This window comes from Protopterus annectens, chromosome 10.part0 (genome assembly GCF_019279795.1).
Source record: "Protopterus annectens isolate FY-2018-M chromosome 10.part0, PAN1.0, whole genome shotgun sequence".
In the NCBI taxonomy this organism is placed as follows: Eukaryota; Metazoa; Chordata; order Ceratodontiformes; family Protopteridae; genus Protopterus; species Protopterus annectens.
In genome coordinates this window covers 169,840,129-169,912,217 of record NC_056744.1, presented here as the reverse complement: position 1 = coordinate 169,912,217, position 72,089 = coordinate 169,840,129, and positions in this window count along the sequence as shown.

The following is a 72,089-nucleotide window of genomic DNA, read 5'->3' as shown; positions in this document are numbered from 1 at the left end:
ACAAACTGTAAAACAGAAGGAAGAAATTGTTACAAAAGAGAGTAAAATCCCATGAGTGGAGGAGCTCCCTGGCCAGCCTCAGTAAGAAGCTGAGATCCCTTATAAGATCCTCCAAAGCTAGCTATGAAAACAAAATTGCCACTGATTCTAAGGACAACCATAAAGCATTCTATAGCTATGTCAAGAATCTCAATGGCAACACCCAGATCTGCTCTGAGTTACAGCACAATGACAAGAAAATTACAGAACCAACAGATATTGCTAACATCATGGCAGATAAGTTCAGTGCTAACTTTACCCCCCCACCCCCTAAAGGGGCCATATCTATACAGGAAGAATACAGAGTCCCTGTAATCACAACTACGCAGGTAAAAGCTGCACTCTCTAAAGCCAAAAACACAGCATCCATGGGACCGGACAACATCCCAGGCTGCATTTTACAGAAACTTCAGAATGAACTGGCTCCCCACCTAAGCACCATGTTCAATCATAGCCTCACATCAGGCTTTGTGCCCACTGAATGGAGTACAGAAACAGTTATCCCACTCCACAAAGGGGGAGCCACCACTGATCCCGGGAACTATCGCCCTATTAGTCTGACGAGCCTGGTCTGCAAGGCCATGGAATGTGTCATCATGGAAATCATAAGCAAAGACATTGGTAACCTCCAAACTCTGGATCTCACCTAGTTCGGGTTTGTGAAAGGCAGATCATGCCTCCTGAAACTGATCAACTTTTTTGAGGCAGTCACCAAAACCGTAGATGAGGGTAAGGTGGTTTACACAGCCTATCTTGACCTTGCCAAGGCTTTTGACACCATCACCCATTCCGGAATTATAGCTAAACTCACTTAACTAGGTATAAATCCCTATGTCACAAGATGGGTTGCCAACTGGCTCACTAACAAAACCCACACTGTAAATGTTACAGACTCCAAATCTGACTTCAAACCAGTGACAAGTGGAGTACCACAGGGTTCAGTCCTGGGACCTCTCCTGTTTGGTATCTACTTCTCTGAAGTACAGGCCAACACAGAAGGCCTCATTCTAACAAAGTTCGCAGATGACTGCAAACTAGGAACCATAGTCGAGTCCCCAAATGATGTGGAAATCCTACAGAAGGGCCTCGCTGAGACAGATGCCTGGTGTCAAAGCCATGGCCTCAAGCTCAATGCCAAAAAGTGCATTGTCATCCCCTTTGGTAAAAACTCTGTACCCATGAACTACTACATAGACAGCAGTCTACTTAACACCATGGGACCCAGATGGATAGTCTGTCCTTTGATAGTCACATCGCCACAGTAGACAGGAAGTCTTTTGTGGCACACCTCATCATAAAAGTGTTCTGATCCAGGAAAAAAGAGGTCATTGTTCCCGTCTACTCGACACTCATTAGATCCAGTATAGAGTACAATGCCCCTTTTGGAATGTACCTCACAAGACATCTGCAACAGCTGGTCAGGCCACAGAGGTACCTCACAAAGAGGATTACTGGCCTTAAACAGATGCCCTACACTGACCGTCTCAAAAAACTCCAGCTTTACTCCGTAGCATATCATCTACTCTGAGGTGATCTCTGCCTAACATATAAAGCTATGTCAAACCCAAAGCTGTCGGACAAGCTACACCTAAAGAAATCCCAATCCCTCTGAGCTACATGGTCTAGGGACCTAAACCATGTCACCACAATAAACAGGATATGCTGGAGGGATATATTCCTGTCCCAGGGACTTCCAATACTCTCAAACAGGCTACCCATCTATGTCAAGCAACGTTCTTCATTAGCACTCTTCAAGAAAAATCTTGATGAGTGGATGGGAAATAGAAAATACACCCCAGGGATCACTTCTGTGTCTCTGCTCGACAGTGGCACAGGAAAATAACTTTCTTGGGTGGCACAAGCCAGGGAAACCTGTTGGCTAGGCTTATGTAGGCTCTCGGGCTGATAGCCTAGTACCTACCTATGAACCTATAAATGTTTTGTTTGACAGCTGCATTAATCAGTTATTATGTATTCCAAACACCTAACTGCTATAAGAAGTGGCATAAACAACTGAAATATTACACAAATAAAAATTTCTGTGTATGCAAACATGTGTGGTGTCATGTCCTTTGCATTGTGTGTGGGTAAATGTTTCATGCAATAATTCTCATTTGTAGGAAAGTATCCAACACTGGCCATTTTAAAAGATGGCAAAAGTAGGGATAATGGCTGTTTGATATGCTGTCTCCCCTCTATATATACTCTTCTTATACATATCTATAAGTAGTAATATCTTTATGTGTATGTGTGTGTGTGTGTGTGTGTGTGTGTGTGTGTGTGTGTGTGTGTGTGTGTGTGTGTGTGTGTGTATATATATCAGTGTGTATATGTATATATATATATATATATATATATATATATATATATATATATATATATATACATATGTGTGTGTGTGTGTGTGTGTGTGTATGTATCATTGGAATGTTTAGTGCTTTCACATTGTACTTTCCCTATGGTAGACTGACTGTTCTGCATGATATGTTACAGATATCATCCTGACATCTTACAGCAGAGATGGCTTACTGTTAACTTGTTGTTTTCCAAGTACTGGTTATTGTGTTGCAAGGTATATCTGTTCAGCTGTAGAGGAAGGAGAAATGGCAATAATTACAAGACAGCGCTAATTTGGGCCCCTTCACCCCATTAGCAGTGCATTTGATCAGATGTTTTGCAGTGAGAGGTTCAGAGTGTGGATTTAAAGTGTGAAATAAATACACATTTATATATGTATATGTATGTATGTGTATATATATATATATATATATATATATATATATATATATATATATATATATATATATATATATATATATATATATATATATATATATATATATATATATATATATATATATATATAATTTATATATATATATATATATATATATATATATATATATATATATATATATATATCCCCTTCAAAACATTGAATGGTCATAACATCTAAGCTCAGAACATTGAACATTGAGAACATAACATCTTAAACTCATAATGTCTAAAACTCATAACATCAAATTTCATAACATTGAAACTTTGCATCATAACTTCAAAACCTACAAATCACATGTAAATAACATCCCCTTCCCTTAAAAACAACACCAAAGTAGTAAACACATCCCTGGATTCTCTATCCCTTCCACAGCTTGCAAGATCAGTGCAGGAGCTCTAGCAGGCAATATGTCTGCCATGCGATCCATGAACAGCATGAAGGGGCATGCACGAGCGCTCCTGCACTAATCCTGCACGGACTAAGCACCTGTATGCAAACCCCATTTGCAGGAGATATCTATGCAAATTAGTTGATTTTGCAATCCAGGAAACTTGCAACTGGCCGTGCAGGACTAGTGCAATCTGCAGAAATGCACTCGGTTAGTAACCAAGTACATTTCCGCAAAATCCTGTGACAGCTCCAAATAAAGGCTGCATATCATGTAGTAAGCATGCCAATGGCCAAGTATAAGGCCATTGGCCTTGCAAACAGTGAAACAAGTAAAAAAAACAACTTTGATTTTTTTTAGCCGATGTCAGCTGTTTAAGAATAGGGCAGCGGCGTGCAAACAGGATCGAGGGGAAAATAACAAAATCAACCTAAATTAAGCATTCTAACTAAAATCAGTATTCTGCCATGCAAGTCAATGGCAGGCAGAAGACAACATGGCCAGTGAGTAGTGGTTGCTAAGGGGGGAGGCTCAGTGTGAGACATGTAACTATGCATTAGCAGCAATCCTATGCAAATGACGGGAATGATAGTGAATCCCAGTTTTCCCCAGCATGTGAGTCAGGTCCCAACAGTGTAAGAGTAGGAATAGCATGGTGCAAGCCTAGGAGGAGTTAGGTGACATCATGGGGGGCTGTCAGGCATACTGTAAGTGAATTGGAGCCCTGTGGCTCGGGTTTGCTCTTAGCTTAGCACAGCTAAGCTAGGGGGTGTGTCTGAATCTGCCTAGCACTGTTTATACTGCCTAAGTGGGTGTGCGCACCATGCACTGGGTTTTAAAGGAAGAAGAAGAAAGTTAAACCAGGAAATAACAGCACTGTGCACATTTGAGCACTCTGTTTGTGTGGTGTGCCTCAAGGCTTAAACAGGAAGGCAATGGGAAGAGAAAACAGCAGTAGGAAAGTACTCAAGGAGAGCCAGCATAGCTGGCAGGTGAAATGTATCAGAATCAGCAAATTACACAGGCAGCAGACCAGCCCAGCCCAGAACACTACTATAAACTATGCAAACACCTTCCCCTCTGGTTTTTCCCACACTCTACACCACCGGTATATACAAGCGGGGAAATTTTAACAAACAAACCTACAAAATGAGAAGGGCTGCAGCAGGCAACATAGAACAACATGTGCAAAAGGCCGAGGGTGGTGAGGATGTGAATGCTGCCAATCAACCCACAGTGAGGAGACAGAGAAGAGTGTATAGATGCAGAGTAACCTACCAGGGGCTACATGAGCATGAGATAGTGGAGCACTATAGGGTGGACAGAGACTTCCTACAGCAAATTTTTGAGCTGTGCCGACCACACCTGATGCACTAAGCTGACCAAGGGAAACCCATCCCAGTGGACACCAAGGTATGTGTAGGGCTAGGAATACTAGCCACAGGTACCTCCCAAAGCTCAACTGGGGATATCATGGGGATCTCACAGGCATCAGCATCCAGAGTATTCCACCAGTTCCTGGATACCATGTCAGCACATGCCAGTGGACACATATATTTCCCCAACACCCATAAGGTGTTGACCAGCAATATGCGTCTCTTCCACCAAATAGCAGAATACCCTGAGGTAGTGGGTGCTATAGACTGCACGCACATATGCATGAAAGCACCACCCGGTGATCAGGGTAGGGCCTACATCAACAGCAGGGGCATCCTCTCCATCAACTGCCAGGTTGTCTGTGATGCCCAGGGCATTATAATGAATGTATGTGCTGGCTGCCCTGGAAGCTATCATGCTTCCCACATATGGCATCTGACACAGCTCTACCAGGGATTTGCCGATGGGGACATCCCCTACGGTCACCTAGTGGGGGGTGCTGGTCACACACTGGAGCTGTGGCTGATGACACCCATCAGAAATGCACACATACCTGAACAAGAATGCCATAATGAGGAACACGCACAGACCAGACTTATAATAGATCATGTGTTTGGGATGCTCAGATCACGTTTCTGGTGTCTGGACACATCCGTTGGCTCCTTGCAGTACTCACCAGCCACATGTACCAAATTGTTATGGTGCGTGCTATGCTACACAATATGATCATGCGGAAACAGCTGCAGCAGGAACAGCATGGGGCAGGGTCACACAGCCCCCCACCAATGCCAAGGCCTGTATAGGCACAGAGTGACTCGGAGGAGGAACAACCTCAGCCAGCCCCAGTAAGCAGATGGAGCCATGCCCAGTATGCCGAGGCTGCGGCAAAGAGACAACACATAGCACATACACTGACACAGTAGGGACCCATGGAATGACACCTCTCTCTGACTCGCACATGCAGTAAAAGGGATGCCAAACATGATATTACCTGTGCTCAACCATGTATAGGGAGTGTACTATGTGCATCCGACATAGGCAGCCCTCCAGCACCATTCTGGCACACCCTCAATGTAAGTCAATCAACCTACCAATTGCCAAATGGAGTAGAATGTCTTGTTAGCTGTATCTATGGTATGGTTGTGAGCATGCAACTGAATTGGGTGGATGAATGTTATGGCAGCAGAAAGTAGACACCCATAGTGGCACCATGACATCTGTAACACATACTGAAGTCACCATAGTAGCCAGTACTACACAGGGTGACAAAACCCACTGCAGGAAATGTGCTGGGTGACATGTGTGTCCATATGACTCACACATGCCAGTCAGGGTGGTTCACATACCCAACAACAGTCTCAGCCAGCAGGACAGGTGTAGACAACCCCAAACAGAGCCTGTGCTTTGGCCCCTGAATGATGGCTATGGTTAACCCCCCCCAGGCCTACACAGACAGACAAACTATAGAAGGTCAGGCAGTGGGATGATAGTTCTGAAAGTTAGGAAGTCTGACACTGATATGCAGGGCAACCAAAGTTACAATCTGTAGTACTCTGGTATTCCTCTAGTCAGCATGATCAGTAAGAATACGGAATGAAATGGAGTACCTGACATGCCAGTACAGTCATAGCAAATGTGTACAAGTGTCAGGTGTGCCCCACCATTCTACATAGTAATGTAATAACAGTCAGGTGTGCCCCCCAATCCTGTGTAGAAATGTAGAAATAGGCATGTTTGCCTCCCAATCCTATGTAGTAATGTAATAACAGTCAGGTGTGCCCCCCAATCCTGTGTAGAAATGTAGAAATAGACAGGTGTGCCCCCGCACCCCACATAGGAATGTAATAACAGTCAGGTGTGCCTCCCCAATTCTGTGTAGAAATGTAGAAAGACAGGTGTGCACCCCCATCCTACATAGGAACATAATAACAGTAGGGTGTGCCCCCCAATCCTGGGTAGACATGTAGAAATAGTCAGGTGTGCCCCCATCCTAAGTAGTAATGTAATAACAGTCAGATGTGCCCCCCCCAGTCTTGTGTATAAATGTAGAAATAGACAGGCGTGCCCCCTTCCTATGTAGTAATGTAATAACAGTCAGGTGTGACCCCCAAATCCTGTGTAGCAATGTAGAAATAGTCAGGTGAGCCCCCCATCCTATGCAGAAATGTAGTAACAGTCAATGCCAATGCTCGATGGATCCCCTGCAGAAACAGTATGCTACCTGTCAGTGTAGAACACAAAGTTCAGCACTGCAGTACAAACTACCTGGACTTGATTCACACATTAAATACAGATGGGTATATTGGGCATGCTCATGCACATAAACACATGAAGGCCATGTCTGTAAACACCAGTGGACCAGACATATATGGCAGTCGCAGTTGTTAGTGCAGACACTCGTTAGTATGCACCACTCATGCCTTGCACACACGTTGGTTAGGAATACAGACAGATATGTAAGGACAACACACTATAATTAGCCAAAGGTAGATGTTCATAGATGTGTGGAAGAGGGTGACTGTGACAAAGAGCCATCCAGGCCTGTCCCACCCAGCACACAGCCAAAGGGCCCCAACCACATGAGGTTCAGATGTCACTCACTGCAGATACTAGCCGCCAGTATCTGTCAGCATTACAGACTATGTGGTGCACGTGCTAACTGTGCAAAATGACTGTACAAGGAAGTAGTCATTTAGCAGCTGTATACATGCACCTGTGAAATATGACCCTGTGCGTGCCTGCATGTGGTATGTCAACCTCTAGATGAATGGGTTATGACCCATGCACACACACTGTCCTCCCCATAGCCCTACTATGACAAGCCTGCTGAGGTCATCCACTGTGAAATACAGCTTTGGAAGAAGTGTAGTCTACTAATTTATGTGGCACTTCCCATAACTGCATAGTGTTGTAGTGTGATAAACTAGTTAGGTAGGAGTTCAAATCAAAGACATGGCAACTGTGTGTGTTTATTTGTTTCTGTCTGTGTAGAGAGCAATGCTTTTTAGGGTAGTCACACTTCCCGGGAAGATTGCATCCCAGTAGTCTCCATAGTGCATGCCATAACTATGTACTGCTGTCGTGTAATAAAACAGGTAAATAGGAGTTCTAATCCCAGCCTTGGCAACTGTGTGCTTCTCTCTCTGTGTAGAAAACAATGCTTTTTAGGGTAGTCACACTCTCTACAATTGAAATGCTCTACTTTGGCAAGGCTGCTGATGTCATCTACTTAGAAATACATCTATGGGAAGGCTGTAACCCAGTAATCTCCATAGCACATGCCATAACTGCATACTGCTGTAGTGTGATACATTAGTTAGGTAGGTGTTCTAATCCCAGCCTTGGCAAGTGTATGTGTGTCTGGCTCTGTGTAGAGAGCAGTGCTTTTTAGGGTATTCACACTCCATACAATTCATATGCTCTAATTTGGCAAGGCTGCTGATGTCATCCACCTAAAAATACACCTCTGGTAATGTTGTAGCTCAGTCTTCTCCATAGCACGTCCTGTAACTGTGTACTGCTGTAGTATGATAAGTTAGTTAAATAGGAATTCTAATCAAACCAGGCATGGCAAGTTTGTGTGTGTCTGTCTGATTCCGTCTGTGTAGAGAGCAATGCTTTTTAGGGTAGTCACCCTACATACAATCCCAATGCTATAATTTGGTAAAGCTGCTGATGTCATCCACCTAGAAATACACCTCTGGGAAGGATGCAGCCAAGTAATCTTGGTAGCACATGCCATAACTGTGTATGGCTGTAGTGTGCTATAGAACTCTAGAAGGGTTATATTCCCACCCATAGCTGCTCCGGATGTTATGCATGTGTTTCAATGTTTGTGCCGGGAGCAATGCATTTTTGGCTATTCATACTCAGTGCATTTCAAATGCCCTACTTTGGCAATCCTGCTGATGTCATTCACTGTGTTTCATTGTCTGCGTATGGAGCAGTGCATGTTAGCCTAGCCACACTCACTACAATTGGAATGTCCTACTCTGGCAATCCTGCTGAAGTCATTCACTGTGAAATACACCTTTGGGGATGAAGTTCTCCAATAATCCCTGTGGTGCATCCTATAACAGCTTCATGCTGTAGTGTGATGTAGACCTCTGTTAGGGGTTCTATACCCACACATGTTGGTTGTGGATGTTTTGTCTGTGTTTCAATGTCTGTGTAGGGAGCAGTGCATTTTAGCCTAGCCACACTCACTAAAATTCGAATGCTTTAGTTTGGCAATCCTGCTGATGTCATCCAATGTGAAATACACCTTTGGGGAAGGAGTACTCCAGTAATATCTGTGGCGTATACTATAACTGCCTACTGCTGTAGTGTAATAAAATAGCTAGGTAGGAGTTCTAATTCCAGACATGACGTGAGTCGGTGTTTGTAACTCAAATCCTGTGTGGAGATGGTTGTGAGTGTGTAACAAGTGGGCCCAATGTAGAGTGGATTTTGCAAATTTCTTATATGGTGGCCCTAGTATATATCACAATGTCCACCCTACAGAGATAACAGATGTGAAATAGCTGAGAGGCTGGGGTGCAGATCCATACCCCTACATGTGACATCAAAGCCAGGCAAACAAAGTTAGCAACCCTAGTATTAGACAGAGAACACTCTCAACCCATGCTTCATACACACACACACACACACACACACACACACACACACACACACACACACACACACACACACACACACACACACACACACACACACACTTGCCTAGGCAACAGCCACTTTGTTGGTAGTACACTGCGTATTGCCCACTGATAGTAACTATGGAGTGATTGCAGTGGCCTACAGAGGGCATGGCACCCTGTCCATCTGTCCAATAGGCACATACATGTTTCCCACTGGACGCCTGCAACACCTGCAGTGTCATCAAATGTGACCCACAAAGGACATACCATGCTGGAAAACATGCCCTGTATGGACAGATGCCACTGACACCAGGGAATGCTGTTAGCATGCTATCAATGTAGGTGCAGGGTAAACCTGCTGTCCATTACCAGTTTCCACCACATGAGGCCAGGACTGGCACATCTGATGATAATCTGTGTACATAACAAGGGCCAGACACCACAGGTACAGTTCCACATGTCACTGTACATGCATGTGGGAGGTGTGCACATCACAAACACCATCTATGTCATAGACTAAGGTACAATTACATGGGAAGCAATGCACAGCATTGCCCACAAACAACAGTCACCCAGGTGACTGGATGGTGGATACAATACCCACCTGAGTGGGCAAATCCAGAATCTATACTCCCTAAGCCACAATGCAGACCATTGTCATGTGGCCTGATGCCAAGGTGTACCCATCACCTAGCCTTGTATAGCTGTCTGGCACAGTTGACCACTACACACCCATGAATCAATGCACCCATGCATGTCAGTACTGGCATCGTGTGTGTGTGTGTGTGTGTGTGTGTGTGTGTGTGTGTGTGTGTGTGTTGTATGATGCATATGTTCACATTCACACTCACTACAACCCCCAGTGGCATACTGAAGCATGTTGGCTGCTGTCAGATACCTCCCCATACACTTTGCCCATACAACCTCCTTATGACCCCTGTGGTGCAAGTGATACCTGCACAGTAATGTGTTGTGGCAATTTCACTAGTGATGGGTTGTATTCCTGGCCCTGCCAAGTGTGTCATTGTGTGTGCATCCCTGTGAGAATGTGGCTGTCTTGATGCTGGCACCTGTTCATGCGGGCAGGCATGTGTACTACACCTACTGTATAGCTACCATATCCCTGTTGCAGATGTCACTCACCATCAAATATACGTTCTGAGGGCGTACATGTAACCTATGTGGTGTATTCAATAACTGCACAGAAATAGGATAGAACTATATAGTTGGCAGGGGTTTGATACCCTTTGCTGGTAGGTGTGTGAAGCAAACATGCTTAGGTTTTACATCCCCACTCCTCCCTGACTTGTCTTTGCCTCTGTCTCCCTCCCTCACTCCCTCTCTGGTGGATGTGGAGACCTACACCTGCTTTGCTTAGGCAGCAGCATGCATATTTTAAGTGATGCTCTTGATCAGCTGATGGCCTCTGCATGAATTTCAACCCTCCCATAGCTGACTGCATGTGGAAGAGCTGTGGCATTCCCATAACCAACTGCATGGAAACACACTCCAATATCTAGGAATGTCATGTTGGTGTTGGGCCTTTTCATTCACTGTGAGCAGGAACTAGATCTGTTGTTTGGCAAACAGCATCTCAGATGGATTGGAGATTTACCTCTAACAACATACACTGTGGAAACAGGGCAACACACAGGAGGGGGATGTGCCTCACCGGACTGCAGACTGTAAGTGCTGCTATACTGCATTTGGAGTAATGTTGGTTTAACAGTGTGTGTGTGTGTGTGTGTGTGTGTGTGTGTGTGTGTGTGTGTGTGTGTGTGTGTGTGTGGATATGGCTGTCCTACATGTTTTAATACCTGCCATGTCAGTTCTATGTTTATGAGGAATCCCCATCTGTAGTGTCATCTGCAGACCGAGCAGTGTGTGGTGCCTTTGGTTTCATGTGTTACCCACTGAGCATATATCTGTGAACTGCAGAAGGTAGTGCGAGGATTGCAGTCTATAGATGTTGAAAGCTGTGACAGTTACTGACTTCATAGGACATATGTTGCAACAAACCCTGTTACAACAGTAAATGTATGAGGTTATCACAGCAACTTGTCAATATTGACCCTGTGTATGTGCTTCAAGCCCCAACTCTGTCAACCTTTATACATATGTCATAAATTAAGAGGTGCATATGTGCTGTACACCATAATTAGTGTCATCATATATGATAACAAACCAGTGACATATCAGACTGCTATACATGTTATGCACAGTAGGGGTTATATTTGATGACATAACCTGGGCATTCTGTAGTTGTTTGTACAGTACTGAGGTCTGTGTACTTATGGTGAATGTCAACAGTGTGTGTATTGTTAATATGTACTTTAGCCTTGTGTACAGACTGTGGTAGATGTCATTGTTCTAGGCCCTGTCCTATCTGATGTTACATGTTGCTCCACTGTATGTTACCTTATTGGCTTACATGTTTGTAGGTCCATACACACACATGTCCCATACCACAGACAGGCATCAGACCACACTGTGTAGCGGCCCAGTATATGTAGGGTTAGTCTGTGAGTGGCACATATGAGGATGGTGTTGAACAGATAGTCCATATACTGTAATATTATGCTAGCTTACCATATGTGGCTGTGTTCACATTGGTTTTGGTTATGCGCTTTCACAGAGGTGTATCTTACCCTCTGCTGTGACATGCCTGCAGAGCCTGCTATATATGCAGGTGCATGCGCATTCCCACATAGGAGGTGTAGGCCAGTGTTCAGCCAGTCTGCCTGTAGCCTGCACAGTGCCTTGTCACATGCCTAGCAGCTTAGTGTACTTACCCAGTTTGATGTCATGTCCATATACTTGCCAGATGTACTGCTGCCAAGCCTCCCTTAACAGTCAAACAGAGCAGTGGGATGCTGTACAGATGTATGTCAATATCTAGTGGGGAGTATGTGGCCATGGCACCCCTGTACCAGCAGTTATTATGTGTCAGGACAGACTGAGGAGTTATTAATGCATAACCCATGGGGGCAAATGTATACCAGTCATTATGTGTTATACCCATCTACATGGCTGCTAACATCCATATTGTCAGGCTTGGTCCACATGTTTTGCACTATGGGGTTCTGTGTATACCTCTGTACTATACAGAGTGTGTCAGAATGTCCACATATATTGGCCAATATCTCTGCTGCAGTCCACAGGGGCATTATGTACTAGCAGCGGTACTGTACTATGATGTCCTTAGGATGTCTGCCAGCAGATGTGACCTCACACACACACCATGTCTGTGAAGATAATCCCTATTACAGTAGCAATAATCTACTAATATACTGCTATACAAACCTGACATCTCCTTGTACAACAAAATTGGGACTATAGGGGCTGAGGTAGAGCTACACTCATTGTTCAGGATATATGGTGTAAATATATGTGCATATAATTATCCAGATATCTATATATATATATAATTACATACATTTACTGTTGTAACAGGGTTTGTTGCAACATATGTCCTATGTACATAGATATACATATACACACCCAGATATACACATATACAGATAGTGATACATATGCACATATACGTATGGATATCTTCAGATATATTGACAGTAGTAGGTATATCAGAATAGATATGTATGCACATACAGTTATAGATATCTACATATATTCCAACATAACTAGGCATATCTGTACATATATAGCTATATACATATATAGCTATATACACATATCTATATATATATATATATATATATATATATATATATATATATATATATATATTTACATATGCACATATGTACATACAAAGGGATGTACACATGGCCATGTATATGTAGTACTATACAGATGTGTATACAGACATATACATGAGTATACATGTGTATGTGCATGTAGACATATATAGAACTATGATCTGTATAAAACCATATTCCTGTCATGAGTAAACGTCACAGTTGTGTACACCCTCCCACATGTATCTTATTGTATGTATCTGCTATGTGCACATTATGATAAAACAACATATGTGATGCAACATTCATATTAATAACTAGGACTACACAAGTTAGGAACTACAGGCAAATGTTCAGTACTACTCAATATGTGTATTGACAGCTATATTGCTAAAACAACAGCAGTCTTTCCCAGTGGTCATAGCATAGTGGTTAAGAACTGTGACTTCTGTGTAAAGGGTTTTGGGTTCAAGACTTGCAAGGGCTGTTTATTTTGTAGCTGGGCAGGATAAGTGTTGTCGGACCCCATTAATGGTGGGTGCATGTGGACATATATGTTTTAGTTAATCTACCATTGCTATCTACAGATGTATGGTGATATATACCTATATATATATATATATATATATATATATATATATATATATATATATATATGGTTATATGTGTAAAACTGCCTGTATATACCTACACATATATATATATATATATATATATATATATATATATATATATATATATATATATATATGTTGTATCTGTTTAGATATTAATATATTTACACACACACATACAGCTACATGTTGGAATACATTATCTGTACTGTTGCATGACTGGGCTATATGATATGTTTCTGAAAACATCAGGTTTATGCATATCTGGCATGGCATAATGGTAAATCACTTTGTCTATGGTATGCAGGATCCTGTGTTTGAGCCTTGCAAAGGCTGTTTATTTTGTTGCTGGCCAGAACATGGGTCATTGGATACAGAGGGATTAAGGCACTTTAAAGCAGTTGTAAGTTGGTTTGCGTGGAGCTAAGCACTGCTAACTTCCAGTTACAGTGTCTTAGACTCAGTTAGCTTCTTAATTGCTTAACCTGTGTAGACATTGCTTACCCCCCAAACAGGCTTAAACCTGCTTACTGCTGCTTATAAGTGCTTACTGCCGCTTACCTCGCACTTATTTCTTTAAAAGAAAAGAAAAAGGGGTTGATAGGAAAGTGGTGAAAAATGGGGCACAAATAGGGAAAGACAGTAGGGAAAATAGCCAGGGATGTGCAGGAAGGGTGTAGGGAAGGTGCATAGCTGCCCATTTCTTCTACAGCAACAACTGTGCATATGCACTGCATTTGGACATAGATTTGGACACTCAAACCCCTGGGAGATATGTGAGAACAACAATAATAATAAGTTCTAATGCCAATTAGACTGGATTACATGCATCCAGTGGACACGTGTGAAATGGACAGCTATGTATGGGGCGAGATTTTTTTTGTGGGATCAAATTGCCCTTTTTTTTCAGGTGAGAGTGGGATGTTGGGAAGGGGTAGTAGGTATATTTGGGGAGGGGGTAGTAGGTATATTTGGGGTGGTAGGCTAAGTAGGCTAACAGGCAAGAGAAATAAGATGCATACAGGGGTGGTATATGACACATGTGAGGGTAATCACCTTGAAGGGGAGGGGTGTTGGGATATCTGAAGCCCACAATCCCCCTAGTGGTAACAGTGGGACTGAGGTCCCCACCCATGGGCAGTCACCATTGCACATTCACAGCCTCAAAGGTGGCTGTGCTGGGGGCTGAGTCGCAGAGCCAGGCTGACTCTCTAATTGTGACACGTGGCCCCCAAGCTGGTGTAGAACATCACCAAACTGCTCGTTGATCGCTCTAAGCACCACGGCCTCTACCTGGCGATGGGTGACAGGTGCCTGTCTGTGCCCACTCCTGGGGGGGGTGAGTCCCATCCCCTGAGGTGGTTCCACCCAAGGGTGGTGCAAGAGCAACGAACAGGGAGGTCCCGGGTTGGGCCCCAGACATTCCAGTGCCTGGTACCACGGCCAACTGAGGTGAGACAGGTGGGTCCGCTGGGACTGGCCTTCCCAAGTGTGCAATAGTGTTTAGATTACATCGTCATTTGTGGGTTAGTAATAGTCAACAAATTCCAGGGTTAGGTATAACAGTATGCATAGATATTCCCATTAACCCAGACACCAGATACAGAACAGTTGCATAGCAAACAGGATACATGCATATATGGGACCACAGTAGTAATAAGAACAGCATGCAGGTACATTGATGGCACCATGCTACCAATGTTGGAATTATTCAATATAGCACATGCATGGGAACCATGAAAATATTTATCAAACAAATGGACATTATCAGAGTCATTACATATCAGTTGTGGTGGGTATGTTGATTATTGTTGGAGATATGGTGGTGGGGGGTAAGATGTCAGTTAACAGCTACTATATTCCTGTAGTCCACATTACTTTCCTAGTCAGTGCTGTTATCTGTACCTTACAAGTCTTACTACACTACCCTATAGCCTTAGTTTGGTCAGTGAGATGGCTGTCATCATTATTAAACATGAACCAGATATACCTGCAGTATACACCTCCTACCTGGTATACCTGTGGAGGGAATGTTTGTTAACACTGACTAACTGTTTCTACACATACTCCCAGATTCTGGGTTGTTGTCTTGCACATAGCTATCCAACTCTTTCTGCACTAACTCTAGCCATGTGTTGACCACATGCTGGTGTACCAGGACATATCTAGAATATTGCTCTATTCCTCCTTTAGTGACCTGACGCACACATATACATGCTTTCCTGCACAGTTATATTATGTAGTACAGTGTGGGTGACGGTGACCAGTGATACTTTATAATTCAGAGAAACTGCAACTCTCACAATTCCCTATATGCTGCGTTGGTATGGTGGTAGCATTGTTACCTCACAGCAAGAGGTTCTCCCGTTCGATTCTCGGCTTGGGAGTGCCTTCTGTGTGGAGTCTGCATGTCCTCCACACTGTTGGGTAGCGTTCAAAAGACATGCATGTGTAAATGGGTGTGCCTTCGTTGAAGGTTGAGCATCGAGCTGGCACCTCGGTGTTTCGTAAAAATCTACTGCCAATCATTAGCGGACCGGAGTTCTGCTGTGGCAACCCCTTACCGGGAAAAGCCGAAAGACAAACAACCAGAGTGAACAGTACCAGCAAAGGTTATAATGGTCTGTATTTCTCAGCACAGTGTTCATATCCAACATACCTGTGGGAACAATGTTTGTTAGCACTACCTGACTGTTGCCACATAAAGTTCCGGATTACACATTAGTATTATGCACATACATATCATTCTGTTACTGTACACACTCTGGTCACAGCTTGACAACATGGCAGTGTAGATAGGACATACTTGAAATATTACTCTCCTAACAGTTTCAGGGTTTGCTACAGTGACAGGTGTGTTCTCATGATGTTTGACAATCACTTGTATTCCCTGTTTGCTGGCATATACATCTGGGATCATCCCACAGACTTACCAGGGGGACAGGCAGCAGATATGGGCACATATACTGGACATTCTGGCCTCATCTGTACAGTTGTGGGGTATGAATCTGTATGCAGTCTAATTCCACTCCCAGGATTCAGACCATGGTTGTGTCTGCGACAACTTAAACACTGTCCATCACAGTTGTGTCTGCTACATAGATATTGCTGTATATCTCCAATCTGCTTTCTGTCTAGAGAGGATGTTTGTTGAGAGAGGCTATAACAGCATGACCATTAGAGAGGTACGTGAAGTGGTCATAGGAGGCCAGAAAATTAACTATGAATATACGATGGAAAGGTCCAATACTGTTTTGATTAATTTTAGTGATGATCAACAGGAAACGGTTATAGATACATCTGGAAATATGGATAACAGGTCGGGTATGCCTAGAGGTAACAGTAAGAGAGGGAAGAGGAGGTGGCTGACCTCTTTTCTGACCAATTTTACCAGTGATAACAACACTGTGAAAAACATCATACAGAAACACTGGTACTTACTAACTTTTGATAGTGAAGCCATCAATTTTGTTGAGGAAGCACCAAGTTTTACATACCAATATAGCAACAATCTTAAACAGTAGCTATGTAATGAAAAAAGGAAAGTGGCATCTAGTGACCAAAGATTAGGGACCTATCCATGTAGACACTGTAGTGTATGTAAGGTCTTAACTCAAGAGCAAGTTTTTAAACATCCTACACTAGTGTTTGAATTTAAACCTAGATTCTATGCTGATTGTACTACCACACACCTTGTGTACTTGGCCACTTGTGACTCATGCCCCTGTTTCTATGTGGGCAAGACCACCCAATGGTTAAGAGATATAGTTTACAAACATCTCTCAGATATGAGGAAGGGTGACATCAAGAATGCCCTAGCGAAACATCAGTTAGAGTTTACTAGACATCGGTTTTTGTTTAGAGTTATACAGCATTTATATAAGAATGTGAGGGGTGGTGACACTAATAATTATTTGGAACAAATGGAATTGAAATAGATTCTCAGGATGCAAGCACATAGACATCCTGGGCTTAATAATTATGTCAGCATCAAACCCGTTTTGAATGGGAAGAAACTTAAAAATAAGAAATAATTCAGACTGAGTTGGTCCCAGTCAGTAATTATGTCATTTTGGCTCCAATTTTCTATATATTTGATTGGTTGATTTGTATTATATATAGTGTGTGCTGTTTTAGTTAACTTATAGGATCTGAAGAAGCATATGTTTTATGCGAAAGCACTTGTCCTTGTTTTATTCATACGTGTTTTATTAAAGTGAAGAATCTTGCCGTGGTTGTATAGCTGGTGTTTTTTATGACAACTTAAACACTGTCCATCACAGTTGTGTCTGCTATATAGATATTGCTGTATATCTCTAATCTGCTTTCTGTCTTAATAATCCCCTATGCTTATGCATTCTAACTTTGTATTACAACACTCATATAGAGATTTCCTAGACCATTATATGTTGTAGGACAGTGGGGTGACAGTGATTTGTAATACCTCATTATTCAGAGCAAATGCATATCATTCTTGTATTTCTGGCCACAGTGTTAGTATCTGACAGACCTGTGGGAGGAATGTGTATTAGCACTACCTGAATGTTCCCACACACAGTGCCAGATCCAACATTACTATTATGCACATACATCTCACTTTGTTACTGTACACACTCTGACCACAGCTTGACAAGTTGGGGTGTAAATGGGACATACATGGCTTGTTAGTCACATAAGGTAATGGGGAGCTGCTGCGTGCCAGCTTTGTTCTCATAGCTATGTGTCAATAAGTTGTATTTAATGTTAGCTGCCTATACATCTGAGATCACCCCACTGATTTCCCATGAGGACAGGTTGATAGGCAACAGATATGGGCCACGTTAATTGACATTCTGGACATATCTGCACAGTTGTGGGGTTTGATTCTGTATGCAGACTACTACCACTGGCAGGATGCAAACCGTGGCTGTGTGTGCTAAAAAAAAACAACAGTTCACATCTCAGTTGCATGTGCTATTCCGTTTTTGTTGTCTGAATTTTTCCTGTTTAATGTCTATGTGTCTCTCAGTTGTAGTAAATGGCCTCTGGGGATTACACCTGTCATATACAGGCATTCCTACACATTCAATTTATAGTGCATGGTGTGGGTAACAGTGCTTAGTACTACAGTACTATTACATGATTGCATATCTACATTACCATATGATACCAGGATATACACATGCAGGCCAACAGTTAAACCTGTTTTGTCAGGCTATTACACTTTTATTGACTTACAAACAATATGAGACTCTTCCTGCCATCTGGAGACTGATGTGGGCCTCTTGGTTCACAGCCTGCTCTATTGCAGCTGTGGGGGACATAAAATGAATATTTAGCCATACCTATCCATGATATACCTGAGCTGGCAATTATTGCACACATACTGGGGTGATACTTACACATGGCTGGAACATCCCCTAATGCTCTAGCCTCTTGGAGCCACTCCTCCAAGAAGTCCCCGTTACGCCGCTTCAGATCGGCATGGTGGTGCCTGACCTGCTCACCAGTTTGGGGTATGCCAGTGGCACTGGAGAGGTCACAGGCGAGATGGTCCCAGGCCTCCACCTTATATTGGGAGCCCTGGTACAGGCCCTGCAGCAGTCTTTGAACTTGGCCTTTAACTAGGTGTCCTGCCATGACTTTGGACTCCTGGATGCACCAACGCTGCACCGAAAAGTGCACACCTTCTCCCTTTACTGCCATAGTGCCTGCAAGGGGAAGCTACAACCAGTTATGAGATGTATTCCCACCTCTTGGGTTTAAGTAGGGCTGATTTCCAGCACTTTTCCGTGATTGGCCAGTTTTGAAAAGGCTAAGCTATGGGCAAACCTGCTTACCTAGGGTTGGCAATGTTTAAAGGGGTATACCACTGGGTACAATGAGTTAGCTTGTCTACGCATTGATGACACCTGCTAAGCTGGTCTGTGCAATGCTTAGCATTGCTTACAATGGACTTTGCATTATAAAGCCTTTTTGGCATTGCGTTATTATTCATTATACCTTATATATATTCCTGGTATCCATGATTAATGTGTACGTACACTCCGTGGGGTCCTTGCGTTTCAGTGGGGACTTCAACACTCTATTACAATTACACCTCACTTCTGGGCTTACTGCTGTACTCCAGTTCACATATTTATTTTACATAGTGGGTTATGAGACATATGACTGTATACTCATTCCTTTCACAGGTTCAGTTTGGCTATACTATAGTGAGGACTTGTTTGCTGATACCTCATTCATCTGTACTTTGGAGATGGCTTGGTGGCTACCTACTGTAACTATGGTATATCGGGTCCTGGGTTCAAGACCTGCATGGCTGTCTATTTTGTTGATGGGCAAAACAAGGGCCATTGGATACAGAGTGATTAAGGCACTTTTGAGCAGTTGTAAGTGGATTTGCATGATGGTAAGCACTGCTAACCTGCTGTTACATCTGCTTGCAGAGAGTTAGCTTCAGAGTTGCTTAGCCAGTGTAGGCATTGCTTACAGCAGCGTAAATGGGATTAAGGCCACTTACTAATGCTTAAATATGCTTACTACTGCATAGTTGTGATTAAACCTGCTTACTAGTGTCTTATTCATTATGACACTGACACCTCACATGTGCATTTACTGCAGTACTCCATTTCATAAATATATGTTATTTAGTGGGTTATGCAACAAAAATATTGGTCATAACATGCTTTGCCATGTAAAATTGGATGTGCTGTAGTGGGATTCGAACCAGGACTGCTTGCTCGTAAGGCAAATGTTCTGCCCACTACACTTTTGCCATACTTCCTCATTTGTGTATATCTTCCTTGTTACCCTCTTCAGCCATTTAAGCTGCATTAACCATAGCTAAGTGATGGGCACACTCGGGCACCTATGGTTAGCTTTAATCGGATTTAAAAACAATAAATAAAAGTGTTTCTTCATTTTATTTATATATGTTGTTGCTATTGTACACAAGGGGGACTGTTGGTAGGGATATGCGGTCACCAGTGAGCGGTCTCACTCATTGCATACCCCTTTCTGCTGTTCTACATTGTGGGGGCATGTTTATTCTGAGAGCTCTGCTCTAAGACATGCCCCCTGCACTCTTACAAGCTCCATGTAAGCCTAGGAGCTTGGGCACCGTGCCTCATTAATATGCATGGCGCACTGCCATCCTGTTCCTAAATGGTCGCTTCCGTGCAGGACTAAGCTATTCCTGCATGGAAGATTAGTAAATCCGGGGGACACTTTATACTATGTTTCTGCGGGGGAGGCAAGCCCCCCTGCACCCTCCCATGTGGGGGCTCCGATCCCCAAACCGCCGTAAATTAAATATCCCAACTCCAAGATCGCACTACACTGGGGTTAGGAAATTAACTTTTTCCAACTGTAGTGCGATCTCGGAGAAATGTACTGGGATGTGGGGGGTGAAGGGGTGCTCCATCCCTGCAGAAATGTAGTACAAAGTGTATTTATGACATTAGTGTTGTTTTAGGTGGAGGGAATATTAGTTACATGTGATTTGTAGGTTTTGAAGTTGTGATGTAAAGTTTCAATGTTATAAAATTCGATGTTATGAGTTTTAGATGTTATGGGTTTTAGATGTTATGGTCTCAATGTTTTGAGCTTCGATATTATGAACTTTAGATATTTTGAAGGGGATCCATATATATATATATATATATATATATATATATATATATATATATATATATATATACACACACACACATAGATACATACATCTGCATATATAAATACCCTGCTGTTGAATGACTGTGCTGCATGATATGTTTGAGAAAACATCACATTTATGTATAGCACAAATGGTTTAGTGGTAAATCATTGTGGCTAGGGTGTGCACGGTTCTCAGCACGAGACTTGCAAGGGCTGATTCTTTTGTTGCTGGGCAGAACAAGGGCTGCTGGATACAGAGTGATTAAGGCACTTTTAAGCAGTTGTAAGTGGGTTTGTGCAGGTTTGTGTGATGGTAAACAATGCTAACTTCCGGTTAAATATGCTTACAGACAGTTAGCCATAAAAGTGCTTACTCTGTGTAGGCATTGCTTAGCACTGTGCAAACAGACTTAATCCCACTTACTACTGCTTAAAAGTGCTTACTCCCACTTAACTCTGCGCTAATTTCTTTAAAAGAAAAGAAAAAGGGGTGATAGGGAAGTGGTGAAAAAGGGGGCAGGCAGAGGGAAAGACAATAGGGAAAGTAGCAAGGGATGTGCAGGATGGGTCTAGGGAAGGTCCATAGCTGTCCATTTCTTCTGCTGCAACAGCTGTGCATATATACTGAATTTGGAGGTAGATTTGGACACTCAAACCCCTGAGAGAAGGGTGAGGACAGCAATAATATGTTGTGAAGCCAATTAGACCAGATTATATGTGTCCAGTGGACATGTGTGCAAAATGGACAGCTATGTATGGGGCGAGATTTTTTTTTTTTGGGAAAAGATTCCTTTTTTTAAGGTGAGAATGGGATTTTGGGGAAGGATAGTAGGTATATTTTGGGAGGTTGGTTGGGTAGGAAGACAGACAAGACAGCATACAGGGGTGGTATATGACACATGTGGCAGGTAAAAACTTTGGATGGGGAGGGGTGCTTGGAAATGGAAAGCCCAAAAGACCCCAAATGGAAACAGTAAGACTGAGGTCCCCACCCATGGGCAGTCGCCACTGCACCTTTACTGCCCCAAAGGTGGCTGTGCTGGGAGCTGCGTAGGAGGGGCAGGCTGACCCTCTAAATGTGCCATGTGGCCCTCAAGCTGGCATAGCATATCTACAAACTCCCTTCAGAGCTCGCTACACACCAGTCCCTGGGCCTGACTACAGGTGACAGTTTCCTGTTCATGCCCACTCCCGGGAGGGGGTGAGCCCCATTCCCTGAGGCATTTCCACCCGAAGGTGGTACAGGACCAGTGAACGAGGAGGTCACGGGGTGGGTCCCAGACTTGCTGTAGCCCAGTGCTACGGCCAGATGAGGTGGGGGAGATGGGTCCACTGGGATCGGCCTTCCCAAACATGCTATGGTGTTGCAGTTTTAAAACATATGTGGGTTAGTAATAGTCAACACAATCCAGGATTAGTTATAACAGCATGCATAGATATTCCCATTAACCCAAAACACCAGATTTGGAACAGTTGCATAGCAAACAGAACACATGCATATATGGAACCACAGAGGCCATTACAATGGCATGCAGGTTACATTGATAGCAACAGGCCACCAATGATAGTATTTCAACCTGGAACATTAATAGAAACACATTTCAATATTTATTGAACAATAGGACATATGTCTCAACAGTAGGTTTGGTGTACACATACCCATTGATTTGTGTATTTAGATTATTTTTGCAGATATGGGGGTGTGGAGAGATGTCAATTAACAACTTATATCTTCTTGTAGTTCTCACAACTTTAATGGTCATTGCTCTAATTATTAAGGTACAGGTATTATTACACTACTATGGCCTTGATTTGGCCAGTGGTATGTTTGTAAATAAGTGTATACTTCAACTATCTTTTAGATAAATTCTACATCTCTTACCTGGTATACCTGTGTAGGGAATATTTGTTAACACTACCTGACTGTTTCTACACATATTCCTAGATTCTGAGTTAAGATTATTCACAGACCTCTCAATCTGTTATTGCACACACTCTGGTCAAAGCTTGACAACATGGGGGTATATCTAGGGACATATTTCGAATATTGCTCTCATCAACTTGGAGGGCTACTAGAGTGGCAGGATGTGCTTTTATATACATTTTCTGAAGGTTTTGAGGTCTGAAAATCAAATGTATGTCATTATTTGCTGACAGTAAAAGGGAACTTTCTGCGCCGAGGCAACTGCACGGCTTAAAGTAAATAAGCAAACATTCAAAGAAAGCCAGCAGACAGAATCCTGGTGAATAAATAAATTTATTGGAGAATAAAATCCATCCAGTAAAGACAGCACAAGCACACAGACCGGTTTTGGCTGGTTAATACACACAGCCTTCTTCAATGTAAATCAAATAAATCCAAAACTGTCATTTAAATACCCAACAAAAGTATGTGATTGGTTACACCTAAAACTGCTAATTTAATCCCTGTGGAAATAAACCACCTAACTTAATGATCCATTTTTTCTCTTTGGAACTAAGTAGAGAATGCCAGCCAGTTTTGTTTTGTTTATTACCCTTTATAATGTCAATTATGGTGAATAAAAAGTTAGCAGTTGGATGAACTACCTGATGTTTGAATAGAGCATTATGTACTCTGCCCTTCTTAATATTACTGATGTGTTCTGAGATCCTAAGTCTTAATGGTCTGGACGTTTGTCCCACATAAAATGCCCCACATGTGCATGTAGCCAGGTAAATAACCCAATCTGAACTGCAATTAGCAAAAAACCTAATATCATACACTATAGGATAATTTTTGCTAGAAAATTGCTTTGTTTTGCATATTTTGTTACAGTTAACACAATGACCACAGGGGTAACAGCCTAAAGGAATACTACCTGGATCGGTTCCAAATTGACATGCTCATGCGTATGTTTATGATTAAAGCAACTACTTAAATTCCTGCCTTTTCTAAAAGAAAAAAGGCATTTATTAGGAATAATGTCAGATATTTCATGATCATATTGCAAGATGTTTCAATGCCTATATATACTCTGTATGAGGTTATCAGAATTCCTACCAAAAGTAGTGGTAAACCTGATTGGTTGTGGAACCGTGTTATCCTGTTCCTTGTAGGACAGTAACTCATCCCTGCTCATTTTACCAACCTTATTAATGGCATCGAAAACATGGCCTATTTTGTAACCCCTACTTCTGAATCTATTGGTGAGATCTCTACTTTGTTCCTGATATGAGGACTCATCGGAACAAATCCTCTTCATTCTGATAAATTGTGATTTGGGTATATTCTTGGCAATATGTGGTGGGTGGAAACTTGAAGCATGTAGGATGGTATTATATTCTGGATGTTTTCTATAAACCTTAGTCCCTAAGGTATTATCAGGTAATCTGGTAACTAAAACATCCAAGAAAGTAATAACATTAGTATCATAATGTAATGTGAACTGAAGACCCCATTTATTATTGTTTAAATATGCCAAAAATTCAAACAATTCATCAAGTTCCACTCTCCATACTGACCAACAGTCATCAAGGTAGCGTCAACAGATGTCCAATTGATTCAGATAAATATTATTGTGATTATTATAAATAAGATCTTGTTCAACATAAGCCATAAATAAATCGGCATAAATCGGGGCAAATGATGACCCCATAGCCATTCCTTTGTTCTGCAAATAACAAGTATCTTGATAAAAAAAGACATTGTTTGTTAATACATGAGCAGCCATATCAAGCAAAAATTCGTTGTATTCAATTGAATATAAACCTGAAATATTCAACCAGTAAGACAATGCCTCAAGACCACCAGAATAAGGAATATTGGTATAAAGGGCACTAACATCAAAGGTACACATACGCCATTCTGGTTCAAGTTGTGATTCCGAAATGATTTGTAAAAAATTAGTTGTGTCACGTAAACGTGAGCATATCAAAGGCAACAAAGGTTTGATTTGTTAGGTGAGAAAAAGGGACAAAGGTTCGGTAATATAGCCCCTACCTGACACAATGGGCCTACCTGGGGGATGAATGGGATTTTTGTGAATCTTAGGCAGAAAGTAAATATATTGATTCATAGGATTGTGAACCAAAAGTTGATGCATTACCTCATTATCAATGATAGAAGCTTCCCTGGCATGCAACAAAAACTCCTCAATTTCTTTTTTAAACTTCATGGTGGGATTAATAACCATCTCAGCATAATATTTCCTATCTGATAGTTGTCTTTTGGCTTCTTGATCATAGTAGAGCCAATTCAAGATCACAACAGCTCCACCTTTGTCAGCTGAAATAATGACAATATTGTGATTATTCTGTAAATCTTGTATAGCATATTTTTCTTGAGTAGAAATATTATTAGATTTCAAATGAGAATCAGAACCAACATAATGTAGATCTTTGAGAATGTTGTTCTGAAATTGCAAAACAACAGGATGCATCGGAGGCGAAAATTGTGATTTGTGATAAACAAATTTATCAAAAGCACGATTATTGTCATTTGAACCATATTGAACCATTTTTATTCACCATAATTGACATTATAAAGGGTAATAAACAAAACAAAACTGGCTGGCATTCTCTACTTAGTTCCAAAGAGAAAAAAATGGATCATTAAGTTAGGTGGTTTATTTCCACCGGGATTAAATGAGCAGTTTTAGGCGTAACCAATCACATACTTTTGTTGGGTATTTAAATGACAGTTTTGGATTTATTTGATTTACATTGAAGAAGGCTGTGTGTATTAACCAGCCGAAACCAGTCTGTGTGCTTGTGCTGTCTTTACTGGATGGATTTTATTCTCCAATAAATGGATTTATTCACCAGGATTCTGTCTGCTGGCTTTCTTTGAATTTTTGATTATTTGCTGACTACAAATCTGAGATCATCAGACTGATTTGCCATGGGGGCAGGGGAAGAGGCAGAAAATATGAGCCAATTATCTGGACATTCTGAAAGGATGTTTACAGTTGAGAGGTATGATTATGCATACAGCTTACTACTGCTCCCAGGATTCAAACCATGGCTGTGTCTGATAAAAATACCACAATTTAAGTGTCAGCAGAATGTGCTGTTTGAATATTGCTGTCTATCTCTTCAGTGTTTTCTGTCTAAGTCTCTCATGGTTATACAATCCAACCTTGTAATTACAATAGCCTCATACAGACATTCCTAGACATATTTTTGTGTGAGAAACAGTGGTTGACACAATAGTACTATTCTGATATCAGATGTTACTGAATGCTACATGTCAGCCATACAGTACCAGAGTAAACACTACCAATCCAGGATTTCAATCTTTATTTGCAGACACAGTTTTCTTGCCTGAAAGACCTGTGGAGGGAATGTTTGTTAACACTACCTGACTGTTTCCACACATATTCCTAGATTCCGAGTTAATATTATGCACATACCTCTCAATCTGTTAATGCAAACACTCTGGTCATAGCTTGACAACATGGGGGTAGAAATAGGGACATATAGGTTCATAGGTTCATAGGTTGGTACTAGGCTATCGGCCCTAGGGCCTATACAAGCCTAGCCATAACAATTCCCTGGCTATTTCTTCCCACACTATTTACTCTCTCTTACTGCTCTCATAAACTTTTCGAGAGTTGCTAGAAGGACAGGTTTGTTTTCATATACATTTTCTGAAGGATTTGAGGTCTGAAAATCAGATGTATGTTATTATTTGCTGACTAAAATTCTGAGATCATCCCATTGATTTGCCAGGGGGACAAGGTAACAGGCAGAAATATGAGCCAATTATCTGGACATTCGAACAAATCTGTACAGTTGAAAGGTATGATTAGGCATAAATGTCAAACTAAGCATCTCAATGAAACAGGTTTGTCAGACTTGATAGATACACTGAAACACCACTGGAATTGCTTACACTTCAGGCATGGTACAGTTGTCAAAGACAATGTTAGTGAGCACAGTTCTTTGACAGTGTCACCTGCAGTAAATCAATACATTTTGTACTGTGCATGTCACTGAAAAATACTGATGAGAGATTCTTTTTGTGGGAGATTTTTTGTACCTGTTATAGCATACTCAAGGGTCTTGGTTAGCATTACTATGCTGTATTTTAAGCAATCTTGATTTAAGATTTAGTTGTACTGATAGAGTGAGCTATATCAAACTTAAAAGGCCCGAACAATGAACTCTCTTTTAAAAGTGTGGAACAGTAATTATGAGTGGGCTACAGTGACCACAACAAATCACAGAACATGTCAAGCCCTAAAAGTGTATTTATTGCTGGTGGAGGGGCTTTTCCTATTGTTCTGCCAACTCCCCTTCTGTGTATGTATACTAACTGCAAGATCACTGCACCCTGTAATAAGAAGAGTCCTTTGTGGTAACCTCAGACTTAATGTATAGTCCTCCTATTAGGACTTTCATTCATAGTGTTGTGAGCATCATAACAATAGTCCTAAGAATTGTAAGAGGAAAATGAACTATGGTCTACTAATTGTAGTGAAGTATATTTAATCTTTAACAAATTAATGATTTGATGTTTTATTTGTAATGAGAATAGTTGTTTCATTAAGGCATGTGGGCCAATCAGTAGCCCAAGTTTTCAGTAAACACTCATAATAAGTTTTAGTTTCATCACATGGGTTTAAAATGCCCAGATGGTTACACTAATATTGCAAACACTTTGTTTTGGTATTTTTCATTTTTTTCTCCCAAATTGAAATAACAGAGTTCTAATTCAGGATAGTAGGTATCCTTCTTATGATATTTCTTGTCTTAATTCATATTAGACAATCAAATTCAGGGACCACTAAATTAGTTATTACTATTAGTGCCTGTTACAACATTTTGCAGTTTGATATGATTTTTTTTTTGGCTAGAGTACATGCAAAAATGCAACATGATTCTTCAGGGACAGCAAGATAAAAAAATAATGGTCAAAGCAAGGCAGTATGAAAATTAGTAAATGTTCAAAATTATGTGCAAAATCCATACAATCCATTTATTCCTGGAACTGGGTAAGAGCTTAAAAGCCCATTTATTCCCTTTAAGAAGCAAGAATATTGAGCTGTCAGACCTTTATCAAGTGAGAAGGATCCTTCCTCTCAGCATAAATACTGTTGTGGTAGTTGATGACCACATTAGTGGCACTTCTTTTTGGTGGCTCCATGTGCTTCCACACTGTCACAGCAGCATACTTTGGCTTCCATTTGAAATGTCAGTAATGTCTATATTGATTCTCAATACACAGAGACTAAATGGCAGAAAAAAAAGCAGGCTTACACATACAAAGTGTGAGATAGCCATTTCTCAGGATATTCCATTTTTTTCCAAGATATGATGATCTCAGAGTTGATGTATATAGGTTTGGGGGTAGGATTTCCACCAACATCAGAGAGTTCAAGATGGTTTGCCCCCATGCAAAAAAAGAAATTTAGAGGAGAAGAGGAGCATTTGAGATTCTGTCTTCTCTTGCAGTTTCATTTTTTTGATGTGTTGGCATTCAGCATATGCAGAGCCCATATTTCAGGAGGGAGCTATGTGTCACATTTCACTCATATAATGACTGTTACCTGTAGTACTCCAACCATCTGATTGGGGCAGTAGTACAGTGGTAGAACACCTTCTTCCCCTAGGATGTGTGTACCATCAGTGGTTGCTTGCTGCCAGCCTTTCATGCCTTTGGCCTACTAACATCCAACCTGCTAGTCAAATCTGGATCATCTGCATTGAGACAAGACTTTTTCTTTTGTTCCACAGAAGTAAGGCCAATTATTTATGGTGTGACCACCAGTTCAACACTGCTCGGGACATGCCCACTTTCACAGGGGGCACAGGGAATGCTGCCAAAGGACAAAAATTGTTAACAGCCTACAATTACAATTATTTAAATATTAGCATTAATATATGTGGATTAAAAAATGATTAATATATTACATGAAAAGGTTGAGTCATAGGTTTCAAAGACAATAACACACACACTATATATGATAAAGTGTGAGAGTAACACTAAGGACAGGACCATTGAAATATTTACAACATAAGCTGGTCAGCTTGCAGAATATGATTAGTTGCATGCCAACAGTAGTAGGGGCACTTGAGATAAAAGTCATAGGTTCATAGACTCATAAGCAAGCACTAGGCTAGCCGCCCTTGCAGACCACGTTAAGCCTAGTCAATTTCTTTTTTTGTACTCAATATAACCTATTTGGTTATAGATTGTCCTTACCCATCCCATGATCGATAATTATATATTATTCCTAAAGAGAATAACTGGGATCATACCATAGAAAAATTGAGGTGACTCATGCACAGGATAAAGCATTTAGGAGTTGCATCTGTCCATTAGTTGTACAGGGGCAATCCTGGGATAATTTTTCTGTTTCCCATCCATAGATCTAAGTTGAACTTGTAAATGGACAGGGATGAACTTTGTTTTATGTGGCTACGGAGTATGTTCCATAGCAGCAGTATTCTCTGCGAGTTATACCTGTCCTCCAAACTGTTCTGCTAATGTTACCCAAGAAGTTTAGATTTGTAGACTGAGTATTTCTGATGTCATCTGACTTGTTGATGTGTAGTAAATCTACCAGTAATGGGAGTGAAGATGCCTTGTATTCTAGATTCAGTTCATATCTTAGCAGTCTGTAGGATATCGAGTATAGTGACAAGATTAAGGGTCAGTCTATGTATGACATGTTTAGGCCTTGTATACTTTTAGTAAGGTATCTCTGTGAGTGTTCTATTTGTTGCACGTGTATGGAAAGATACATGCTAAAGGGGGCAATACAATCAATGACTGGCCTAATGAGGGTGGAGTATAGGAGGACAATGACATCTCTAGAGCTAGATGCAATCCCTTTACTTATAAGCTGTACAATATAGAAGAACTTACTTCTAACAATAGACACATGTTGGTCAAAAGTTGGGTCACTGTCAACATAAGTTCCCAAATCCCAAACAAGTGGGGTAGCTTTTAGGGGTGTATTGTCAATGAGGTCATTACCTGGGGTAGATGACTTCTCAAAGGATATAATAATGAATGTTTTGGCATTTAATTTCAGACCATGATTTTGACTCTAAAGAGAAAACCCGCAGGTATTTGGCTGTCAACTCCTTAAATCCTCTCAGAATCCTGCAAGTAAGCATTTTTTGACATGAAGCCTTTTCTACCCAGCCTTAAACGATGGTTCCCTAAAACTCAAGGATCCCAGCTGACTGTAAAGAAAAAACCCACAGGTATTTGCCGGTCAACTCCTCAAATCCTCTCAGAATCCTGCAACTAAGCATTTTCTGACATGAAGCCTTTTCCAACCAGCCTTAAATGGTAGTCCCTGAAAACTCGAGGATCCCAGCTGACTCTAAAGAGAAAACCTAGAAGTGCTTGCTGGTCAACTCCTCATATCCTCTCAGAATCCTTCAACTAAGCATTTTCTGTATGTAAAATCCAAGAGGCTCCCTGTAGTATTAATAGTATTTCTTGGCTCAAGCTCTTGACCCGCTGCTGACAGCCCCTTATACATCATCTCTCTTCACTTTGACCCTCACATCCTCCCTATGCCCTCTACCATCCTTACCTAAAGGAGATTAGACCTACTGGTAGTTGTTCAGTAGAGATCTGTGGTTAGATTTCCATCCAATCAAGTTCATATAACCTCTAAATTTAGTTTCCATATAATTTCATTTTTCTTCTTTTCTAATCATATAAGCATCTCAATAACCATTGGAACCTACCTGCTGATTGTCTTGTAAAACAGCCATAAATGTGACCAGAGCCAGCCCTTTCTGGCTTCACTCCACTCCCCTACCCTATCCCCATTCCCAAAAAAACCCTACATTCATTAGATTTATAGTTCCATAGCCACACCCTCTCATAACAACCACCAATCATATCCCCACACCCATCTACACTCACCTATACACTTTCTCCATTAAACTCCTCCCACTTCTCTTCATCCACCAGTCAGACTGCTCACACCTCCCCTCTGAATCCCTCTCAGATCAGTTTCCCACTATAGTTATAAATCCTCTATCTCACCTAACATACCTAACATGACTGCCACTGTCAGACTTCTTAATACAAACAAAGCCAGGTCTTACCAGCTCTCTACTACAGTAACTAACCAGCTACTTCTAATGATAACCACTTCTCATCCTGTTGATAATTGCTTCTCATATCACCTCCTATCATTCTATTTTTAACCCTCCCACTTTCCACACCACATCAAACTCCAACCTCCTACCATCCAAACTTTGTGCTCTATATATATATATATATATATATATATATATATATATATATATATATATATATATATATATATATATATATATATATATATATATATATATATATATATATATATAGCTTTAAAGCTAACCCTTAGTGGGGACATACATCCAAACTCTGGCCCAGCTAGTAAACCTGCTAACTCAGTCTCACAAAATAATACACAATCTAAAAATGGCCAGGCATCAATCATTCCTAATAGGGACAAATCTGATACTCTAATAATGAATATTAATATAAGGAGTGTAAACAACAAAATCCATGACCTCCATGCCAACTTCTCCCTTTACTCCCCTGACATTGCACTTTTCACTGAAACCTGCCTGAACCCTACTACCACCAGCAATGAAATACTTCCACCAAGTTATAACATCATACATACAGACACAATAAATAAATGAGGAGGCGTAGCCTTACATTTCAAAATCCACCTCTCGATAGAAATGGTAGATGAAAACTTCACAAACCTTACAAATGCTGAAGCAGTATTTGCCAAACTAAATGTCAACCCCAGAAAACACATATAGATAATAGGCATCTACATCCCTCCAGGTGACAATATCCAGATACTAGAAAACTTATTACAATAGTGTAACAAAACCCTACCCCAGGAAACACTCATTATGGGTGACTTCAACATAGACTGGTTAGATTGCAACTCCCCAAATCCCAAAAATTGTATTAACCCACATGGATTGTTTCAAGTCATCCAATCACCCACTAGAATTAACAAGCCATCTAAAAACACTCCACTCTAGACTGGATACTAACAAATAGGCCAGCTCTACCCCCACTCTGTTTGTCTATCAGATAATCCCAGTGATCACTTTCCAACATATTTAGTCAGGAAACGTACAAATCCAACAAAACTACCAACACTATTACAAATATGAAACAAAAAAACCCTAAACCCACATAACCTTATAGATATATTTAAACAGAGTAAATGGACAACAATGAAACAGCTTCCACAACAGGAAGCAGCTGACTATTTCAGCTCTACCTTCCTCTCAATACTAAATTCTCAATCCCCCAGTAGATTTATGCATGTCAGATCTAGCTATGCCTCATGGCTAAAAACGGAAACATTAACACTTCTTAAAGCTAGAGGCAAGGTTTGGGCAGCCTGGATTAAAATAAAGTCCCAACCTGCTCTACAGTCCTACCATGAACTTAAAAACAAAGCTAAGAGACAAATTAAACAAGACAAAATAAATTACTTGTCTGAAATCCAAGCCAAGCACCATAAAAACCTACAAAAATTCTGGTCAACAATAAACAATAACATTCAACCAGGCAAAATCAATACACACCCTCCCACCACTACAAATAGCAGAATATATTGCTACTCAATTTAATAAATACTTTACTAAAACCATCTTAGCACTATCCAACAAATAAATCCCCTTTCGTTGCAAAACTACCACTTCCATCATTAACTCAAACTTGCCTCTACAACCTGTAGCAACAAACACTATACAAAGACTACAAAAACAAACTAAAACCCACAACACTAGCAGCAGACAGCTTACCTGCTGAATGCCTAAAGCTAGCAGCAGATGGTTGGTATAACTTATCCTATATAAATACTAATCAATTGGTCCATAGCAGAACAAGTCCCTCTCATTTGGAAAACCTCTTACATAATACCCTTGCATAAAGGAGGCTCCACAACTGATTTTGGCAACTATTGACCAATAGTAATATTATCACAGCTGTCTTAAATTTTAGAGAGGGTCATTCATATGCATGTTACTAACTATTTGACTACCAATAAATTCCGAAAAAATATCCAGCACGGCTTCCGACCATTCCATAGTACAAGCACACTTATGTCATTTACTAACACTGTTAACTGTCATAGAAACAACAATAACTATGTATCTTCTATCTTACTTGAATTATCAAAAGCCTTTGATATTTTGTTCACATAAAAAACTTCTAAATATCCAGTCTGAACTCAATTTTTGTAACTCTACCCTTGCCTGGTTCCAAGATTACCTCACTGGACACCAGCAAGCAGTCTATTGGCAACATTCCTTATCCCCCACTTTTTCCAGTGCTCCTTGGAGTCCCCCAAGGCTCTATCTTAGGCCCACTTCTATTCTCAATATGTATCAATAACCTCCAGTTGTCACCCCTTCAGGCCTCCCTCATACAATATGCAGACAACTCAACAGTTATATGTACTGCACCCTATCTACCCAAACTTCAGACTCTGCCACAAATAACCTTTCACTCAGTCGAATCCTGGATAACTAACAAACAACTAATCTTAAATCCAAATAAAACCAAACTTATGGTATTCCATTCCAATAGTTCTGTCTCTCCCAGTAGCACATTTCATATCTCTTCACTAAATAACACTAGCATACCCCATCTACACACAGCAAACTCCTAGGAGTAGAAATTGACTGCAAACTTAAATTCAATATATACGTTTCCCAGACTATAAAAAAGTACATAAAAACTTGATACTTTATATAGGAACAAACACTACTTCACAAAGAATAGCAGGTTTACCATTGCCCAAACCTGACCAATATCTACTCTGCTGTATGCACCTCCCATACTAACTAACCTAAAGAAATCGGAAATACAAAAACTCAAATCCTGTTATAACAAAATTGCCAGATATGCTACAGACTTTCCAGCTAGAAGCCACCATTGCCTTGTTCTCAAGCAACTTAACTGGTTAGAGTTCCCCCAACTCTTACACTACATACAGTTAGCAATGTACCACAAAATTCTCCAAGCAACTTAACTGGTTAGAGTTCCCCAACTCCTACACTACATACAGTTAGCAATGTACCACAAAATTCTCCAAGCAACTTAACTGGTTAGAGTTCCCCAACTCCTACACTACATACAGTTAGCAATGTACCACAAAATTCTCCAAGCAGCTTAACTGGTTAGAGTTCCCCAACTCCTACACTACATACAGTTAGCAATGTACCACAAAATTATCCAAGCAACTTAACTGGTTAGAGTTCCCCCAACTCCTACACTACATACAGTTAGCAATGTACCACAAAATTCTCCAAGCAACTTAACTGGTTAGAGTTCCCCAACTCCTACACTACATACAGTTAGCAATGTACCACAAAATTCTACAAGCAACTTAATTGGTTAGAGTTCCCCCAACTCCTACACTACATACAGTTAGCAATGTACCACAAAATTCTCCAATCAACTTAACTGGTTAGAGTTCCCCCAACTCCTACACTACATACAGTTAGCAATGTACCACAAAATTCTCCAAGCAACTTAACTGGTTAGAGTTCCCCCAACTCCTACACTACATACAGTTAGCAATGTACCACAAAATTCTCTCTGACCCTGAGAAAATACCTGCCCTCCAAACTCTACTACAACCTTATGCCACTATCAGATCATTACGCTCCACCAATAAGCAACATATTCAAATCAAGGTCTCCAAAAATCAGACAGGTGATTACCTCTTCCCAAGCTACATAGGAAAAATCTGGAATGCACTGCCAAAAAGTATTACAACTTCTACATCCTTAAAAAGCCACCTCATAACCAGATGGTCGTGTCCCTGATCTAACCTTAATTAACTGCCCCCTCTCAATCTCTAACCTGGCCACTACCTCACCATAACCTAAAGGTCTCTATATTCTCTCTGTCTTCAGCTACTACTCCTGGTACTTATATAATCTGTACTCCTGCCACTACCTCTATTCCTAAGTTCAAACAGCACTGTCTACACCAACATTTTACTTCATTATTGTATTATATACTCAGTAATAATAGAAATTCACCTGAAACCATGGTTGGTCCTTTGTCCAATTGTATGAATATTATAACAATCCACTGAATTATTATTTGTTTGAATATCATTTGTCAGAGAATAACTAATGTTATGTATAAACTGAATTAGCCTAAATTTGTAACTTATACCTTACACTGCATTGTTTTGTATTTACTTCTATATTGTTCCTCTGTTTTGTTTCCTCTGTATGTTCAATGTGGATCTTTTCTCCCAGGGCCTCCGCTGAAAAAAAGACATGTGTCCAGTCAGACTATTCTGGTAAACAAATGTAAAATAAATAATAAAGAAGTATTTGAGACATACTTTCCTGCAGGATGACTGAATCATTTGGGGATTCAATGACTGCTCCTAGCTTGCAGCCACTTGCAAACATAGTCAAACAGAGACAACTGATGTTGACTTTTACTTCAGGAAATTAGATGCCAAACAGGAAAAGTCCCAACAGAGAACCCTGGGAGACTCCACTTGTGACTGGTCTTTGTGGAGATAACTTCTCCTGTTTTGATTATTTGCATCTTATCTGTGAGCCAGTTGGCAATTCAGCAGGTAACATAGTGGTTTATTCCCTGTTTATTTAAGTTTTCTACTGTGCCTGTGCGGAATTGTGACAAAAGCTTTGCCAAGGTTGCAGCATGTTGTGTATACTGCTTTGCCTTCATCCATTGCTTTGGTGACCTTTTCAAAAAAATCCACCAGATTGTGTAAGTATGACCTGACCTTGATGGATCCAAGCTGAAATAGGTCTAGTGTTTGAAGATTCCCTATGTTATGACTGAATAATTTCATGCTAAGTTTTTTCATAGTTTTACATGTGAGGCTGGTTAGACTTATAGGTCTGTAATTGCCTGTCTGTTAAAGGTCCACTGTTATGCAGTGAAATGAATGTAGTTGTTCTCCATTCACTTGGTGCAAAACCTGTTTGGAAGCTGAGATTGAAAAGTGTTGTTAGGGATGTGGCTAAATCATGCATCATGCTATTTAAGATGCATCCAGAGATCCAAGTCAATTACTTTTGCTCATATCCTGATATCATTCTTTGACAGGGTAGAATGCTGCTCCAGTGCTAGGCTCATACCTGTCTTGGTCACATAGCCTGAGACCACCATCATGTTTCTCTTCATATAAAGAGGGAGACACCCCTCAATTCATTGACACTTGAATGAACTATAACAGAGTCATACTGGTACTTGTTGTTTAAGGACTTGAGTGTGTGAGTGATCTGATGAATCCTGGCACCAGACAAGCAACTAACCATCACACTTTCCTTGCTCAGCCTGGAAAGATGTACATCTGTATGTCTTACAATGGAGTCACTTATAACAAGAATGTTTGGTTCAGTTGATGCCTGATTTATGGGCTCAGCATCTGTGACTTTGTGACTCCTTGTGCAGTCTTACATTTCTGATTGTGCTTTGTGCCTGTTCATAGGTTCATAGGTTCATAGGTTGGTACTAGGCTATCAGCCCTAGGGCCTATACAAGCCTAGCCATAACAATTCCCTGGCTATTTCTTCCCACATTATTTACTTTCCTGGACCCCTGTCTAGCAGAGAGACTGACGTGATCCCTGGGGTGAATTTCCTTTCTCCCATCCAATCATCAAGGTTCCTCTTGAAGAGGTCCAAAGAGGCACTCTGCTTGACATGTATGGTCAATCTATTCCAGAGTCTGGGGAGTCTCTGGGTCAGGAACCTATCCCTCCAGCATGTTTTGTTTATTGTGATGACAAGGTTTAGATCCCTGGAGCATGTAGCTCTGAGGGATTGGGATTTCTTTAAGTGTAGCATGTCCAACAGCTCTGGGTTTGACATGGCCTTGTATGTTAAGCAGAGATCGCCTCTGAGTAGACGATATGTGACAGAGTATAGCTGGAGTTTTTTAAGGAGGTCAGCGTAGGGCATCTGCTTTAGGCCTGTGATTCTTTTAGTGAGGTATTTCTGAGGCCTTTCCAGTTGTTGCAGATGTCTTGAGAGGTACATACCAAATTGGGCGTTGTATTCTATAATGGGTCTAATGAGGGATGAGTACAGTGGGACAATGACCTCCTTTTTTCCGGATGAAAAGCCCTTTGTGATGAGGTGTGCCACATAGAAGGATTTCCTGACTGTTGTGGCGAAGTGGTTATCGAAGGTGAGACCACTGTCCACCTGTATCCCTAAGTCTCTTATCACACTTTCTGTGTTTAGTGTACTGCCACCTATATGGTAATTCATGGATACATGTTTTTCCCAAAGGGATAACAATACATTTCTTGGCATTGAGCTTGAGCCCATGGCTCTGGCACCAAGCATCTGTTTCTGTAAGGCCCTTTTGTAGAGTATCCACATCATTTGGGGATTCAATAATGGCTCCCAGTTTGCAGTCATCTGCAAACTTTGTTAGCCAGAGTCCCTTAGTGTTGACCTGTACTTCAGAGAAGTAGATGCCAAACAAGAGCGGCCCCAGGACTGAACCCTGAGGTACTCCACTTGTCACTTGTCTGGAGCTGGATTTGGAGTCAGCTACTTTTACAGTGTGGGTTCTATCAGTAAGCCATTTAGCAACCCATTGGGTGACATAGGGATTAATGCCCAACTTAGTAAGTTTATCTATGATTCCAGAGTGGGGGATGGTGTCAAAGGCCTTGGCAAGGTCTAGATAGGCTGTGTGGACCACCTTACCCTTGTCCATGGCTCTGGAGACTGATTCAAAGAAGTCAATCAGGTTCAGGAGACAAGATCGGCCTTTCACAAACCCAAACTGGGTGGGGTCCAGTGTTTGAAGGTTGCCAATGTCTTTGTTTATAAGTTCCATAATGTGTTGTGCTTTGGATTTCTTTGAGGTTTAGGCAAACTAATCTTTAGAACCTCAGCATATGACAGATTTTGTGCATTGTGATGGCCTTGAAAAGGTGTAAGCGTGATGAGATTTTTGCCTCCAAGGATATTATATATGCACATCTCTTAAACACTGTGTTATGCTGTTTGAGTAATGGATGATTATCAGCCAGAATGAGATAATTCTTGCACTGTCTCAAGATACCCATCTCAATCATGCTGGCTGGAGAAGTTGTGCTGATCCATGATACAGACAGGAATGACTCTGGAGGCAGGGGTAACTATAACAGCCTCAAGTTCATTTTTAGAATAATGTTTGGGTGGACTTGCTCCTGAGAACTTAACACAAAAAATAGCCTGGAAACTGTCTTCAGCCACCAGCAAAAACCAGTAAATTAATTATAGTAAAAAAAATCACTAATTTGATACTTAAATCAGTGCAAGCAGTATACAAAAGTTATGTACTCACAATAACGATGTATCTGTGTTGTCCATTTTTATTCTTCCTCAACTAATGGGTCATTGATCTGAACTTGAGTCTGACTTGGCCACTTTCACTAGACTCAAGGATCCAGATCTCAAGCTCTTCCCTTTACCCACAATGTCCCACCATACTAGCATATCCCAGATTGAGGTTACTTTCCCAACACTAATGTACATATAACACCATATCATTATGAAAAGGCAAGCTAAAGGCATACAGAAAGGCTGGAGCCCAAACAGAAAACAGGTGGGTTCCCAATTGGTCACCCCTTAGGTCTCACTAGGAAGAAAGGGAAGGGGGTTGGAAGGTGGGGAGGTGAGGAAGAATGAAAACAAAAAGGACAACACAGATGCATCATTATGGTGAGTACATAACTTTTGTATCCAATGTTGTCATTTTCTTTCATTTCTCAATTGATGGGACAGAGTCCTCAGCTAGATGAACCTTGGGTGGTCTTTATGGAAGGGTATTGCAGAGTACAGCAGAAATAAATGTTGCCCTATTTCTGGAAAGTATGTTTAACTTGTAATGAGTAATAAAGGTATGAGCATTGGACCATGTGGCAGCTGCAGAAATGTTACCTCTGAGTGCCCTTGACCAAAAGGCTGATGAAGTGGGTATGGACCTCATGGAATGTGCTTTGGGGAATTAAGTAAAGATGAATCTCTTTATAAACACAGGATATACAGTTAATCACTTTAGACACTGTTTTACCCAATTTGTTCTTGGAGAAAGATACAAGTAATTTGTCAGTTTTCTGAAATCTTGGGTTCTGTGCAGATAAAATCTAAGCTGCTGATGTACGTCCAAAAGATGCAGCATGTATTCCCCTTTGACTGAGAATTTTGGAAAAAACAAAGGTAAATTGATGAACTGACTTAGGTTGGATTTGAAATCCACTTTAGGTAAAAAAGATGGGTTTGTGCGTAATGAAACCCTATCCTTAAAACAGGTTGAGTATGGAGATCTTGTGGAGCGGGCTTGGAGCTGAGATACTCACCTAGCAGAAATGGTAGTGACCAGAAAAATAGTTTTCCAGAACATGAACTTAAGGTCACTCTTAGCCAAAGGCTCAAAGGTAAGTAGTGTGTAGGGTAAGAGTATGTAACAGAATAGTCAATTCCCTAGGGGGGATAGGATCTTTAACTGGGGCCTGATTAAAAATGTACCCTTAAGAAAGGCTTTGCATAATTTCAAAGAAGCCAAAGATGAATTATTCTGACCTAGTGAAAATTAGAAATAGCCACTAATTGAACTTTGATAGTAAGATAACTAGCCCCATTGTTAAAAATAGTGGACAGAAAATCAAGAACCGTTAAGACTGGGTTAGAGAAGGGAGCCAGGTCTCTCTGTAGTGCCCAAACTGCAAATGTTTTGCATTTACTTTTGTAAATTTCTCTAGTAGAAAATTTCTAAGAGGATAAAAGAATATGTTGGCCTGAGTAGGAAGGCCTGGACTGTCTAGCCATCACTGGAGCTGTAGAAACAATGTGGTCAACTGGAGGCCATTGATGTCCAGGTGTTTCATCCTTGCTGGGTGAAAATAGAACATCTGGATATGGGTCCAAAGTGGATACAGAAGGGGAAACAAACTTGACAAGGCCAGAAAGGTGCAATGAGGATTATTGTGCTCTTCAAACAGGATGCTTTCTGTAGTAATTTGGGAAAGAGTGTTTCAGTATAAAAGAGATCAGAATGTCAGTTGTGGACTAGAGCATCTCTTGATAAGTCTTTCTGTGGAAGACTAACCTGGTGTACTTGTTGAGGGGAGAAGCAAAAAGATCGCCCTATCAATGGAAGATCCTTTCTGCACTCTTTGATTGAGAGACCACCTGTGCAGCATCAAAATGTACTTGCTTTGTTTGTACAAGCATGCTGGTTTTGCCCAGTATGTGTGTTGCCATAAAAAATGATTGGAAGAGATCACCCATTGCCACACTCTCATTGCTTCTCAACACAATGGATAAGATATGGTTCCTCCCGTTTGTTGATGCACCAGACTACTGACATGTTGTCTGTTTGTATTGCAATCATCCCTGAGGGAGAACATCTTGAAAAGCCTGAATGCTAGTAGGACTGCTCTCATTTCCAGGACATTGATGCGGAACCTGGAATGTTCCTGGGACCACATACCTTAGACTGTCCTTCCCAAGAAATAAACCTCCAATCAATTTGAGAGGTTCTGTGGTGACTGTGGCTACTGGCAGTGGGACAACAAAGGGAAGCCCTCAAACTTTTTCTGCATGAATCCACCAAATAATGTATTGCTTATAACCTTGGAAATCATGACTGGAGTACTCAAGGGATGCTGAAGAATAGACCACTGCACTGAAAGAGTCCATTGCAGGACTCACATATGAAATCTGGCTAACAGAACTAGAGTTATAGCTGTTGCCATCAATCCTAAGGCTTGCAACACTAGTCTTGCTGGAGGGTAAGTGTGGGAGATCATCTCCAAGACCTGTAATCTGAAGGTACAAACTCTTGTTAGAGGAAATAAGGTTATCTGGTTGGTCATGTCTAGATAAGCACCTATGAACTCAACAGTCTGTATAGGTCTAAGTTGTGATTTGTTGTAGTTGACCATGATGACCAGGTGATGACATAACTGGAGAAAATTATCCCTTGCTTGAATAACTAGATGCTTGGATGGGGGAGTCAGGAGCAAGTCATCTAGGTATGGGAACACACAAAGTCCCAGCAGGCTCAGGTGAGCCACTACCACTGCCATGCATTTGGTGAACACCCTGGGGGGCTGTGTTGAGACCAAAGGGCAGTGCTCTGAATTGGCAATGACTGGCTCACAGCCAGAAGTGTAGGTGGCTTCTGGAGGACCTGATAATTTTGATATGATAGTATGCATCCTGAAGGTCTATCAAACACATGCAATTATCCTTTTGCAGTAGATGGAAAATTAATTGAGTTGTGACCATCTGGTACTTTGAAAATTATACATATTTGTATAGTTTGCTGAGATCCAGGATTGCACTCAAGTTCCCTATCTTTTTTGGCACTAAAACAATTTTGAGTATGTTCCAGTCTCTTGCTGGTCTAGGGGAAATTTTTGGATGCCTCTTTTTTCTAGGAGCTTTACCATTTGCAAGGTTGCTGCTTCCTGCTGATTGGGTGGAATATCAGGGATTTTTTTCTTTTTTGTTGGAGGAGTTTGGGAAAATGGCATGATATAACCTCTGGATATGTTCTTCTGCACCCAAGTGTCTTTTGTGATAGATGCTTCTGCATGCACAGATAAGCATCACCCAACTACCTCCAGAGTACATCAGTTGGGCAACCCTTCAAGAGTGCTGCTAGGACTTAGCAGAGAAGGTATCTCTGAAGCCTTGGTTTTGCAGGCCACCCCTGCAATGTGGGCAGCATCTTCCATTAGATTTCCCCTTCTGTCCCTGGAAGAACTATCTCCTCATGAGTCCTGGAAAGGCTCTTGGGACTTGTGAAATCATATCTTTTACCACCAAAGTAATCCTTGGAGAAGGACCTCTGATGGATAAAAAATGGATCCCAATGGCAGACAAGGTCTTCCCATCTTGCTCATGTCTGGACACTGTTTCCTTAATTTTGGGGCTGAACAGGTATGATCCATCAAAAGGAACATGGGTGAATGAAGACTTGAATGGCTCTCCAAAATTACATAGGCACATTCAGGCATGCCTCTTGACCGCAATATCTAAACCTGCAGCTCTTGAAGGTACCTCAGATGGAAGAGAGATCAACCTCATGGACACAATGAAAATAGATTGAAGTATGGACATTTGTGAAGAAACTTTTTTTCTGGTCCTCCATAGATATGGACCCAAAAAGAGATTTGAAAAGCTCCTTGGTTATACCCCTTTGTAATCTGGTGAAGTACACCAAATAATTCACTGACAAAAGAACAAAGGTCACTTAGGCTTAAATTCACTTGCCAAATCTGTTCAAGGCTTTAGACTCTTTATTAGTGTGATGGACAGATGAGCTCTGTTTTGCAGGATTCCTCTTAGTGGCTGACTCCACCATTATGGCATCTATTGGGACTCCCTTGCTCTAGTGGACCATATCTTTGGGTGGAGCCACAAAATTATCTGGCCTCTTAAGTACTGCTTCCATAGAATCTAGCGCCTTTCCTGCTCAGCATGTGATAAGGTCTATCAACTCATTAGCCAGAGGGACCCATACTTAAACAAATAATTACATTCGGTTTCTATTTTTAGATGTCTGGCAGATATCTATTATCTTATATGCTAGCACAGTTTGGCATTGCTGTGATCCATGGCACGCCGCACAAACATGCTTTTTTTAAAAAATAAAAAAATAAAAGTAAAACAAAGGAAGAAAAATAAAACAAAAATTAAACAATGGACAGTGCAGGGAGTCTCATGCTCATTTGCCACCAGGGTTAGTACTACACCTCTCCCTGCACTGATTCAATAACAATGTTCCTCGTCTCTCCCTAGGCAATGCTCCATCATTAATATGCATGGTGTAATGCTGAGGGGTAACAATGACCATGAACACAGATACATTCCGTGTAGGTCCTACATTGTGCCTATACAGATTTTATTAAATCCTGGGCTTTGTTTATAATATTCTTGAAAATAACCAGCTGCATGGAGTAACTGTGCTATGGGAGAAAGAAAACTTGCCATCTTCATTTGCTCTTCTTAAATTCTGATATTACGGGCTGGTGTGCATTTGTGTGAGTTAAATCAGAATATTTGTTCTCTAAATAATCTTTGTGTGGAACAAATTTTAGACTGTAACCAATTTCACAAAACACCCTTGCATTTGCCTAATATTTTTCTGCAATTTATTCTTTTTTTGTTTTTGGCTGGCTTTATAAAACTAGAGTGCATGTATAAGAAATAAGCTGAAATATTTACTTTCTGGTGCTGTTTGTGAGAAACTGAGTTGGAATTTTTCTTTTTTTTTTACAAAATGTGATGGTCTCTGTCTCATATTTTGGTCTGTCCCTCATAAAATGTGTGGCTTTGTGCCAAGTCAATGAGGACTGCATTCATGAAACAAAGGAAGAAAATGGCTGTCAATGAAAAGCAACTTACCCTCTTCGTGTTTGCCCAGCTTACAGTCTGACTTTACAAGGCTAGTGTGCCTTTGTTTAAAATAAGCTTTGAGTATTGTTTGTGTGAAAACAAGGCATTCAGACTGTTTCATTATAATGTACCAACACCCATTAACATCAGTTTATGGACAATGGTGGATGATAATGACAACAATTTGAATGATCTTATATCAGGAAGATGAATCCAAATGAACATGTGAATTTATGCAGACCCCCCCCAAAAAAAGAATTGTGGGTGGGAGTTGGGAGCCCATGGCTTGAATACTACTTAGGACCCAAGGTGGTCATAGTCCAACATTGCAGAAACTTGTATCAGACTGTTGAGTGCATCAAGTAGCAAACATTCAAGACAATCATGCAGAACAGAACTCATTAATAAGTAAGTTAGTCCAAGAAAATATATCAGTCTTTTTATATGTGCACATATATATATACATTTATGTGTATGTGTAGGCTTTAATTTAAAAAAAAAACATGGCTTGAACAGCTAATGTGTATATCTTCTGGGACTAAACCACTTTAATAACCTGGACATGAGACAATTAAAATTACCACAAGTCTGATATCTGCCACCCGAAAGGTAATTTTTAAAAAGTCATAGCTATCGAAAAATGTTGTTAAATCACTGCACAAGTCTGCATTTGAGTGCATGGATCACCTTATCATTCATAAACATTATATTTTTATTTTATTAACTTATTGAACAGATACGTGAGGTGGACCACTAGGGCTCATTATCCATTACAACCTCGTTACAGTATCAATGCATTAATAACCACATTACAGTTATGATACAGATACCTATTAAAACAGTAATGTGATCTATAAAGTTATACAATAAGCAGTACCAGGCAACACTTAAACACAAACTATTTGCACAACAGCTTCATACCTCTCAGAACTATTTACATAGGAACATGATCATTTTAAGGACCATAATGCTCAGATGCAATAATGTACAGTAAAGCAATAATATACAGCTTAGAATATTTGGGAATTAAAATTCCTGTCAGCATAGTGCCACATGACAGGTCCTGCCTATTAAAGTTTTATCAGTTTGTAGTTTGCTGCTTATGTGCAGATGGAAATAGTTGTCTGCTTTCTTGGCCTATACAGTGCAATGTGAGCACATGCAGTAATTGGTTTACAAATGTAAGATGGTCGGTCCATGTTTTATCAAAGATAAATGCACATATTGCACGCATGTGTTTATAAGCACACATGCTCAACCCCCAACATACACACATAATATTCCCCAAAGCAATCAACCTTTCTAGGTAATAATATACTCTAAGACTGATATCATCTGCCAAGTAAATCATTTACATTGACTCAACCAGATGTTGTGGGTGCAATGAGGCTTATAGCAATATGAACACACACACACGTACACACACACACACAAACACACACAAACACACACACACACACATACACACACACACACACACACACACACACACACACACACACACACACACACACACACACACACACAAATTGTTCATAGCTAGGAGAGATATATATCTGGACCAAGAGTCACCAGAAGTTGAGAGGAACTGGTATTTCTTCATGGGTCTTAAGTCAGATTCTTTGTTTGCATTTAAGGTGAACTTATCTGACGATGGTCATAGACAGTCTGCAATCCACACCATAACTCTCTCAAGAATTCTGGACAATGCTAAAAATATTGATGAGGGCAAAGGTCCAAAATCAAGAACATTTTTTTTAATATTTCTCTGAAATTCTCTAAAAAAAAAAAAAACAGCTTTTGCATTGACATGCATTTCCTGAACGATAAAAATATGAAACTCAAATGACTGATATCATTGACTGATTGTAATCCTCAGTTATTTATCAAAAAAGCAACAATTTTATAAGAGCAACAGCAAAAATATAAGGCAAAATCAGGGGCATCTGAAAGGTAAGAATGATCTGATGAAAACCACCAAAAAGCTTCTCAGTGTCTTGCATACCAAACAGCCGTGAAGCCAGGCTGTCCAAAAACATCACAATTGTATCAGTACCCAGCCAAAAAAGAAAAAAAAAAAATTCACTATTGGTGTAAATTTGTAATTGTCAACAATGACTTCAACTCAAAAAACAGTCCGCCTGTCAGTATCTTTCTGGATTTTTTAATTAAAAAAAGAAAAACAAAAAACACAAAAGAAAAATGGAGCAACGGAGATCTTCTTTTCTCCGTTGCTTACTTTCCAGACCACTGATGTACTGGGTAAGCATGGGAACACAAGTCCCAAATGCATGTGCAGTACATCAGATAAGGCTCAAGGAAATGTCCAGTGGCAGAAGGACAGCACATTGCCCTTATACAAAGACATTATTTAAGAAAAGTATTTATTTTTCTTAAATAATGTCATTGTATAATAACAATAACCCATGTCTCAGTGTCGGCAATGCTGGATTTACCCACAATTATCTTTGTTTGGTCACTCGGGCTTTGCCTTCATGACCAAACCACAGCAACCGTGAGTAAATCCAGCATTATCCACACCCAGATGTGGGTTATGTCTATATCATTGAGTACCACAGCAACACTACTCACTACTAATGGCATAGCAAGCTTCATTGTTTCACCATTTTCTATGAACACCAGCCTTTGTATTACTATTATTCTTTATAAAAAAATAACTTTTGGATATGAATGTACTATTAGATTTGAAAAGATTTCCAGCCAAAATGAATCTTAATAGCAAAGTAAGTCCCTGTGCACAAATATCGATTGCTTTTTCAACTGTTTCTCAAGTGTAAACAATATTTAAATAGTATGTCTTTTCCTACGAATATCTATATCTATTTAAACATATTTGTCTGTGAGAGAGAGAGAGAGAGAGAGAGAGTGTGTGTGTGTGTGTGTGTGTGTGTGTGTGTGTGTGTGTGTGTGTGTGTGTGTGATATTCTCAGATAATTATGATACCAGCATTTGTAGTTTGAAATTTAAGAACAATAGGTGTTTAATGATAGGATTTTTATTCTGTCATTTTGTGCACATAAACCTAATTAAATACTTAAAGTTCAGTACTTTAATTTTCATGGTCATGTGCACTTCTCTGTCAGATGTGCTTTTGAACAATTTGAATTAGTGTCTACAGATTTACTGTTTTCTAAGATACTATATTCCCATGATTAATCAATGACACTTTTGTGAAGCAGACTATGTGCTATATCTAGTATAATTAATTTGTGACCTTATTATATCTGTACTGAATGCCCAAGTTTACTGTTTTCATAATGCCCTGAAATGTTGGTTATATATCCAGCATTGTGTTTTTACAGCAGTTTGTGATACTCAAGGGGTATGCTTAAGGCATACTCCTTGGCATGAAAGTTAATATTTTCAAAAACCTAATTATTGCTTATAAGAAAACAAATACCAGGATTGGAAAAGTGCCAGTTTCACAAACACTTATTTGTTTTATCCATTTTAGATATCATTTGTAATCTCTTAATTTTAGTTACAACCATAAAGCAGGGATGTTAATATTCTGAGTCCATTTCATATTTTTTACAGCAATAATTTGTGTGTGTGTGTGTGTGTGTGTGTGTGTGTGTGTGTGTGTGTGTGTGTGTATTTCTGCATACATATAGCGTGCAGACTGTTGGAAGGTAACTAAGCAGGAAGATCTGTCTTGTCATAAATTCTATTTCATTCTAGGGGATGGACAAACATTTCTAGGCCAGAAGAGTTATAGTCCATCTAACATATCCTATGTTTTCTGCAATGTACTACCCCAGTGGGACATCCCTGAACCAACCCCTGTAAAAAAAATGTCTATGTACATTCATATAAGATGCCCAGTCCATCTCAGTTAGCTTCTCCAAATCAAAAAATACAGAAAGTCTTCTCTGAATTTCTTCAGGTTCCTCAGTGTCATAATGTTATCGTGAAGAGTAAGTTCCAGTGTACTGATGGAGAACTGGCCTTTTCTCTTCTTGTTCCCAAAAGATCGATGAGTAATTAGAAATTATTCACAGCTCTTGATAATAAAGCTATACACATACCAGAAAATCAAGATCTTTGTGTACAAAATTGTCTCCTATATTATATATACAGATCATTTCAGCACCTGCAAGAATACAGCTGCTGCCCAGTTCTAATTTTTGGTCTCAAGTTCCTCTTTATTATCAGTACTGCAAGAGACACCACAGGCAACTTTACCCCATCCCACCCCAGCTAATATGTCACTCTACACAAGGGAAACAGGGCTGCAGATTTGAAGATGTTTATTCTCATTCCATCTGTTTCACACTGTGCAGTAAATTGTGTGATTCCATGGTAGAGGTCAGGCTTATATAGGTCAAGGTATGACATGATCAGCAGGTAACAAAGGTGGCACCTGTAAGTCTCAGTGTTGTCCTGATACTCTGTCCATGACAGTCATGTTTGTTTTGATATCGGTCAACATGTACAAATGCACCACTTGGAAAAACTGATGTCTTCTTGTACAAACATGGCTTAATGACAACTAATGCTATATATATATTTAGATGTGTACACTTATTTTTAATAGCTGATTTACTGATTCTTTTCAATCCCAATGAAGAATCTTAAAACATAAAGCACAGTAAGAAAAAAATAACATTTACAGTGGTGCAGTATGTCTAAGGTAATAAAGTTTGTGCAGAAAAGAATGCAATATGCTTACAGCTAAATACAGTAACTCTTGAGCAAGCAAACTAAGCAAGTTAAACTATTTACATGTTAGAACTATATACGTATTTACAAGTGTAAAGCATTTCACTTTTCAGAAGTTCAGGCCAAAGTAAATGACCTGTGGCTTACCAAGTTTGCTGATGATCGCAAAATGGGTGCAGTCATTGAGACCGTCAATGATGTTAACATATCACAGAAGGAGCTAACACAGACAAACAATTGGTGCCAAAGCCATGGACTAAATCTAAATATAAAAAAGTTCATTATCATTCCCTTTGGCAAAGAGGAAGTCCCTGCTATTTACAGTATTAAGAGCACCCCCATATGCTCAAGCCCAGTGTTACGAGACTTGGGAACTCAGGTTGACAGAAATCTAAACTTCTAAAATCTAAACACCATGTTTCCAAAGTGGTAAGGAACATCTTCTACATTGTGCATCTCATAAGTAAGGGCAACACATCAAGGTCTAAGGATGTTATAACTCCACTGTACTCGGTCCTCATTAGACTACTAAATGAGTACAATGCCCCCTTCAGTTTGTACCTCACTAGACACCTGCAGCAGCTGGAGAAGCCACAGAGGTTTCTCACAAGGAAAATTCAGGGCCTCCAAACTATGTCTTACATGGATGGACTGAAAGCCCTATCACTATACTCTGCATCTTATATGCTGGTAAAAGGTGACTTGTGCCTAGCCTACAGGTCAGTTTCTGATCCTTCCCTAATAGAAATTCTGTATATCCACAAATTAAATAGGACAATAGTCACTCACTCCAGGGTTCTTATGCTAGCCTGTGACATCAACAGAGCATGCTGGAGAAACAGATATGTCTCCCAGAGATTGCCGATCCTTTGGAATAAACTCCCAATTCACATTAAGCAGACATCCTCACTAACCATAGTCAAGCGTAACCTGGACAGTTGGATGGGAGACTGCAAATTTACCCTGGGGGTGACACCGATGTCATTTATGGACAGAGGTAGTTGGTGCTGACCTTTGACTCAATCTGCTAATAACACCCATCTATCCAAGGTAATTTAGGATAATTCAGGTATAATATGCTTAAGACAGCAAGGTTATCTTGGGCATAAAATGGCTGGGCTTATAAGGACTTTAGCAACATTAACCTAGTAACCTCCTATGAACCTATGAACCTATACACCATTGCAAGCCATAAAATTGCTCGAAGGTAGTAATTTAATAAACCAGTATCAAAAAATCAAGTGCAGATAACTTTGTTTTTTTAAGATGTACTTTAATGTTGTTTTGAAATCTTTTAATTTGTGCTGATTGTTAGTTTCATTAAGGAGGTGCTTTCAGATAACAGAATGAAATCTTGAGAAAGCTCTTTTTCCTGTAGCCATTTTGAATAAAAAACTGGCTATGATAATATCTTCATCCTGATTGCCACTAAAGGAATGGATTTGTCCTCTTAGTGGAAGTTTAGTCCTCGTTGTTGTGGAGTGGGTAGGGGGTTGGATTCATGGTTTTGAGCACAAAAGTGTTTAGAAGAAGAGTGTCTTCGTTTGAAAGGACAAGCCAGTTGAATAATTTTAGTACATCACAGTTCTGCACCTGAGATGTTTCTAAGAGGACAAATCTACATCTGTACTTTTCAATAGCTTAGAATCCCTGTGTGTTGTAGGCTGAAAAGAGCACAACAGGAGCAGGCCATAATCTAATTTGGGAATTGGAGCATTACTTGCAATACCTGCACAAGCATTTGGAGAGAGGTGTAAGATTCAGTACTGTGATTTTAGTTGAGACTGCACTTTAGTTATAATTTTGTCCATACATTTTTTGAATTTTAGACATGCATGTACAGTAAGACTAAGATATGTTGGTTCTATGACTTTACGAATGAGCATGATGTTATTGTCTTTTAGAGCAATAGGTTTTAGCATTGCTAATTTACGTGATGTAGAGAAGATAATTACTTTTGGTGGGGTTAATTAATAGTTTATTGTCAGTTGCTGATCTACAGAGCATTGGGAAGTCACCATAAATTGTCTGAAGGTTACTATATGTTTTTCCCACCACTCAACCACTCTGGATTTGGAGTAGCAATCAATTTTTGTTTCCTAAATCAATGTCTACTTTATTGTTCCACTTTGACATGTGACAGCTCTGATTTTTTCTCTTTCATTGGCTCAACTGAACAGCAATGACAGAGAGAGAGAGAGAGAGAGAGAGAGAGAGAGACTTCTGGAATGTGTAGCGCTTGAAATATTCCAGTAGTGGACAAGATCTCTAGAATCGCACTGTGTGGTCTTTTAAAATAAAAACAATATTGCTCTGCGGTGGTGCCGAAGAGAAGATTTTTTTGTACTGTGGATATGCTAATCACTTGCAGAGAATGTGTGTGTGTGTGTGTGTGTGTGTGTGTGTTTGTGTGTGTGTGTTAGTTTTTGTGTGTGTGCCTGTCTGTGTGTGGGATAGAGGGCATACCTCTTCCATTCAAGAGTGTCAGCAATCCTCCGTTTTGCAGAATGTACCTGATTTTACCTAATATTTTCTTTCTTTCCCTGACCCGCTTATAAAATTTAGAGTAAATCAATGATGATTACATCCTGTCAATGCCAATAATTACTTTTTATTGTTCTGAATGTGTGTGCTAATGCAAATCCTCATGTTCTATTTTTTTTTCTATGCATCAAAGTAATATTTAAAAGTTGTTGCGTTTTTTGGTTCCCTTCTCCCATTATTATTTTTGGCAAAGGATTTGAACTTTTTTTGTCTGTTTCTCTAATATGTGGTGTTCTGGTAAATTGCTGTAGGTGGCAGTTATTAAATAATAACAGACCTATGAGTTTCACACTTTATATGCTTCAGAAATATTTGCTAATGCAAAGCTTGTTATTCAGGCTACTTTCTAAGTATGTAAGAACAATACTGAACACCTTTTCCTGAATTTTGGTCTCTGATTCTTGAAATAAAAAACTGGGGAGGGGGTTGCACTTTGTGATTCTATTAGGAGCAAGCTAGAATACCTTTCTAGGCCACAATTTATATAGTCATTCATTTAGTTGATCTGAAACAGAAGCAATTATTAAATTGGCTGTAATTGCTGGTCATGTGTTTGTGCAGAGAGCATAACTCTCAGCTGACGCCAATCTCGATTTTTCCCTCAAATTTTTGGTCTGATCCTTATTAAATCTATGGTTTCCAGGCAAACTGTTGTTGATTGTAATCACCGGATAATGACAGACATTATACAACAACTTTCTCATTATATAAGAGCAATATTTAAAATTGGCCCTTGATTTGTCGTCTTTGTTACTAATTTTTGAGCTAAGGAGTTGAAATGTCATCCGGTTGAAGTGGTTCTGACAGCAGTAAGCTGAAAAATATATTTCTTGGCTGATATTTATGTATTTATGTACTCATTTTATCAGAAATAGGCATCTAGGATGCAAATAGTCATACAAGTGTTTGTAACTGACAAGTCGTCTTGCACATGCAACGGTGTGTGTGTGTGTGTGTGTGTGTGTGTGTGTGTGTGTGTGTGTGTATGCGTGCATACCATTATACTGCAAAACTTTTATAATGTTATGATAAGCAGAAAGGATACAGGTTGTGAAAAGAACAATATATTTTGTGCAAAAAAAGTTGAAGAACTTATAGGTGAAACTTTGAACAGCTGCTAAAACAGTTTTGTAATGTTCCTTTAACTGAATGTACATATTGTATGTAACTAATATGAGCAAAATCTCTTTTTTTTAAGGGAGGAATTGCATTAAGTATGGCCACATGGACAAGAAAATTTTAGGCTGTGTGGCTTTCATAGAAATGCTTGGAGCACAAGTTCAATTCTAGGCTAAGATGTCCTATGTGTGTTTAGTGAAAGTCCCACAACCATGCTGTAGGCAAATAAAAGATACAAAGTTTATACTAATGATGCTAAATAAGCAATACTTAGGAATGGCATGGACAGCATGACAAGGAAACAGGAATGTCTATCTTTTTACAGTGCAGTAAGGATATATTTTAAGTACAGCTATGTTAACACCGAAAAGATTCTAATTTTATAAGCTTTTTCTGTAAAGCAGGGCAATGTATATATTTGTGCCAACACAATCATCGATGCAGATTTAAGCAGTTGTGTAGCTAGGGTGGGCTGAGTGGGGCAACTACTCTGGTCGAAAAGTGTTGCGTGTATGCAATAAGCTGATCTGGATCTCTCTTTAATGCAATACTGGCTTTTAAAAGCCAGTATTGTATTTGTGGTCAAACTTGAGTGCTGTAGGCATGGCAGGATGGAGTTGGAGCATGCCAGTAGAAGGAACAGCTGTTTTTTTTGCTCTTCAGCAGAAGAGATGGGGGGGGGGGTCATAGAAGTAGCTGTAATAAACCATTCACTTATTAGAATAAAGTGTTGCTATTCAATGGAAAACCTGGGGGGGGGGTGGAATTCACCTGCTAACACCACATTACTCATATATGCTAATGCTGCCCCTAATCCTAGTCCTATACATTATGCTACTAAAAACCCTTTTCCCTAACAGTGCCACTACACACGACAAAAGGATGTAAAACACACATCAACAAAAATGCAAAACAGTAAATCTGTCCCCTTACCTAACCTTACCGTAACGTTAAAATTTGTGAACTTTCACAGACACACTAGCCACTATAACCTTTTCAGTCACACATTAACTTTCATAATCATAAGTACAAACAGTATAAAAATGAGTGTTCAGCCATTTGAGCACTCAATCAAATGAGCTTCCTACATTTAGTGCTTTCAGTTATTTTCACCACCAAAAAAAAATTCAGTTGATTGTGCTTTAGACATTTTTAACTTATTGCCTGATTGGCTATGTTTTGTTGATTAAATTACAAGATGCTCAAATGTAAAGCTATGTAGCATTTTACTCAAACATACTTCTCACCTGTCCAGAATTTCAGAGAATATTCAGATTTTTGCTTCATATTTTTGAATGGTACCTCATCAAATTTTTGTTTTGTATTCTGGCAAATCCTTGAAATAAAGTCAATAAATAGTAGTAGACATTTGAATTTCAAGCCTCACATACTTCAGAAAGGCATGTCAATTCAAAATCAGTTAATATAATAGCCTTCTAAGTTTATAGGAGCAATATTTGTATTGCAGTATATGTGTGTGTGTGTGTGTGTGTGTGTGTGTGTGTGTGTGTGTGTGTGTGTGTGTGTGTGTGTGTGTGTTTGTGTGTATGTGTGTGTGCTTGTGTGTGCGTGTATGCATGTATACACACATACACGCATGCAGACACAAACCTATGCACATTGTGTATCTATATTTATATATCTATCTGTACCTATCTATATCTATATCTATCAATGTGTATATATATATATATATATATATATATATATATATATATATATATATATATGTTAGTGTTAATGCATGCATACACGTACACACACACACACACACACACACACACACACACACACACACACACACACACACACACACACACACACACACACACACACACACACACACACCCATGAACACAAACAACTATATAACTTCATCATGTGGCAGCTATACAGCAATTACATTAGAAACTCAATGAAATTGCTCCTGCTAACTTAAGACACAAATGCTGCTACCATGGAGTCTACAGGTAGAGTAAGCCCATCACTGCTAAATTCTATACTTGCATAGCAGACGTGTTAATATGGGAACCACTAATATGTGCAAGGATGTAATGCAGATAGTAATATCATTCATAGGGGACATATTTTGCTTATTTATATGTGTATCTATTTAATTATTTCCTTTCTTACTTGCTGGGACCTTTTCTGACCCAGCCTGGTTGATCAATGCCCTAAGTGACTAGCTCAAAGGAGGTGGAGGTGGAGGGAATCAAACCATGCACTACTTGAAGCAATTCATTAACATGTCATAACCTTAATTCTCTGCTCTGTCAGTTAGGCGCAGTGTGGGGTAAAAAAAACACCCGGCATTTGTTACATCACGGCAGACAAGACCTTTGTTCATTTATGAGCTACCAAAGAGGAATTAAATGTGGATTTAATAAGCAGATTGTGGGATGAGTGATGATGAGTGTTTTGCAGTTGTGGTCAAGGCCAAGAGTTTATAAGAATAAAGGTAAATTATTTATGTACTCTAAAACAAAACTGTAGTCTTAAACAGTCCTAGAGATTTCAACATGAATTGGACTTCTATCAGGATAAAGCAAAGAACATGTAAAGATACTTGGTTGTACTCAATTTTCAGCTGTTAAATAACTGTTTAGCTCTCTCAAAGCACTTAAGAAGTGGTCCTGTCAACAAGCTGACATCTTTATATGCTTTAGATGAAGATGACACATTTTGTCCTTAGAACATTCACTTTACATATCTATTCATTTTCTAAAGTGACACACTGCATTAATTACATTACTTGGGATTGTGGTAGTTGTCAGAGATTGCTCTGATGGTTATTCTATAATATTCATTGGTCTTGTCAGAAATGTCAGTATTAACCACCAGTTTTAGCAAACAGGAAATTTGTATTAATAGCAAAATGGCAAATCAGAATAACAATGCTGCCACTTCAGCATCTCACACACAACTGACAATAGCTTTGAAACTGCAGTGATTATGGACTCTAATATATATATATATATATATATATATATATATATATATATATATATATATATATATATATATGTATATACATACATATGTGTGTGTGTGTGTGTGTCAGATGGCATTGTCTCATATAAGCACACAGTATATGCTCTGGTTCTTATATAAGCACACAGTATACACTATCACTTTACAGGCTTTATTCCACTTATCATCATAGCTCTCCATTTAAAGAAAATTCTCATTTTTCAAAACTGCGAAGTACAATGACATGCAACTGTTGCATCATACATTCAGCACCCTGGACAGATCCTGCAAATGCATTTAGATGTTGCATATGAATAATCTAGTTATTTAGGAAACAGTATAAAATACATTATTAACAATATGTAACTGACTAAATGATTCTACTAAGTGCTTTGGGAAAAGAATCAGTTGCCAACTCTTAGTTATTCAAAGACCAAATGAACTGAAGCTGGAAAGGAAATGAGAAGCTATAAAAGGAAAAGTTTGAGACATAGTGTTATGACTTGTGTTAGAACTTTTTAATCACTAGGGAAATCATAATCAATTGGGATAAGGAAGAGGAACAGTCACACTCAGGTACGTTATCTGGACAGTATACTGTTTCAGTGTAATTCTTCAGACTCAGATTTCACCCTTGTCTCCAGCACTCAGCTGGCATAGTTCTCTTGTTGTTACAGGAATGGATATGGCAGACATTGCTCTCATTTTCCTCAGCTCATTTAAGAATTTGCTGATTGTCTGAAACATAGCATTCAGGTCGGCACTCATCAGGAAGCATTTGGATGTTGTCTACAGCATCGAACTATGGTACCATATTTAGTTTGTGCTCTGTAGAAATGTTCAGTATTTTTTTGTTTTGTACTGCTACACTTGCTTTGCCCCACTTTTTTCCTCCTCTGTCTTCAAGCCAACAGCTTGATCTTGCTGCCAGACAATTATTGGGTGTGCAAATAGTGAGGAGCTGGCAGTGTGGAGGAAACTGTAGTCAGCAGCAAGCTGTTGAATCTCTTGGGATATAAACTGTGTAACACTGGAAAACATTTCTATAGGTAGGCCATACCTTGAGATCATAGTCTTTAAAATGACTATTATTTGTACACGAATTATTTTTGTTTCAGAAGAAAAAGATTCCACAACAACAAGAATATACCTTTTGCCTTCAAACTCACACAAGACAGCAGTTATCTTTTGCCAATGACAGTGTGGGCTACAGATGCAATGTTTGCTCTGAGAGTGTTGATGGAGAAGTACAGAGAAGGTCAGAAGGAGTTGCATTGTGTTTTTGTAGACTTAAAGAAAGCATATGACAGGGTGCCTAGAGAGGAGTTGTGATATTGTATGAGGAAGTCGGGAGTGTTAGAGAAGTATGTAAGAGTGGTACAGGATATGTATGAGGATAGTGTGACAGTGATGAGGTCTGCGGTGGGGAGTGACAGATGCATTTAAGGTGGAGGTGGGATTACATCAAGGATCAGCTCTGAGCCCTTTCTTATTTGCAGTGGTGATGGACAGGTTGACAGACGAGAACAGACGGGAGTCCCCGTGGGCTATGATGTTTGCAGATGACATTGTGATCTGTAGTGAGAGTAGGGAACAGGTGAAGGAGACCCTGGAGAGATGGAGATATGCTCTAGACAGAAGAAGAATGGAAGTCAGCAGGGCTAAGACAGAATATATGTGTGTGAATGAGAGGGAGGATAGAGGAATGGCGTGGATGCAAGGAGTAGAGCTGGTGAAGGTGGATCAGTTTAAATATTTGGGATCAATAGTTCAGAGTAATGGTGAGTGTGGAAGAGAGGTGAAGAAGAGAGTACAGGCAGGATGGAGTGGGTGGAGAAGAGTGTCAGGGGTGATTTGTGACAGACAAGTACCAGTAAGAGTGAAAGGGAAGGTCTACAAGAGGGTAGTGAGACCAGCTATGTATATGGGTTAAAGATGTTAAGATTTGGACTGGGTGTGATGAGTTTGGACAGGATTAGGAATAAGTATATTAGAGGGTCAGATCAGGTTGGAAGGTTTGGAGACAAAACCAGAGAGGTAAGATTACATTGGTTTGGACATGTGCTGAGGAGGGATGCTGATTATATTGGGAAAAAGATGCTAAGGATGAAGCGACCAGGTAACAGGAAAAGAGGAAGGCCTAAGATAAGGTTTATGGATGTGGTGAGAGAGGTCATGCAGGTGGTTGGTGTGACAGAGCAAGATGCGAAGGACAGGAAGAAATGGAAACAGATGATCCGCTGTTGACAACCCCTAATGGAAACAGCCAAAAGAAGATCATGATGATGAGTGTGGGACCAATGATGGCCTTAATGGCCTACACTAAGCTGATGATGTCTTGAGTAAAGTTTAGCCAGTGCACAAACATTTTAGGTCTTTCTCAGTACCTGATGAAACCTCGATGATCCTTCTGTATTAGGCATGGCTCTTCTGCTTGTTTACTTAGGGTACTACTATTTGGTCATAATATAACAATACATCACCTTGCTCTGATTACTGCACTCTGCCTGTGTAGTACGTATTTATACACTATTTGGTTTGTATCCAATGATATGGCCACCCATTTCACACATGTTGGATAAAAGCTTGAAACGCTCGATCATTAATGGATGCCTGTTTAAGCTTTTCTAGTGCTATTGCAGTTACAGGACTATCATTATGCACATAAGCAACACCATCTTTGGTATTTGATGCACATAAGCAGTGACATCATATGTGGTATTTGATGCACATAAGCAGCAATGTCATCTTTGGTATTTAATGCACATAAGCAGTGACATCATATGTGGTATTTGATGCACGTAAGCAGCAATGTCAACTGTGGTATTTGATATCAGTTGATCACGTATAGGATTTTTGGATAACATGTCTGTGACAGCTAGTTGTTTTCCAGACTCATGGATCACTTTCAACTCAAACTCTATTGATTGATTAACAGTCTCTGGCACCACGGCGGCACTTTAACCAAGTCATTTGAACTGATTAGCAGATCTAGATTTATGTTCGGTCTGCAGCCGGATACTCTTATGCTCTAAAAGGTATCTATAGAATTTCTCAAATGCAAACACACTGGCATTTCAATTTTTTTCAGTCCTTTTCAATCTTTTTTAATCTGCAAATCTCTCTGTTCAGCATCCATTGACATTCTGGAGCAATAAGCAACAAGGTGTGAGACTTGTTTATCTATTTGGAGTAATGTTTCACCTAGGCTACAGCTAATAATATCTGTACTCACTACTGTCTGTTTAGTGACATGACAGTGTGTTAGCAGTAGAGCTGTTACTATCATTTTTTTCCTATGCTTTGCTAAATTCTTAGGCTTGACTATGTCGCCAATACCATGGTACATATCTCTTAAAAAATGTGTTAAAAAACAAAACATTGTTGTAAACTCTGGTTCAGATTAGTAATGCAAATAGTTATTCATGGCTAGGGCTTGTCTTAACCCTCCCACAATAGATGACACCTGTAAACTGACTATTGCTTTAACCTTACTTGCATCTGATTGAATGTCACTAGCTCTACTAGTGTGTTCAGTAGCACAGCTAGTGTGGAAGAAAGGAGCAACTGTCCTATGTGTAAAGTGTAATCTCTCTTTAATGCACACCAATTTATAAAAGCCAGCATTTGCAGTTTAATCTGAGCACTATAGAGCTCCATGTGTTACTTAAACTGTATCATGTAGTAAGTAGCTTGCTACAGTTTAACAGTAAAAAAAAATAAAATAAATAAATATATATATATATATATATATATATATATATATTTTTTTAAATTTATTTTTTTAAAGTGAAACCTGAGCTCTGTAGTTCATAGTGCAGTGTATGCTGTGTATAAACTGTAACAACTGCTCGCTACGATTTAAAAGAAATAAAGATTTTTTTAATAAAATGTGAGAAAAGAGAGTCAGGGTCAGGGTGCAAAAATAGTTCATGACTGACTCCATCATATCATGATCCTCAGATACCTGATAGTGGACTGTTTTTTTTTTTTTTTTTGCCCTTCACTTAAAGAGCAGTTTGGGGTAAATGGGTAGTCAATTGGCTTTTTGCAGTTTTGTAAAGACACTTTTTTAATCTTCACTTAAAGAGCTGAGGAGTCAGGGCTTTGGTTTCATTCAACTAAAAACAGCATTGGTTTTGCTTTAGAACAGGAGTTTTAATAGTCTACAATATCACTCCTAACATCAAATTATGCATCTCTGTATCTGGCCCAAATACTGGTATGCCATCCATGACAATGACAATGTCACCACTTGGACGCTTGAGTAAATCAATCACTTTATAATGAACAATTTCAGGTTTGCTGAGGTTATATCAAATGGCAGCCTTTTAAAACAGAAACTTCCCATAGGAGTAATAAGGGTTAATAGCTTTTCACTTTCTTTTAATAAAGTTATTTGCCAGAATCCACTAGAAATATATAATATGGAAAGCACTTTTATATTAACAATCTTGGTTGTGATTTCTTCTACTGTATGTGGTAGGAGCTGTTCGCATGTCAGTGTATTATTAAGCTTTTCTAAATCAATGCATATTCTCATTAGCCATTCTTTTTAATCACAGGAACCATAGGAGCATATCACTCAGTCAGTTATGTACTCTCTCAATAGTGAGAAGATTTGCAAGCTCTGCCTCTCATTTGGACAGCATAGGAAAAGGCAATCTCCTGAGACTGGTCAAAGCACATGCAACATCATTTGCTATTATCTTATCTTTACTTGTAGTAAGTCATCTTCAATAAGCACATGCAAATTGACTTCATTTATTCTGGTAGTTAAGTCTATTTAAAATGATGCAACTCTTCTGAACAGATTATTTATGAGGAGGCCATCCATAACATAAACCCATAAATGAAACTTGTGCACCTTCCACTCAGACAAGGCTAGAAATCTACCATTGCACTGCAGTTTGGCGGCAGGACTGTGAATGCCAATGTCTGTTTCATGCAACTGCAAAGGCTTCAAGAAAGTTCAGTATTTAGCACATGATATCAAATCTTTCACTATGAAATGCTGAACCCCAATTCCACAATGATCTGAAATGGTTAAACATTTAAAAGGGTGAATAACTTAACTGTGAGTATTTTTTGCTGGGACAAGCCTCCTGCACCCCTCATCGTGGGGATGGGCAAGTCCTCCATACAACTCCAGAACTTATAAATACCAAAGCTGTGGTTTCCCCAACTTGAAGAAAGGAAATATCTGTCAAAAAAGGGGAAGTCACTGCTGGTGCACACTTTTTAACTGCACAGTGATTTCCTATCAAAAACAGCAGTCTGTGTTCTACTCCAGAGCATCTTCTGCATCGGGAATGTGATGTTTAAGGAATTACCATTTTTCACCAATAGAAAATCCAGTAGAACGGTAATATTGATCCTGTATCCATGATTAGGAAATTCAACTTGCCAGTCTGCTTCAGCATCAAACACAGTAGTGATGGAGTCCAGAAAAAATACTTTTTATTTGTTTTTAGTTTGATTTCAGAAGAGGCCTCATTAATTAGATTTATTTTAAAATCAAAAACAGCAATATTACCCACTATCTTACATTCTGTACACATTCTGCAATGTCACATGTCTTGCACTGACCAGGTTTACTCTCATTCTGTTTTTTTGCATCCTTTTAGTTTAATCAGAATGCTGCCTTTTATGTAATTTGATATTAACTATACAATTAAGCTTATAGACATTGTTGGCAAGTTCAGGTTAGGACTGTAGCTTTTTTACGAATTCTGCTTGTCTGGTAACCTGAATTACTTTTTCTGAAGTTAGATTAACTTAAAATAGTAACTCTTGAGACACTTCTACGTCTGTCAGCCCAATTACCATTTTGCCTGTAATTTGTTCATCTCTTTTGCCTCTAAGCCCACAATTGTTAGCGATTCTGTCTAGTCACCTTACAAATGCTTCATCAAACTCCTCACTAGCTTGCTCATATTTGAGGAAACCTTCCTTTTCATATATTTCTTGTTGACACAAACTGCCCATTGAGCTTGCTAGTCACAGGCTCATAGCACTCTGCTAATCTGTGAAAACAAGGGAACTGTACATGGCCTCTACTTCATGGCCCATTGCTTAAAGAAATGTGTTTTACAGGATCTCCTCTGTTTTTTATCTAACTTGGTTGCCACATGGAATCATGTGAATCTCTGTTCCCAAACAGGCAAGCAAAAGGATTTTGAGAAATCAAATGGCTCTGGTTGGTTAAACCTCAATGGGGAAAAAAAAAATATTTGTTTCTGGGTTGAAATGTTCAAATTCAGTAAAATAAGAACCTTGTAATATACAATGGATTTTACCAGTTATAAATTCAATTCTTAACATGTGCATTCCTTTGAGATGGTGTTGCAAGCTTTATAAATGGTAAGGTATTTTTTTTCAGTTTCCATTTTTCACACAGATCTCGGTTCTTACACCAAGTCTGTGGTTTCTCTAATAATTATACATGTATCTCAGGTATCCAGAATATTGCAGAATGTTCAGATTTTTACCTCATATGTTTGATCTCTTCCTTATAACATTTGTAATTTTTCTATGTGGAAGTCATTAAATTATAGCACATTTGAGGTTTGCACTTCATATACTTCAGAAAAGCAAGCTAATGGAAGATCTGTTATTCAAATAACTTTCTATATTTATTGCAGACGTATTTAGAATTTGTCCCTGATTTTGAGTATATATATATATATATATATATATATATATATATATATATATATATATATATATATCAGTTTTAACACTTCTGCATCTTACATCCAACTGATGATAGTTTAGAAATCACAATTTGTTACACTCTATGTATATTCTTAAATGGCCAACACCATATATCAAGCATAAAGTCAAATGCTATTTTATTTATGCACATAGTCCATGCAATCATTTTAGCAGATTTATTCTGCTTATCACTACATCAGTGTTGAAAAATAAAAATCTCTTCAGTGATTTTAGTGATATTATTGTACATGCATTTATCCTTCAGTTTTAAGTCTTAGGATTGCATCTACTGAACAATGAGAAAACATCAGAAAAGCAAATATGACAATGTATCATAACTTATGTTAATCATGAAAACTTTATTTTGTATCAGAATCACAGTGCCCATCTCTAAGATTCTGAAAACCCATCTCTCTATAGTCTGAATTAAAGTAACTGCCAGCTGACTGCTAATATAGTGCTGAGGGTGAATGTTTTGTGTTGCTAACAGGATTCATCCAGCATTCCTGACTTTAATTTTCTAAATCACCATTGGTCAGTGATGTGAGACAGAACAAGTTATTAACCAGGCAGTGCTTCTTGGTCTCCCAAAAAAGAAGCATTTCCATCCATTGTGTTTTCTCAGTTAAATTAAATCAACGGCATAATTGCATTTCTCTATCTCATAATTTTACTTTGCAAAACTTTATAAGAAGAATATTTTGTTGTAAAATGTCAGCATGGAAAGACATCATACTACTAAAGAGGTGTACCTACCTGTAACTAATTTTAATGTCATATGAAAAGCATTCCATGATCTTGCTGTGTCTGCCAGAAATGTCTGGCTCAGGTTTATTGTCAGTTGAAGATAATTAATTAAGTCACTTAGCATGTCTTCTAATACTCGTAGGTGTCTATGAGAAATCTGATATAAAATGTAAACATTCATTATTGCTCTAGCCTAGACATCTGTCTCTGAAGCTACATGTCCTAATGAGGATCACTGGGATAACAAGGCAAGGAGGCTAATCCAGACTTTCTTAGGCCTAGCATCAGCCTTCAACAGATCCTACAGGATTCCCAGGAATTTCCAGGCATGGTACAATTCCTGATGCACATCCTGTGTCTTTTTTTTCTGAGCCTTGCCAGGTATATTTCAGTGGGAGACACCTGGTGGGTCACCCACATGATATGTCCAAACCACATCCACTGACACCACTGAAATATAAGAGTTGAGATGCACTGTGCAGTCTCTTCAGAATGCTTAGCTCTTCACTTTATAACAAAGAATGAGCTCTGCTTTATTTTGCAGGAACTTCATTTATTCCACTTGTATTCATAATATCATCTCTGTACTCCCTATCCAAAGTCATGACCACAGCTATGGTTGAAGGAAAAGACTCCTCCTATACTAAGAATTTTATTCTTTGACTCAGTTTTTTTTTCACCCTTACAATCTGGTACAACACCAGTAAAACTGCTTCTTCGGATGCAATCACTCACCTGTCAGTTTCTCAGTCTCCATTACTTTCACTTATCTACAATACTTCCAGATATATAAAACACTCCACCAAAGGTATCTGCCTCCCTTCCCCCATTTGCAGTAAACAATCCCCTCTTTCCCAGGAAAGTATCATGATGTATGAGTTTGAAGTGTTGACTTCTTACCAGACACTTTACATAAGCCAGCATGTCATTGCAATGCACATTGGTAATCACAATTAATTCATGCTAAGATGACAGCATTGTCTCTAAATAATAGAGGTGCAACATCCATACCCCAAACTTGGTTTAATCAAAGCTTTCATTACATCTTGATATTATTTCCATAAAACTGACAGACAAATATACACTTTCTTAGTGTGATAGTAAGTCATTTGTTGAATTTAGTTATCTTTTGCTTATTTCTTGGTACCATTCTTGGTGAGGGTAGGATACTGCTTAAGAACTAGTTTTGTAATCATTGTAGCAGTAAACCTTAAAAACTAGCTTTATACCAACCTTCAACATTTATTGAGACAGAGCTCCATCATGTCACTCTTCATATGATAGAAATGAATACAGGGCAAAAGTAAAATGTCTTATGCAGACCACCTCAAGACCCTATCCTTGTATTCTGTCCTGTCTCCTACAGGATATTGAGGGGATATCTATGCCTGACATACAGGGCATTGCCAGACCCCACTCTGATGGACCTCCTGCATATCCACAAAAAAAAACAGCACCAGAATTCCCCATTCTAAAGACTTAAACCTTGCCTGTGATATAAATAGGGCCTGCTGGAGAGATACATATGTATCCCAGACACTACCCCGTCTATGTAACAGGCTCCCCATCCATGTGAAACAGAGTTCCTCCCTAACCCAATTCAATTGCAACTTGGACAATTGGATGGGAAACTGGAAATTCATCCCTGATTTGGCACCTATATCTGTAATGGACACAGGTAACCTGTAAATGGCTAATTTCCCAGGCCCATGCTTACACTTATCAAGGGTATCAGAACTTGTCAAAGATTTGGGATGCATGGCTAGGCTTACAAAGGCCCTTGTGGTTGTTACCCTAGTACACACCTATGAACCCATGAATATTATCTTAAGTCATTCATATCCACGTGCACAATGAGCATGTCATATGAGTACCAGTGGTGATGGGACCCGAGGGATCTTGGGATTTGGTAAACCCTGGCACCAGAGGGACAGTTAGACATCACCCTTTCCATTCTTAGCTTAGTGAATGATACATGTATGTGTCCCACTATAGAATCTCTAGTAACTATGACATTACTAAGTGTTTTGGCTTGTTGATGTTGCCTTAAGCACATTGGTTTGCCAGCAGTGTGTTCCCTTTTTTCTTCTCTATTACTTGCTGTTGTTGTAGATGTTGTTAAATTGTAAGTGTCTCACTGAGAATCTTGATGACCCATTCTACATCTTGGAGACCTTTGTGTTTGAAGCAGGAATTTCTTAAATACCTCTGTGTAACAATTTTTTTTTTGCAGTTTCAGGACATGAGAGGGGGGCATGATCATAATGGGTGAGTAACAGTAGCACCACCATGGTGGAGATTATCACAAAGTTTGGATTAGAGTCCAGCCTCCAGAAATAATAAATGTTTGTTAACAAGAGCCAGTTGTTATGCTGTCTCAGGGTGGTAAGTGCTAGCAGGCTGGATACAGATGGTGCTGGAGACTGTCATCTCCTAGTTCATAGAATCTGCTGCGTATGTATAGAATGATAGAATATTGTTCTTATATTTATTGGGACAGGAGATAAGATTATCTACCAAAGAAGAATAGTATAATTCAGGTAAAATGCAACATCAGGGTACCAAAAATGCATATTAGAAGTATAGTGAAAGTAATAACATTATACCAATGTAATAACAAAGACAACATTTTGGTGTGGTTTACACAAGCATTAGGTACACAATTGCTAAATGTGACTTAGCAGTCTGACTCTTCTGTCTCTACAAGCAACTTACAATTACAGTGAGAAGCGGGATTTGCAAACACAAGTACAATGAAAACAGTAGCAATGATGCTTGGTTTAGTTATCACAAGAGAATTACAATTGCAGTAATCCAAAACAACAACAACTGGCAAATACAGTTACAGTGGAACCATAAGCAACAATTGACAAATGCAGCATAATCAGTTTAACAACATGAGTTGGTTACAAAATCAGAAGAGATCGGCAATTGCAGTGAATTTGGCAAATATAGTTACAGTGAAAGCAGTTGTATCAGTTGGAGTGGATGCTATAGCAGGGGAGAATCATGATTGCATTGAGTCTGTAGCCACAGAAAAAAAAATGTACTAATGCAGTGAAAGTAACAAAATGGTAAATATAATTGCAGTAAAAGTGGCTGGAACAAGTAGTGAATGCAGAAATAATGGCATGTGCCAAAAACTATAAAAATTACCATTGCATGAAATATAGTGCAGTATTTTAAGATTAGCTCTAACAAATGTCTGATTCCACGGACACAAAGCTGGAGCTCTGACTGCAACTCCAGTGTCTATAGTTTGCTTAGTGTCCTTGCACTAGAGGAGCTATGCAGGGAGAGAGCAACAGTGAAGGGTGGTGCCCACTCACCTGCTACTGAGGAAGAGAGGGGTTAGCAAGCATTCAGAGATGTACAGATTGGTCATATACATACATACATACATACATACATACATACATCAAATATTTCAAGCATGGGCATTAATGCCCTTCTAGCCTGTCAATATAACCAAACAGTTGTTCCCATATTAAGTGTCCAGGCTGCCTTAAAAATATCTAAACTATTACTTGCGTTGCTGTAATTTGGTATTCTGTTCCATGTGTCAGCTGCTCACTCAAAGAACCAATCATTACATTCCTCATTCCAATAGAATATTCTATATAGGTTGTCTGAGGTTTCTCTACTACATTTTGATAACCCCAAACATTCCCAGAGCTAGTTGCCTCTAAATGTCCTATATACCTGCATAAGATCTCATGTTTAATATCTATATGAGACACTGTACAAGTTCAGATATTTTAGTCTTTCACAATAACTTAAATTTATACATCCATGGATACTCTTGGATATTTCTTCTGCACTCTTTCCAATTTACCCCTGCTTGTTTTCTTAAAAGATTGCCATATTGTTATTCCATTGTCAAGTTTTGGTCTAACATAACTAATAAGCATTAACTTCATAATTTCTGATTTTCTAGAATTTATAAATCTTTTTATACAACCTATATTCTATAACTATCATTAACCAATTGGTTGATATGATTAGAAAAACTCATAGCTGGATCTACCCATATACCCAGGACCTTAAATGAATCTACAATTTCAATCGCTGTGTGCTGTACTAAATATTCACTTTCCAGTTACGTCACCCAAATCTCATATGTTCAGTTTTTGGTGTACTTATCAGCATATTATTCTCCTGTGCTCATATGGTCAATTTAGTCAAGTTATTTTGCAGAAGTGCTCTATCTGTAACACATGCAATCAGTTTCCCAATTTCAAGACATACACATACAGACTGTAGAACACCTCAGATGGAAAAGACAGGTCTGAAGGATACAATCTAAATAAGTAGGGGAGTAAGGTACAACCCTGTGGGACACCATGACTGTACCCAAGAATCTAATCTGACCTATTGCTGTATGACATTTGACATGTCCTATTTGTAAGTCATGCAGCTATCCATCTAACGAAGAGTACATCAATACCTACTTCCTTTCATTTATTGATCATTGTTTTGTGAATGAGCCTGTCAAACGCTGAACTTAAAACTATATAAATTACATTACAGCACACTTTTTCATTCATAGCTGTTATTATATTGTTATAGAACATCATGTTACAGGTGGTAGTAGAACTATTTTCAGCATATGCATGCTGATATATTATTTCAAGTCACAGCCTTTTCAATTCTGACAATAACTTATACTATATTACCTTCTCCATTATTCTTCCACAACATGAAAATAGACTTAACGGTCTGTATGACTTTGGATTTGTCCTACTTTTCTTTCCCTTAAAGACAAGTTTAATATGTGCATGTCTTCAGTCTTGAAGAATATCCCCATATTTATCCAACCATGTAAATAATAGATAGATATAATGGTAATGTAAGATCTTGCTGAAGTGTTCTTAGTTCATTATTACTAATTATGTCTCCTTCCTGTGCTTTGTTTGGATCCAGTTTACACAGTTCTTTTTCAATATAATCTAAATTGATTTCAGAATCTGAGGTTACCTGGATATCACTAGGACAACTTATCATCCCCTTTGTGGAGCCAAACTATTTTGTGTAAGATTTTGTAAATGTATCTATGTTGTGTCTGAAAATAAATTTTAGAATATACACACAGTTTTTCAGTTTGCATGTTTTTTCTCCTTTCACATCTTGTGTATCTATAAAATTTTGTTCTATTATGCTCAAGTTGTATCTATAAAATGTAGTTCTGTTATGCTCAATATCTTTATATAAAGTTTCATAACCCAGCCACTGAGGATGCACAAGCCAGTGCATTTCTTTGTGCCAGTCCCAAGCCTGGATAAATGGGGAGGGTTGCGTCAGGAAGGGCATCCGGCGTAAAACTTCGCCAAAACATTTCATGCAGACACCAAGAAAAATTTTTATACCGGATCAGTCGAGGCCCAGGTTAAGAATGACCACCACCAGTACTGTTAGCCTACAGGGTGCTGGCGGAAATTCGGCTACTGTTGGCCAAAAGAGGAGAAGAGGCGGAAGACATGGCCAAAGGCAGGAAGAGAGGAGAAAGGCTAGGACTGTGGTAGTGAGGGTCGGAACTTTGAATGTTGGCAGTATGACTGGTATAGGGAGAGAGCTAGCTGATATGATGGACAGAAGGAAGGTTGGTATATAGTGTGTGCAAGAGACCAGATGGAAGGGGAGTAAGGCAAGGTGTATCGGAGGTGGGTTCAAATTGTTTTATCATGGTGTGGATGGGAGGAGAAATGGCGTAGGAGTTATTCTGAAGGAACAGTATGCTGAGAGTGTTTTGGAGGTGAAAAGAGTGTCGGATAGAGTGATGTTTATGAAGCTGGAAATTGATGGTGTAATGATGAATGTTGTTAGTGCGTATGCTCCACAAGTTGGGTGTGCAATGGATGAGAAAGAAAAATTTTGGAGTGAATTGGATGAAGTGGTGACGACTGTTCCCAAGGGTGAAAAAGTGGTGATTGGAGTAAATTTCAATGGGCAGGTTGTTGAAGGGAACAGAGGGGATGAGGAAGTGATGGGTAGGTATGGTGTTAAACAAAGGAATGCAGAAGGTCAGATAGTAGTGGATTTTGCGAAAAGGATGGACATGGCTGTGGTGAATATGTATTTTAACAAGAGGGAGGAGCATAGGGTGACATACAAGAGTGGAGGAAGATGCACACAGGTGGATTATATCTTATGTAGGAGGGCCAGTTTAAAGGAGATTGGAGACTGTAAAGTGGTGACCAGAGAAAGTGTAGTTAGGCAGCATAGGATAGTGGTTTGTAGGATGACCTTGGTTATCAAGAAGAGGAGGAGGAGTGTGAGGGAGCACCAAGGATCAAGTGGTGGAAATTGAAAAAGGGTAATTGTGAGGTGGAGATTAGGGATGAGTTAAGGCAGGCACTGGGTGGCAGTGAAGAGTTACCAAATAGCTGGGTAACTACAGCAGAGCTAGTAAGGGAGATGGCTAGAAAGGTGCTTGGTATCACATCTGGACAGAGGAAGGACAACAAGGAGACATGGTGGTGGAATGAGGAAGTACAGGAGAGTATACAGAGAAAGAGGTTGGCAAAGAAGAAGTGGGATTGTCAGAGAGATGAAGAAAGTAGACAGGAGTATAAGGAGATGAGGTACATGGCAAAGATAGAGGTGGCAAAGGCTAAGTATGAGGCCTATGAAGGGTTGTATGAAAGGTTGGACACTAAGGAGGGAGAAAAGGACCTGTACCGATTGGCTAGACAGAGGGGCCGAGCTAGGAAAGATGTGCAGCAGGTAAAGGTGATAAAGGATAATGAGGGAAACATACTCACAAGTGAGGAGAGTGTGTTGAGGAGATGGAAAGAGTACTTTGAGAGGCTGATGAATGAAGAGAATGAGAGGGAGAAGAAGGTTGGATAATGTAGGGATAGGGGATCATGAAGTACAATGGATTAGCAAGGAGGAAGTAAGGATAGCTATGAAGAGAATGAAGAATGGAAAGGCTGATGGCCCAGATGACATACCTGTGGAAGCATGGAAGTGTTTAGGTGAAATGGCAGTGGAGTTTTTAACCAGATTGTTTAATGAAATCTTGGAAAGTGAGAGGATGCCTGAGGAATGGAGAAAAAGTGTTTTGGTACCGATTTTTAAGAATAAGGGTGATGTGCAGAGCTGTAGTAACTACAGAGGGATTAAACTGATCAGTCACAGCATGAAGTTATGGGAAAGAGAAGTGGAAGCTAGGTTAAGAAGGGAGGTGATGATTAGAGATCAGCAGTATGGTTTCATGCCAGGAAAGAGCACTACAGATGCAATCTTTGCTCTGAGAGTGTTAATGGAGAAGTACAGAGAATGTCGGAAGGAGTTGCATTGTGTTTTTGTAGACTTAGAGAAAGCATATGACAGGGTGCCTAGAGAGGATTTGTGGTATTGTATGAGGAAGTCAGGAGTGTCAGAAAAGTATGTAAGAGTGGTACAGGATATGTACGAGGGTAGTGTGACAGTGGTGAGGTCTGCGGTGGGAGTGACAGATGTGTTTAATGTGGAGGTGGGGTTACATCAAGGATCAGCTCTGAGCCCTTTCTTATTTGCAGTGGTGATGGACAGGTTGACAGACAAGATCAGACAGGAGTCCCCGTGGGCTATGATGTTTGCAGATGACATTGTGATCTGTAGTGAGAGTAGGGAACAGGTGGAGGAGACCCTGGAGAGATGGAGATCTGCTCTAGAGAGAAGAAGAATGAAGGTCAGCAGGACTAAGACAGCATATATGTGTGTGAATGAGAGGGAGGATAGAGGAATGGTGAGGATGCAAGGAGTAGAGGTGGCGAAGGTGGATGAGTTTAAATACTTGGAGTCAATAGTTCAGAGTAACGGTGAATGTGGAAGAGAGGTGAAGAAGAGAGTACAGGCAGGATGGAGTGGGTGGAGAAGAGTATCAGGAGTGATTTGTGACAGACGAGTACCTGTAAGAGTGAAAAGGAAGGTCTACAAGAGTGTAGTGAGACCAGCTATGTTATATGGGTTGGAGACAGTGGCATTGACAAAAAGGCAGGAGTTTGAGCTGGATGTGGCAGAATTAAATATGTTAAGATTTGCACTGGGTGTGATGAGGGTGGACAGGATTAGGAATAAGTATATTAGAGGGTCAGCCCAGGTTGGAAGGTTTGGAGACAAAGCCATAGAGGCACGATTAAGTTGGTTTGGACATGTGCTGAGGAGGGATGCAGAGTATATTGGGAAAAAGATGCTAAGGATGAAGCTGCCAGGTAACAGGAAAAGAGGAAGGCCTAAGATAAGGTTTATGGATGTGGTGAGAGAGGACATGCAGGTGGTTGGTGTGACAGAGCAAGATGCAGAGGACAGAAAGAAATGGAAACAGGTGATCTGCTGTGGCGACCCCTAATGGGAACAGCCGAAAGAAGATGATGATCTTTATATAAAGTTTCATCAAAATATTCTTGATGTTATCTCACACTATGCTTAACTTGTTTGTCCAGCATGTTCATTTCAGTTATCAAAGTTGTAATTTGACCTCTTTTCCATTTCTTATATTTTTCTGCCTTTCACCTTAATCAAGTGTTTTGTTCTTATGGAAATATTTCTCCCTTACATTGTATGACTAGATCCTGACGTCAAACATTTTTTATTTTATTTTATTTTTTTGCAATCAATTTCACTTTCAAAACTTTCTTCATTCCTTCTGCAGTTTTTTTCCAATGAACGCTTATTTCCAAATAGTTTTACATAGTGACTGTTTTACTTCCATATAATCTGTTATTAACCTTCTGTACACTGGTTTAGATTTCAATTTGGCAGAATTATCTAGCAGCAAATTAACCATTATAATAACCCCATGATCACTGCATATCAGTGGTGGCAAAAATTGACATAAAGTGACAGTAATTTTTATTTTATTTTTATTTTTATTTTACATTTGTTGACTGGGCTAGTCTAATTGGATATATGCCCATTTTCAGTAGAGGCCCAGGGAGAAAAGCTCCACTACAACATTGTTCTAAAGAAATCAAAAAATACTACATAGGAGTAACATATTTTAAAAATTAAAATTGATATAGTGACTAGTACAAATTTCTTTAGGAACACGTACAATGTCTAGTATGTTCTGTTCCCTGGTAGCTTTTTTACAGTCTGAATTGATTGTTGTCTCTGAACATGCATTGCGAATAATTTCTTTACTAATGATGTTGAATCAATATTATTCCAGTCAGTATCTTATAAGTTTAATCCCCCATTCACTATTACTCTTCCCTCCTGTGTTTCATGCAAGAAATGTATGAATTCCTCTTGGTCATCAGCAGCTGATTTTGGTGATCTATATACTCCAACAATTGTTATATGTTCCAGTGTTGTCAGTACTGCACAGTTACCCAGTCTATAGTACTGGTGTTATCATTAAACATCTAATAATCATGGGTCTCATAATTATTTTTAATCCCTATCATAACACCTCCACCTGATTTTTGGTTAAAACATCTGTTAAGTAAAAACATTTATACCCTGACAGAACTGGTTTTTAGTCATTCTTCTTTAACCATGTTTCACAAACAATATTATTAAAGCTCCTAGCATTAGCAACCATTATAAATGCATCCAGTGTTACTATCTGTGAATGGTGCATTTTCAACCTGGCAAAAATCCTGCCTTGTGTTTGTCAAATATTGCAAAATACCTGCTGCAAAAATTATTTTCCTTGATATATTTACAAATGCACACCATCCTGTATGAACATGTGTGCCCCAAATCAGGCTTGGATACTCTACACATTTCCAGTTTTTTTTTTAAAGGGACAATTTATAATGTATTTACTAAAAAAAT